The 51,506-nt window shown below is 41.6% G+C and overlaps 1 protein-coding gene across 2 annotated transcripts; it reads right to left on the bottom strand.

Annotated features, from left to right (window-relative positions):
• Nucleotides 1-21,333: 21,333 nt before the first annotated feature.
• On the bottom strand, nt 21,334-37,368 carry olfm1b (olfactomedin 1b). Of its 2 annotated transcripts, none has more exons than XM_028418399.1 (6): nt 36,842-37,368; nt 30,814-30,963; nt 29,975-30,130; nt 27,799-28,018; nt 24,741-24,847; nt 21,334-22,968 (listed from the first exon to the last, which is right to left on the bottom strand). In XM_028418399.1, exons 1-6 carry the CDS (start codon nt 36,905-36,907, stop codon nt 22,294-22,296), a joined length of 1,374 nt encoding a protein of 457 aa, XP_028274200.1. In that variant the 5' UTR covers nt 36,908-37,368; the 3' UTR covers nt 21,334-22,293. The 2 variants fall into 2 exon arrangements, with proteins under 2 accessions (XP_028274200.1, XP_028274198.1); XM_028418397.1 differs by lacking the exon at nt 36,842-37,368 and adding an exon at nt 32,237-32,774.
• Between the last annotated feature and the right edge of the window lie 14,138 nt (nt 37,369-51,506).

Here is a 51,506-nt window from a genome sequence, read left to right as displayed (position 1 = left end):
TAATTAGAAGTGAGATCACTGTACTGCATGTGCTGTCGATAACATGGAGCCGTGCCTGAATCAACATGTCTGCATTGTGCATGAATCAGTGATTTAAATAAAGACTTGTTGTGTACGTGGGAATGACTCAGTTTCTGCTTGAAATGTATGTTTTCTCAGTTTCAATTAAATCACTTTTAAAATAGCAAGCTCATGCCGTCTACAGATGACTGACGGGTAGTTAATAGACCAGTGTTTTGACACTTATCAGTGAGAATGCAGCCAACTCAACAGCCTTCCTTCACTTGTAGAGATCACATAGTAATCCATCTTGCTGTGCATCTGTAGCAGTTTTTGACCAGCAGCTGGGCAGGTGTTAAGAAAAAAGTGGATTTGTTAATGATCACTGCTTGTTTTGATGTGCAGTTGCCTTTAAATGTGAAGTTCCAGCCAGCTATTGCAGAAAATGGCATACTTAGCTTAGCATAGAGATTGGAAATACAGTTAAATAGAGACAAACTCCAAAGGCTGCAGGGTTGTGTGAAGTATACAAGGTTATTTACGCAATGACATCATATAGACCATATATGTATTTGATTATATACGCTTACACTCAGAGAAAAACACATCTATAACTCTTACAGAGAGTTAGGGAGGATGTTTATGGATTACTGGAGCCCTTTTTGTGGTGAAGGTGGACGTAAGATAAATCATCCAACATAGGAGGGAAACAGTCATAAATAACATTATTATAATTAGTAGGTGTGGATAAAAGGGCAACATGTCCCAATATGGGAATACCAACGAGGGTCTTGAAGAACTGTTTATCTATTATGCAAATGTACCTCAACTTTCAATAAAACATGCCTGTGTCCAGGGAGGGGCAGAACACGTATGGACGGGAGTGAAGCAGACTGAAAGGCCTGTGTTCACTGTGTTCTCCCTTTTGCAAAAGGCGAAACTACAAAACCCAGGGTATTTTCTTTCACTCAATGTTCTGAATATAGGAGACGGAAACTGACAATCCGGGGTGACCAGGGAAGGTCACGACAGTTGCAATGACTTCCTGTTGTCTTTTTATTACTGCAACGTTGACTTATGACTGCCAAACTATAATTAATGAATGCTAACCTAATGTCAATTGTATACTGGCAACATGAATTATTTAAAACAAAATAATAAAATAAAAATAAAGTGAGCCAGTGGTTTGAGTTTTTATCGACTTTTTTAAACGTACCAGTTCTTGATCTTATTGAGGCACTTTGCCAAGGGCTAAGAGAGCAAGGGGCACCACTCTGCTGCTGAAGTTAGCTTTGCTACAGATCAGAGGTGTCTGAAGTACTCAGGATTGATGGGGGGTTAAGGGTCAAGCATTAAATGTAAATTCACTCTAATAGTTTGGTACTGACAAAAATGTACTTCGTAATATATTAGAGCGGAGCAGAGCAGTGAGTAGTTCAGTAGTTGTCAGAAGCCACATGTGTTAGAGTAGTGTTGTATAATACAAAGACAAACGTCTATCTATCTACTTCTTCATTTATCCCTTCATTGTTATTTATCATCGTCTGCAGTTTATTCAGTGTTGACATTGAAACCCACAACCTTGAGTCAACAGTGCAGCAAATCACTATGCACCCCCATGCAAGTTTGTTTATTTCTCTCTCTTAAAATGTGCAAAGGTGAATACAAAGGAATATGCTCTTAGACGTTGCTTGCGCCATCTATTGCCAGATAAAGAAAATGAATGTATTTGATTCACTGTGACAGAATGAAATGCACACCAGGAGGAGGGATTAAGCTGATCCCTACCAACAAGAAAATGTAATGATCACAGGCATGAAAATCAAATACAGAGCAGAAATCCCTTTTCTCCCCGCGGCAAATCACACACATTCATATACACCAACAAACTTCCCAGCTTATTGGTTACAACTGTTACAGAACACAATGCTGGAGAATCTACATGTTCTGTACGGTGAGAGCAGTAGCATTGTGTTAAAAGAGGCCATTTTGCTGCTGCCTGCTGGTAGTCTTTGCACTTTCAGCTCATCCTCCCCCAGACGCAGTACCCTTAATAACCTCTTAGATGCAATGTAACAGCTCCTCCCATGAGAAATGGCAGGCAGTTTGAGTCGAGTGTGTGTGTGTGTGTGGGGGGGGGGGGGGGGGGGGGGGGCAAGAGAATGTGTTTAGAGTGGAGATACACAACAGAGGTTAAGCATTGAGTTATAATCTATTTGTTCATCTGTCAGTCAGTTTTAACTCATGGCTCCCACATTCAGTGTAAAAAAAAAATGCAATTGGAAAAATTCTGATCATTGTAAGCTGTTTGAGATAAACAATGATACAAAGATGCCACACTCCAGCTGATGCTCATACTTCAGCAGCAGTCCTGTCTTCAAACAGTGCGGCTTCACACCCCCCTGCAACCTCTCAATAATGGACCAGGGCCCCTTAAGTGATCTCTAATGGAAGCTCTTAGGGGAGGAGGCATTCATTCACATTCCATATTTCATCCTGCAATACCCGCCTCTGCTGCAAATGGGTCAAATAAAATGCCATTGCACACACAGGCTTTTCACTCTCCAGGGAATGGCCTTGGCCAGAGGGGATGAGGTTGCTGGTAATCCAGATTATATTGGGTGGGACCCCCCCCCCCCCCCCATCCCCACCCCTCCCTCTTTCACTCTCACCCCAATCTGTATTAATCCGAAACAAGCAGTATGTGGCTTAAGAACATGCCGGGCCATATGTGATAGTGTTGACAAATATAGCTTTACACATCAGGCTGAGGCAGGCTGAGAGAAGAGTTTGACATTTGGAAATATGTTTCAATCACACCTCATGTTCATTCATAGCCAGTTGCTCTGCCAGCTCCAATCCATTCATCTGAGTGACTCAAAAAGCAGTTTGTGAATTATGCAAATGCTTTCCTTGTAACCTCCACTGTAATTTCTGATGAAATTAATCAACACTGTTAGGGTGTAGTTAAAAGGGACTCATTGAGAATTATGACACGGTGGCATGGTGGATCCAGGAGAGGTAAAAAAAAAAAGAGCAAGTCTTGCTAATTAACCACCTGCAAACAGGCACACTGATCATCCCGCTATTGTTTGCACAATGTTGTGACTTGTTTTCTCCATTAACCAGCAAGCACAACACGACTCAAACCTAATGCTTCACAATAGACAAAACCACAGTGGCTGTTAGGCCAACACGAGTGCTGTTGCCTATGTAACAGGAATACAAAATATCAGAAGGGGAGACAGTAAGCTGCATCAATATTTGATGCGCTTTAGAACAACATCTGCTGCGTGCCGTTTATGAAATATTCAGGGATACACACAGAGAAAGGGAGATACATGGTGGTTTGTCATGGTCTGGGTATTCCATATTTTACAGTATATATGCTGAGCTGTGGAACAGGAGAAGATAAAATGGGGGGGCAGAGCATTGAAAATCCTCAGAACACATGCCATGTGTAGGTGTACAGCATCAACACTAAGCCCTCTGTGGTAACGGTGTCTAATAGTGTTGGCATTTCATTTGCACTTTAATGTGGACTCTATCTGACTCCACCCTTCTGTTTCCTTTCACTCCTGCGTGCTTCCATTCCCTCCGTTCTGGCTCCTCTCTTCTTCCTTCCCCTCTGAGTGGGTTTTGGGACCAGCTAATTCAAAGACCGAGCGGCACCTCATATCTGCGATCAGTTGGGTTTAACCAAACTCCCTTAGCCTGTCGACACATCCCAAGTTCAAAGAAGACAAAAGGAAGAGTGGCTGTGGGAAGAGTCAGCCCCCCTCCCTTTCAACTCCCATAAATCTTTTAATCATGACACTGACAGAAACTATTTTTTTCCCTTCTGTCTCCCTTGATGTGCCAGTATTTTCTGTTCTCCTTCTCTTTCTTCTTGTATTTAACACCCCCCCCCCTGCTCGCTCGTGGCTCCCTCTCCTATACCAGGGCCGTTGTTCCCTCTCCATTTGACAGCACTCTTCCTTCCTCCCCCTCCCCCACCTTTCGTTGTCTGCCTACTGTAGAGCCTTAATGAGTACACTGGCAAGGTCTGTAAATTATTCAATAACTGGGAGAAGAATCTCTGATCCCCCCCCCACCACCACCACCACCACCACCCTTGGTATTCCAAAAATAGATTTTCTTATGTTCGTAGTGAATCACTAACAGAAATTCAGACGTGCATTGTTGTGTGCAGATGCCACAGTTGACACCATAATGTGAACAATTATGATGCTATTAGTTGGCACAAAATAGGACCAGAGGTATGGTTTCACTCATATTAAAATTTGTTCACAAATGCCACATGTTAGATTTCACAGTGTTCCGTCACTAGTCAGCAGATTAAGCCATTAAAGCAAAAAAAGCTGCAACTCCTTAAGATACCACTTGAGGCAGGGAAAGGGAGTCTATCCATCCTGCATTCGAACCCGCCTTATCCTGCAGTGCAGGGTCATGGGGGGCTGGAGTCTATCCTAGCTAACTACGGGTGACAGGTGGGGTACACCCTGAACAGGTCACCAGTCCATCACAGGGCAACATACAGACAAACAACCATTCACACTCACAACAGAAAGGGAGTGTTAAAATGCACAAGTTTACACCTGAAACAAACTATTTTATCTAAATAATTATGGTCTCTATAGATAATTTAATCTGTCATCATCTTGCATAGCCTAAATTGTACATGTTATGAAATATTTAGGAATATAAAATATATCTGTTAAAAACATCAGCTTCATATTTGAGGTTTTTCTCAGGAACAAGAGGTTGATTGACTTGTACTGGATTTGTTAAAGGCCAACAGTGAAAGTCTTTGGCTGTGGCATTTTTTTGCGGACACTTTATGCAGACACTATATATATATATATATATAGACACTATATATATATATATATATATATATATATATATATATATATATATATATATATATATAGACACTATATATATATATATATATATATAGTGTCTGCATAAAGTGTCCGCAAAAAAATGCCACAGCCAAAGACTTTCACTGTTGGCCTTTAACAAATCCAGTACAAGTCAATCAACCTCTTGTTCCTGAGAAAAACCTCAAATATGAAGCTGATGTTTTTAACAGGCAGCACACCACAATTCCACTGCAAGATATATATATATATATATATATATATATATATATATATAGTGTCTATATATATATAGTGTCTATATATATATAGTGTCTATATATATATATATATATATATACATATCTTGCAGTGGAATTGTGGTGAACTGGTCCAGTTATATGAAACAAATCCTCACCCTGCCACGAAACACAAAATGACTCCCAGACCCCAGGGTATTAAAGATCACCAGGGGAATTGACATTTGTAAGGGATCAGCATTATCATCTCGACCATCTACCAGTTATTGTACCTACACACACAGACACACTTACACACAGACACACCTCCCCCAGAAGCCTACACTCCATCATATGAGGTGTCAGAGGAGGATCAAGAGATGATGAAACAGCTTCATGCGCAGTATAAGATGCTGTGCTTTTGATCAGATCCCCACCACTGCCCACCTCCTTTCTCTTCTGCTGCTTCTCTCCTATTTCTCAGCTGATGTAGGGAGGAAATGCACCTCCCTGGAAATGAAACAGAACAAACAAATGAGATTGGGTGTGTTGACCTCACTTTGTAATCCCACATGAAATGCGACTTCTGATGCAGGCGTAGCGTTAAAGCAGATACTCCCCATGTTGCACAGAATGCTCTGTCCTCTAGTTCATTTGCCATGTGAAAGAGTTTCGTTGTAATCAGGAAAGACGGGAAAGAAAGAAATTCATAATTCATGATGCTGGGATAAAATGTGCGACCTGATTAATTAGTGGAGATGGTGAAAACTCAGAGGGGAGGAGATAGAAATGGAAAAGTGGTAGGAGGGAGACAGTATGTGATAACAAAGAAGATGGATCATGCTTAGAAGTATAAAAATGTGAAAGAATATTCATTTTTTTTCTGCATTTTCTTCCCCATTGTTAATGCATGAGTGCACATTTTGAGGTAAATAATGTATGTACAGCATATCCTGTGTTAAGGAGCTTTCAGACATAATTTTACAACGGCACCATTACACTTTTAAACCCACATTTTTTTGTGGCTTGAGTAGCACACAACAATTTGTGCTGCATTCAAACATTATGCACACCCAATTAGCAGAGGTAACAAAGAAAAAAACACAACCTTCCCTGCATGAGCTTATTTAAACTACACTCAGCCTGTCCTAACATAACATGAGGTTGAATTTAGTCCTCATCACAACAGTAGCTTCCTAGTAAAATGTGTAAAATTATGTATTCAGGTGTTTAATTCTTTCCAGTTTGTTATTAGAAAAAACATGACCTTTATCTTGTTCTTTACCCTGTTTCCAACGCCTAACCTTAAAGGTAGGGTAGGAGATTTTGAAAACTCAGTGAGCGTCAGCCAGATTTCAAAAGTAAACACACGCCCCTTTCTCTCGGAGCTCACCCCGACGCCACGCCTCCCAATCACATGGACGTGCATTACCTGAAGACGAGCTGCCTGTGACTTCGGCCATCATGCACGTACCTCTCTGGTGCACGCAGTGACAACCAGCCAATACTCCGCGCAGGGTCCACCCGGAGGATTGGCTGATGTTTTTAGCATTTTATAGCTTCCACAGATGATTAATATTCTTCGTTTTAATGCAAAACTGCCGAACTAATCAGTTGCTATCGGATTGTAAAGAGAAGTTACACAAATTTAACAAAAAGTGCATCAGAATGATGCACTTACCTTTAAGCAGCAGTTTTTAATGCAGGCCTAACTGCAACTGCAGACAAAAATGAAAGTTAACCTCAATTGAAAACAAAACAGTTCACAGTGTTAGGGGATTTGAACCTCGGACTCTTGGGAGAAGGTCCACTGCGCTGCCTGTATTGCCAATGTCACCAACCAACCTGCTAACACAGTGTGTTGGTCCCATGTGTGGATGATGTTGGGCATATAAATAACACTGTCTCATATCTGGGGGATGTTTTATCAACCAAATGTGGTGTTTTTTTTGCAAGGACGTGTTGTTCTTATGCATTATATTAGTTGTCCTACCCAATATGTGCCTGGTTAAACATGGCGCTAGCAGAAAAGACACATCTGTCTTCCTGAAACAGACATGTGCAGCATTAACAATTAGCCTTTGTTTTCTGAAACCAAAGCAGACTATTTAAACTAGTCTTTTAAAATCAAGGATATATAAACATGGAGAAATCAGTATGGGAGCTTTAAGGCCACCGTCAATCAGACCTGATCAAACACATGAAGCAGACCCAAACTTTGCTGCAAATTTAGTCATGAATATTTTATGTTATTGAGAAAGTCATTAATAAATTATGCATGAAGACAAAAATTTTATGGAGGCTTATTTGGATATAAATATGCATATATATTAAAATTTCAGGCCATAATTCCAGGGGCTTTGAGGTCAGACCACAGGGACTGAATATAATCTGCAAAGATAAAGGGTTGTTTCTTCAGTTATATGGACTCATAGACCATTTTGTGGCATTTTTGCTTTGCTGTGACTACCCGCCTTAATCAGATCCACTCTCCCTACTGCAACAAATCTGACATTTATGACTTTGCCGCATTTGATTAATATCTCAGTAAAATAAAACACATCCACGGCGGTGCTGCGCTTCAAGCCACAGTGCTGTTTCCCAGATGGCACAGACAAATCAGTGTAACCAGCCATGTCCAGGACTCTTTTACACTGTGTAAAGAGACAGAAACGTTTCATTTCCAAACAGAAAACATGACCTTGTCTCGCCATCACTCTTTGTTTGTTAGCTGCTTTTGTGTATATATCATTATGCTGCTCCAGGTGCCTGACTCAGAAATCCATGCAGCTGACAGGGATGTATGGCCACAGCGTAAATGAATAGCAAGGCTTGATTTCTGCAACACCCATGATTTGTCATCACTTATTGTAGAATTGGCACAGATAGTGAGTCATTCTTTCAGAATTTGAACAACTCCCTTCCTACTATCATGTGAGAAATCTCATAATAAATGGGCAATTAAGATGATCCACAGCTCTTTGTTATAAATTTGCATATTAGAGCAGTGCTGGTGTCTATTAATGGGAAAGAATTAGACACAGGGTGTCTGTGTTGCTGATAAAAGAGGGCAAAATGAAAGAAAGAAATTTAGAAAACTATGATTGTTCTACTTTAAACGAGCCTGTTGGTGGCACACAAAAAAAGAATTCCCACTGTGTCCATTCTTTATTTAGCCATTGAATGGAAGAAGAAACAGATCCTACAAGAATAATGTTCTTATATTTGTGGAGTTAACAAAGTTGTATAAGATTGCACCTGAAAGCCCACATCTTTACTGCACTGTTTCCCTGATATGCTGAATGTAATGTAGACCATCTTGACTTAAGGGTGAGACTTCTCCAATTAAATCCACAAGCTACAATATAACACTTTTCTGAGCATCATCTTGGTGAGGCCATAAAAAGGTGCTGTCAGTTTCCTGTTGATTTTTCTTTCAGTGGCTTCAAGCTATATTGAAACCTGAAAACCCTTCTCTATTTGAGATAGGGCCTGTTTCTGAGCCCTCATAGAGCACACAGGGAAGGCAAATGGTGATCGTTTCATAGAAGTGCTTGGGTGGAAATAAGGAAATCCATTGTCTGGTGCACATGAAAACCTAAACCCATGCCTCCTTTACAATTAAATTTGTGCACTATACCATTCATGGAAAGTGGGAATTAAAAGCTGCCAAACCTTATACTCGTGCATCCCGTCAGCTCATTTGGAGGTTGTCTCAGTTTTCACACATCAGTCGGAGCATATTGGGATCAGGCCTGCCAGGCATATAGCGAATGTTTGCAGAGATTCCAATCTTTGTAACCTTTTATACTGGCACAGCTGAATAGTTAAAACATGTCTTTATTTAAAGGATAAATGTTTAAAGTCTCTACTAACTAATTCTGTAGATACAAAATACAAAAGGAACTGCACACGCAGAGGATGCAAATGCAGCATGACATGCCCTTTTACACCACATTGATGTGAGTCGACTGTTTAATTAATGGATAAAAGGTGTTGGTTGGATTTTCACATCAGCCTTAAAACTGCAGTGTGTAGCACCCAGTTTTCGTCTTTTTTTGTAACCTTTTATTATATTTTTGGTACCTGTTCAGAAATAACACCCATTGTGTAATAAACATATTCCATTCCCTTTAGCCAATGGAGATTTGTATGTAGTATTTTTTTTTTTTTAAATCTTTGTTGTCTCAATGTGAGCCAGCCTGAGGGCAAACATCAGTGGAGAGTCACCGAGTGAGGAAGGTGAGTGGCATGCTGCATGCTTTTTGTGACTGTCAGACCTGAAGTATTGATCCGTTTTTAGTTCTGTATCTGTTTGCTCACATGGCATTAACATGGAAATCTTTCTCTCCTCCACCATCCATCAGAAATGATGAAGCTATTTGTTTTATGGCTTATGCTGTATGCTGGAACAAGATATCACTGGACATATTGTTCATTTGTAATTAGCCAATAATGCAATACACCCGGAAAGACAGCCCAGTCTCAACCCATACTGTGAAATTTTGAATAAATTGTTTTGTGCACAACCACATAGTTTAATTGATTGTTTTATGCAGACGGACATGAATGGTGACCTGACAGCCAGCCTAACATGCTGCAACCTAACATAGCTTTAATGCCTTACCTCAACCACCAGTGGAAAATGAAGAAGTCATTGCCTTGATTGCTTGACTTGAGTTCATTTCGTTTTACAAGAGGAGTCTGGATATGACATGTCAGAGGAGTCGCAACCTTGAGTTTAAAAGTGAGATATTTTAAGAAAGAAAAAAAAGAGAAATTGATTCCTCGTACTACCTAGCTAATTAAAAGCAACCTACCACCACTGCTGCCATCTTTTTTCTCCTTATACAGAGAGGTCAGCAGCAGGGAACAGTGGGGGTGTCCCTTACTTGCCTTAATTAAACCAAAATTAAAGTCCACGGACCGAAAAGGAATCTGGAATGTGAAGTTAAAAGCATTATGTGTACATATCGATTTCATGGTGACTGGAGTGTAAAGGCTAAAATCGGTGTTTTAAGTAACAATGACATTGTTAACGTGTTATGTGGATTTAACTGAAAGCCCATTGTGATGTAGTGTTTGTATAGCTGGTGGCATCTGCATCGCCTTGTTCCATGGAGGACATAAGCAATCAGATGGCGAGGGAGCTGGAAATCCTCTCTCTCATAATCTCAAGCCAAGAACCAGAGCTGAAATCATTTCAGACCAATGGGACATTTGGGATTAACTAAACACAAAGGACTGTTTTTCTTCTCCTGTCTTCCAGCCATATTTGCTTTGTGTGTGCCAGCCATTGAGGGGCTGTATGCCAGATCAGTATGCACAGGCCAAAGGAGGCACATCTCAGCAGTTCGTCCCAGTGAATTTTTTGGGGCTAGACAAGTCCCCCCCTGGTGTTTTCTGGGAGTTCTGCCTTACTAAAGAGAATTCCCAGCGGTTCACAGGGGGTGATGTTTGTAGTTTCTCTGCAGCTACAAAGACATGCTCTGCCTTTTACTGTTGACCGCATTGTAGTAAAAACACTTAACCTTAACATTTTACCATCTGATCAGTCTGTGTTTACAAAGAAAGTCACAGATTCTTTAGTGTCAAGGTTAATTTATAATACCAGTTTTATAGAAATAGCCTTTGCCTTTATTTGGCTGCTTTCATTGTTATCACCTCTGGACGGCTAGGAAACAACTATTAAACTGTGCTCAATCATTCAGGAAATTAATTAAAGGCAAATCCTTGTCTCTCTGGAATACTCGCTGGCACTCAATGGAAGAATAACACAGAGACTCTGCTGTCCAAAAAAACAAAAGGGACACATCACTCAAAGACGGCTGGGAATCCTCCCACTTGTTGTAATACAAACATACAGTGAAATATTCAACCTGTTGATCAAAATGAATGCTAAGTATATACGTATAAGACCAAGAAAGCAGATAATATTTCATGCTTTCAAGCCTTAATAATGCTGTCAAGCACTTGAAACAAATGATCCCAAAGAGTGTTGAGACAATGAGATGAGATTTAGGCCAAACCACGCAGCAAAAGCTCTTATCTGCTTTAATCTAAGCTGTTATAATAAGGTGACTTTGTCATCACAAAATTTGTGATCATTGGATTTTCTGGGTTGTCAAGCCAATAAATCTTTTCCACTCCCACTTCACAAGCTGGGAAAAGACGAGAAATGTTGTTTCCTTCCATCAGTATCATGTGGCTCAGTGCTTCAATTACAGCCGAACTTTTTATTTTTTATTGAAATATTATGTTCAAAAATGTCTCTGCAGCTGGGCTACTGATAGATTTGTGTTTTTTCTCATGTTTTTCTCAGATGTAGGCATCAAACGTATTTGGTTTGGTTTTGAAATCATTTCCAATGTCAAAGAATAAGGCAGTTATTACCATTTTACCATCTGATCGGTCCATGTGAGGTGAACACTTTAACACAGGAGGGCACATAGTTAAGTTAACCCTATGTAAACATTGTTTTGTGTTTCCTTGTGAGTTGGCTGAAGCTTTTCCTGGATTAATGGACTCACATAAAAACAGACATTCACTTCATGTATTTTCTGCTAAATGGATTGATTTTAGTGGAAATGAATAGACAGAAGGATGATGTTTAAATTATAGGATTTTTATTTTTTAATTTAAAGGATTAAAAACAAGGTTTTGCCAGGAGCAAATGGAATTGGACTTTGCTTTTGTTAAGTGCTGCATTGTTGAATGGATTGTACATATTTGTTGTGTTACTCTGTCTGCAGGAAATGTCATCATTCCTTTCACCTGGGTATATCTGCAGCTTGCAGATGTTTTACACGCCTTTCCCGCCTAAACTTATGCAAGTCCATCTATCTTCCTGTCAGTCCAAACACGCTTTGTTGTTGCATCCATGGCTCATCCAAAAGGTTCAAAGAAGGAGCTGCATCTGAATTGCGTTTTATTTCAGCAGCAAAATAAAAGGGCTGCAATTTACATGGATTTACATCAAGCAGCCTGTGTGACAGATCTCAGCTGTGCTGCAGTTCTCTGTCCCATGTCTCTCTCCCTCTCTCTCTCTTCATTTGCAAGCCGAAAACATAGATTCTTCATAATATAAATCAAATGTACACCTGTCTTGTTGCAGGATAAATGGAAAGCTCTTTCTATGCAGGCTGACTTGATGAGCTTTCATAGAATTCTCTGCGCTCTTCCCTGTAGTTGGCAGAGTGCTCCCTTTAGCCCCTGGGCTAATGAAACCTTTGCTTGCCTTCCCACATTTTGCACATCTTTCAATTTGGGAGGCTGATCATTCCAACTGGTGTAAAATCTCTGGGCAACCCTAATTCTCTTCCCTTTTTTTTTTGCAAGTTCACATTCATACGTGGGTTTTCTGCAGCAGTTCTTAAGAAAAACACTTTGCCCTTTGCCATTGTTATGTTTTGCCTTTTCTTCTTTTCAGCTTACTTTTGATTTTAGATATATATATTTATAACACTGACACCATGGACCCGCATTGCCAGATCACAGCATGCAGTTTTGTTGAGAGACATTGGGTTGAGAGACTTACTCACTGAGAAAATGAAAGCGATGGTGACAGGGGAGTTAGACAGCAGTTCTGGATGAAACACATAAGGTGCTAAGACAAACAGAAGTTATAGACATACAAACAGAGACTCTGCAGTAGCTGCACATAACTTTGCAGTCAGCCAGGGTCTGATGCACATGTAAAAGACATAATTGCTTAATTTGTGAAAATTTGTGAAAAAAATGGAAATGGGGGATAATGAGAAGTGTTGTTGTAGGACCTTTAAGTTGTTGTTTAAGCTGTGTAAAAATGTGTTTTCTTAAACCAAGTGTCCTTTAGATTATATAAGTGGAGTGCTTACAGTACTTTTAGACCAGTCTAATAAGTTATAATTCATAAAGGTGAATGTCCTTTAAAGGGCAACAGGTCATCGTATTAGCTGCCTGGGAATTGTACCACTGAATTGGAATGAGTATCCAGTCACAGAGCAAGACAGCTGTGGGAAAAGAAAATGAGAAAAGGAGGCCATGAGAACAGGTGAAAGAGAAGGTAAAAAAGTGTGTGGGATGAGCAGAAAGGGAGAGCCATCCTGGGGTAAACGATTGGAGCTGTTCTCCCCTGTTGTATGCACCAGATGGTGTTCATTGATTATTCATTGCATGCGATGGATGTCACTGTCACCGCACACAGCTCTGCTCCATTCTGCTCTCTGCCTCAGTGCACCTGGGGGCATTGACGGGGATGGGGAGGGCTGCAGTGTGTAGATGTTGCAGGATTGAGTTGTGCTTCATACGAACATGTGTGCCCGAATTTACGCATTTACACAAATGTGTGCATATGGGTCAGAGGGATTTAGACTTGGATGCGATATTGGTTTAGTGTTTAATGCTGATTGGTGTGCAGGCATCAGAACATATAGGTATCAATTGATCTGTACATTAAACTTCATTCATTTCCTGTGCATCATGGATCATAATGTTAGAGTGATGACTGATGTTCGTCATGATTTGGGGGCTAGTTCTTAAAGATTTGTAGATGACAGCCATCAACACAAAATGACACACAATCACAGATACCCAGGAGCTCAATCACTGAATTGATGGACTCACAGGACGAGCTGCTTCGCTGTATCTCTCTGTGATGGAATTCACGATTTCTCTGTCATTCCCACTTTGCATTCCTGATGACTGAGGCAGAGATAAAATGTGACGGGAAGTCAGCGATGGAGACAAGTAACGCAATTACAATTTTCATAGAGAGATGAGAAGGAGCAGTGCTAGGTGTTTATGTGTCTGAAGTAACCTTTAGAGAGCAGGTCAGAGACTGTACATGCAATTGAGGTGGATGGGTTGAGCACATAATTATGCATTGATAGTGCAGAGGGGCAAATTGCCTGGAGGTATTGATCTGGTTACATCTAATGCTGTTTTCACCACTTTCGTGGAGACTTAAAGGCATCAGGTGAAAGAGAGTAATCAGGCTGCACTGACAGGACCCCTACAGAACAGCTACTGAGCAAAACAGACAGACACAGTGCTGAATTAGTTTCCAAATTGGAGATATTTGACAGTAGCTAAAGCATGCTGTGTGAGCAGGCTCCATACGGTATTAAAGTAATTGTGATATTGACATCTTATGGAGGTGTTGCCAGACAGTCACAAAGCAGTGAAGACACACACACGCACAAAAAACTGCACTGCAGTAATGAGTCTTTTTGTAGGTGAGGAATCTGTTTGAAGTCCCTTTATCAGAGGCAGGTGGTGATTTAAAAAAATATGTGAGTCTGTGATAGGCTGTGAAACAAGTGAGGAAAGGAGCTTGTTCTTTGTCGCTGGCGCTCTTAAATTTCAATCACCCACATCATTTTTTGATTTTGTCTCTTGGTTTCATTCCAGGTGAACAGCCGATATTGAATAATTCATTGTTCTAAAACAGGCTGTCCTCAAATCATCTGGAAGCAGAGATTAGAAAGGCCTTCACTGAATCAGAAACCACCCCTGGCAACTCATACCTCGCCAAACACTGGTTTACAGATTTATTTTTTTAAATCCTACTACAAAAGACACATTTTCACACACTTCTAATGCACATATCTTGGCTTACAAGCCCAAACCATAATTTAATAGAGCAAATCAATATTTCCAATATACTTTCTGAAGTCTAACACAAACTACTTGGGACCATATATTATTGAAAATAAGTGTGGTGAGCATGTGACTGGCTAACAGGCTCGAGCTTGTTGCTCTTTGCTTCCCTGTGATGATTGGCCAGTGTCCCCGATGAGAATACTGGCACAACTCAAACACGAACAAGAGTGTGAAATCTCCTGTGTGCACAGATGGCACACATTTTGTCACCACGGCTTGTTAGTAATACATACCCACACACAAATACACATGCATGTGCTGCAAGTACACACGTGAGCATGCAGGCACAAACACACACACATAAGGCTTGACCCTTGGCAAGAGACCACCCATATTGTCTGGGCAAAATGCTGCATGCGGCACAACTGTCATCACGACATGTGGCCACTTAAGTGTGAACGAAACTGTCCTGTACGCTTGGTGGAGCACAGTTATGGTTATGGCACACTAGAGTGGATGAGCATAAGAAAACATTTGCACATGTACAAATGTCAAATTATGCACCCCATAAATACACAAACACGCACATGCACATTGCCCAAAGCCTTTAACTGAGGTGTGGAAATGGTGGGAAATAAGAACAGGGCTTTGCTCATTAGTCCTCAGTAAGCCCACAGGCAGTGAGGGTTTAGAGGTTCAAAATGGATTTGTATCTTTTTCTGGACGGAAAATAAAACATAAGAAACATGTGATGTGTAGATTTTATGTCTATACGCTTTAAAATGCTCATTAATGCGCAGTTGTGGCATATTACTGTTTTTAACCCTGCACACTTCTTTGCATTGGCAAATATTTGATAACTTTATAACTGTTGCTGTATAAAGGAGAATGAAAAAATCATGCTCTTTCAGCTATGCTGTGATTTTTATAGCTTTAAAGGTATGGTAGGAGATTTTGAAAGACATGCCCCTTTCTCTCAGAGCTCACCCTGAAGCCACACCTCCCAATCACATGGACATGCATTACCTGAAGACAAAGCTGTCTGTGACTTTGGCCATCATGCAGGAGGATTGGCTGATGTTTTTAGCATTTTATAGCTTCCACAGATGATTAATATTCTTCGTTTTAATGCGAAACTGCTGAACTAATTGGTTGCTATTGGATTGTAAAGAGAAGTTACACTAATTTAACAAAAACAGCATCAGAATGAAATCTCCTACCCTACCTTTAAGTCTAATTAAAGCTGATGTGCATTTGCATATAAAATTCTGATTGGAACAAACAGTCCTGGTGTTACATCAGAGGTGACTGCACAGTGTATGTGTAATAACTCTCACTGCACCGTGGCTTTAACTGCATGCTTGCACATAAGTCCTGGTTAAAGCTGCAATAATCAATAACTGCTCCTGTGTATGATGTGAAGAGTTATCACTTGCCTTTGGCAAATATTGGCTTAACTGGCTTTACTAGCATTTCTGTATCTAATAGCCGCTCTCCTCAATGTGACTCTTCTTAAAAAAGCGAATATAATCGATTTGTAGGTCCTGTAAAATGCTTATTTTACTGTATATATTTAACAGGAAACAGGTTCATGATCTTGTATGTTACACTGTGAAACTAAGGTTTGACTTTGGTGGTGCAGTGTCTACATCTGACACACATCATAATGCAAAACGGTACTTTTAAGAAAATGCTAATGAAGGAAAGATTTTGTTACAGAGCAGGTGTTTAATTTGCTGACAAGGACACAATTGTAAACAAAACTAGTTCACCAAGAATCACACAGGGGACATCTGAGGTTTTTTACTTTGCCTTTTTATTGCACCATAATTAAAATGAATTGTCTTTATCGCCGTTCTCTCACTCTCTCAGTCCTATTCTTTATAGTTGTATTGATTTATTATTGGCTGTTATTCTAACCCACACTGGGCTTGTAATAGGTTTATCTCTGAGATTGCTCCAAGCTACAATGAAAACGTGAGACTGAGGCTTTATTTCTGTTTTGCTCCTCTGCCACAGTGTGACGAATCTGAGTGGAAAATTTTCTAATGGACCAGTTTAAAAAAGAAAGGAGTGTCTGAGAAGACTGTCGGTATGTGTCATCTTGCTTTTTAATTTGAAAGGCCTTGCAGTAATTGCTTGAGTGTAGGGCAGGTCTTAGGCCGTGGAAATGTTATTAATGCTTTGGTTCTCTTGACAGTTAAGAATTAATCAGGTGGTTATATCTTAAATGGAAGTTTAATAACTGTTTGGTGTATTGTTGAGAGTTTTGGGCATTAGTCCAGTCTGAGAGAAATGTAGTCTTTAAGGGTGCAGCAGTAAGGACCGGACCATGAGAGAAGTAAGTCATCTTAAAGGTAGGGTAGGAGATTTCATTCTGATGCACTTCTTGTTAAATTAGTGTAACTTCTCTTTACAATCCGATAGCAACCAATTAGTTTGGCAGTTTTGCATTAAAACGAAGAATATGAATCATCTGTGGAAGCTATAAAACACTAAAAACATCAGCCAATCCTCCGGGACGACCCTGCGTGGAGTATTGGCTGGTTGTCACTCTCTTCCTTGCCCGAAGTCACAGACCGCAGCTCGTCTTCAGGTAATGCACGTCCATGTGATTGGGAGGGGTGGCGTCGGGGTGAGCTCCGAGAGAAAGGGGCGTGTGTTTACTTTCGAAATCTGGCTGACGCTCACTGAGTTTTCAAAATCTCCTACCCTACCTTTAAGGTTAGGCGTTGGAAACAGGGTAAAGAACAAGATAAAGGTCGTGTTTTTTCTAATAACAAACTGGAAAGAATTAAACACCTGAATACATAATTTTACACATTTTACTAGGAAGCTACTGTTGTGATGAGGACTAAGCTTCGGGGGTGAGCTCCGAGAGAAAGGGGCGTGTGTTTACTTTCGAAATCTGGCTGACTCTCACTGAGTTTTCAAAATCTCCTACCTTTAAGAAGACATACAGAATAGAGAGTATAAAAACACACAAGCCTTCTGTGGGCTCACTCAGAAGTTTTCTGACAAGCAGCTCTTATTCTCAGTGTGTGCAACGCCTGGCTCTGTCTACCTTCTAGGTAATCTGCAGTCAAAGTAGAAGAGCATGAGTTGATCTGGGGAACCTGGAAAATGTAACATGAGGTAACAGAAGCCTGGACTCATTGTGATGCCAACAAAAAGTGGTGACCAGGGAGAGGACTGGGTTTACTTAAGTAACCAATATGTGTGACTTTGGACAAACCATGATCTTTACCTGATCCCTTAACCATCTTCATTAATGCCTAGCCTCAATCAATAATTTTTCATACCTGACCCGACCTGTCAATAAAAACAAAACCTCCTAACACTTTTGTGGCTGTGTTAGTCTTGTCATTGGATGACTTGGGGCCGATAAAATTAGATGTCCCGTGGGGACTAGACCTGATGGAGAAGACTGGAGAGAGGGAGAGACGAGGGTTTGAGCTGGAGTGGAGAAGGGTAGCCAGAGTGGATTTGAAAGACAGCTTTCATATTTTTAGGTTTTGATTTTGTCGCTAAGCCATGATTGGCTAAGTGAGCAACGGGGCAACAGCTGATTGGTGAGGGAAGTGCACCCTATTAATCTCCTGACCAGAGTAGGAGGATAGAGAGAGGAAGAACGAGAGAGAAAGTGAAGGAGAGTGGGAGAAGGGCAGAGAAGGGGAGACAGAGAGGCAGTTAGAGAAAAGACCGGTGAATGGAGTCTTCCTGATTGCTTCATTTGTAACATGTTTATGTTTTGAAAAGTTCCATTTTAATCAAAGCCACAATCTTGGTAGTTGCCTGACTTTGATGGTGGTGTTATATAGTACTTTTATGACATAATGTGTATCATTGCAAAGAGAGATTACCAAATATTGAAGAAAGACAGTGTGATGTCTGTTGTGACTCACAGTCTATGTCAATATTAGAAACATTTCAGGGACTTTTAAATATATGCATTTTATGGAGTGAAATAAATCCACATTGATACTGAGGCATGAATGAAGGAGCTGAAGCCAGCAAGCTTAATAAAGCCTCTCGTCCATATCACATTGCCAAGCATCTTCTTAATGCCACATGTCATCATGCTTTGTTTCCTCCTTCCCACATGACATAATTTGACATGAATTTGTGGTAATTCTTTGCACTTCTTAACTGCAAAGGCAGCTGCACAAATGAGCCACAAGTCAATTAACAGTATTTGTCAGCTTGCTGGCAGTCTGACAGCCAGAGTGTTCAAGGATGCACAACTTTATGTTTAAATGCACAAAGGAGCCCATAGAAAAAAACACACATCTATTTTCAAGGATAAGATATGTAAAGTGAAGATGAGAAAATTCCACAGTCGTGACAACCTGTCATAGAAATTTGGCTGAAAATAAAGTTAGTGCAAAGCTATGCAACATTTTTTTTTGCAAGCCTGTTGTTGGCACGTACACACTAGCTTTCTATCACTGATAAGTGGTTTTGTCCTTGGGGGGATGATGCACCTTACAGCTGGCCCAAGCAAGGTCAAAACTCTCGCTGTGTCCGTCCTTTACTCCCAGAAGTGCTGCTGCAGTGGTCGTGCCATTTAGAGGGCAAGGTATGCATAACATAATTAGTGTACAGCACCTTCTTCTTCTTCTTCTTTATAGAAGTCTGGGATAAACAAGACATTGGTGCAGAAATGAAATGAGAGAGAGAGCAAAATGATGAAATGAAATGCAACTGTCAGGTTCACAGGCATGCGTGCTGATGTTGGGGGTGGGGAAGCGGGACTAGACGGAGTGCTGCTACGTCTCTTGATGCGCCAATCAGTGCTTAGAGATGCAAATATATTCATCTCTTGAGTGACAGCTCATCCTGTCAAATGCTGTGAGACCTTCCGCTGAACATGTTTCTCTCTCTGTCTTACTCTCTGTTTTTCTGTCTATTTCTCAAAAACCTCTAACTCTCTAACTCTTTCTGGGGGGAACAAAGCAGCTTGTGTTGGCCAAGCACTCAGAGTGAAAATAGAAGCAATCATTTATTCATTGATTGAAACATCAGAAGACTTAAGAGGCAGTGGGGTGGGGGTGGGGGGAAGCAACAAAGAGTGGGAAAAAGATAGACCAGCTGAAAGATGGTAGTTGGCGAAGTGAAGTGAAATGGAGTTTAAAGGAGCAGAGAACACTGTGGGTGAACGAAAAGTGGACAGTTCTTCATGCATTAACAACAGACAGGCACTTCCAAACAATGAGTATGATTGCACATGACGTGACTGTTCTGCTGTTTGTGCTCACTTGAAGTCACTGTTTCCTTAGGTTTAAGCGCCACTATTTACTGTAGTTATAAATGCATCTTACAGGCTATCTGCAATAAGCGTTTCTGCCACAGAATTTCCATTTGACAAAAACAGTTTTGTTTGTTCATGAACAAATTGTAAACCTGAAATATGTAACATCATCCATCTCCTCACTTACGTTCGTCATGGCATCATTTGGATGTGACATTTGCTAGATGTGTGACACCAAACGTTATTCTAAGCCTCTTGCATCCCCTCCCTCATTCCCATCTGCATGACCCATTCCTGCCTTTCTGCAAACCATGTCCTCATATTATCTCTGCTCATGGTCACAGACAGCTTTCATTAAAAGTCCATGTCAGCTAAAAGCCTCTGCATGTCTGCTGATGCCTGGCCTGCTTTCTTGGCTGTTTTCAGGGTTGTAATCTTGTGTGCTTGCATATGTGTTAATTCAACTGCTGTTCGGACTTGTGCTGATTTGGAAGTGAGGCATAAAGGTCTGACTGTCACCAGACTAAAACATTTAAATGCTAAATTTCGTGCATGTCTGGAAGTTTTGCGTTAAAACTGTAGGACTGGTCAGTGCACTCATTACAGCAACAGCTTTTATCTGTAAGAGGAAGAGCACGTCCTTGTTTAACACTTTAAGGCGTGCTTTTTTCCCCCACAATGCAACAAAACAACAGAATGATTGTTCCCTGTAAGCTTAATAATGGATAACCAAAAAGTCAGAGAATAAGAGCATTAGTTTTGATGTAAAAGTGATGCACTAAATGTGCCGTCACATGGCAGCTTTGCAGCTTTTTAAGGCAACAATCCGCGCATCATATTTCTCTGTTTTATTGACACGAATCATTAACTATCTCATCTCAGATACAACACATGTCCAGCAAAGCGCAAAAAGAGTGAAAAGCTTTTGTCCTCAGCAAGGGTTATACATTTAAACAGCATTATCCTTCACTAGCAGAGGGGGGGGGATAAATGACATGAGACAGAATTATCCTCTAAAAAAAACTCTCCTTACTACAGGCGCATGATGTGAATTGAAGATAGGAGGACTGGGCTCCCAGGATACAATACATGATACATTCTGTTATTTTTTTTTCTTCTTCAGAAAGACGTGAGCTGGATAGATTCCTCCCACGCAGTCCAAATAAACAAACACAGAGTAGGCAGAACTGGTGCCAACAGTTACAGTGATACAAGAACATTTGAAAAATAAAATGCAACACAAAGAAATAGAAATAAATATAACAAAAACTAAACAGAAAGAGGCAGGAAAAGAAAGTAAATATCGTTGCAAATCCTCAAATCCCAAAGGTAATAACCGCCAAACACCCCCCCCCCCCCCCCCCCCCCCCCCCGCCCAACCCAACCTCTTTTTTTCTTTTCTTTTCTTTTTTTTGTATCATACAGCAAAAGACATTCAGGAAAGCAGACCGGAGTGATAGAAAACACTCATGCAAAGAAGGCCTTTTTCACACATAGTCACCAACACGGAAAAAAAACAAATCATCTCAAACAACAGCGCTGTCAACAGTCAGTGCCTTCAGGTCTTTTTGTGGATGTTGTTATTGTTTCTACAGACTTTTGATTTGCTACTGTTATTGATAAAAACATTATGACACACTGCATCCGTTTGGCTATCTTCAGTCTCCTCACTAGACTGACCTCCCATTTTTACTTTTTTTTTTTTATGTCCATGTGACACCGGGGATCCAACAACAGTTTATTAACAACAGTCTTTGTTTCCTGGACCCCCACTGACCCAAAGAAAAGTCCAGCTGGGAGGATTCCTGCAGAAGAACTGGAGCCGTTGGAATGAGCTTAGGTTGATTTTTTTCCATCATATAAAAAAGGCGTGATGTTTTTTTTTCTTTTTTGGCATCTGTTGTTATTCTTTTACAGCTGATATATGATCTACTTTTACAATCATTTTTCTATACGGCAAACAATTAAAGAGTTTCATTCCAGAATAAAATACCTCTAACAAAAACAATGGCGGCTATTAAAATAAAGTCTACTAAGAAGAAAAAAGTCATATTGCAACCTTTATTTACAAAACTGTTTTGTTTTATTTTGTAACAATCATCTTTGATATTTCATAGCATTTTTTGCGTAATCAATATGTAACATTTTGGAATGAAACCCTTCAATTTGATATATTTTTTTTTCATATGCACATTCAGTCCACTTTGCATTCACTGTTGATGCAGTCTCTCTGTAGTTATTTAATATTATAAATAGAATGGTCTCCCCATAAAGTCTTTTCTTTGAGATATATTTTTGGATATAGTGAAATTTCTACACAGACGAGATCTATTTATGCAGTTATCCATCTCCACGGTTACAGTTCCTCTGAGCGGATGACGTGGAATAGCGTGACGTTGTAGAGGACCTGGTGGCCATTGTTCCAAGCATAGAGTGCACGGTCACGCGGGTTGTAGTCCAGCATGGAGATATGTGAGTACTTATTCTGGAAGGCAATGTCGATGTACTCATAAGTTGAGGAGTTGGTGGAGTAAGCGTAGTAGACTTTGGTGCCTCCTGAGTAGCCATTGGTAACGTACAACGTGCCGCAGATCATAAAAGACTCACCGGCACTCCTTTTTGGGTGGTTGGTGGTCCAGCTCTTGATGATCTGCAAAGTATTGGGGTTCAGCTTGCTGATGACAATATTTCCAGCATTCTGGTTGGTGGCGTAGATGGCCCACAGGCCTCCCTCGTCCACCATCAGGTCAATATCTGAATGGCCTCCCCAGGCATAATGGTAGGCGTTATTGAAACCAGCGTAGTCAAGCTGCCGGGACTTGCTGATGGAGGAAGTGCGGAAGTCGAACTTGATGATGACATGGCTTTGGAACTTGTTGAAGTAAATAGAGCCGTTGTAGACCACCTGACCGGTTCCTGACCACGGGTGGGGCAACCGGTGGGACGTGAAGTTGTCTGAGTTCATGAAGTCGTGCATAGACTTGTACTCGCGCACGAAGCGGTTGTTATGGTAACCATCCATATACCAGACCTGCACATTACGACAAGAAAGAGGGAGAAGAATCATGAGAAAACACAGTGCTCATAATCTGCCTTATCAGAATCTTGCATGCAGATCACACACAGAATAAATCAAATCACACTGTCAACAAGCATCCCAATTAAGTTAACGCTGAGACTTCCTCAAGGAGCAGACGAAGCTGAGATCCTGCAGCTTCTGAATACAAACAACCAGGATGACAGCCACAGGGTGGCAGGCGCCAGGCCCCGCAGGGATAATGCCCATCATTCCACATAAAAGGCCCGGCTCAGCTGCTTCGTCCCAGCTTCCCGCTGGCCCCTGTAGTGGTGGGCAGAAAAGCTCTCGTTCCGGAGCCACTGGGAGGCTCCAATCCTTCCTCAGTCTCAGTAGGGACTGATGCACCTGAAGCCCTTCACCTACCTGGGCTCCATGTGCTGCTGTGATTGACTTAAAAAATGATTCACATCAAGGAAGCAGGTCTCCGTGGGACCAAGAGAAAGAAAACCAAGAGATAAAAAGAAGTGGAGCAGGCCTGTCTGCTCTCGTCAGTTACACTCAGTCTTCCTCTTCTGCCCTTTGACAATGCAGCACATCTTTCATGTGTTCTCTTCAAAATGTATTAGTTTCAACAAAAAAAGTTGCCTTACAGTATGCTAAATATAATCTTAGTCAGCAGTAAGTCTCACCCCTGCTTACAAGAAGTTTTTAATATATGAATATTATGCAGCCTGTGTTGTCAAAACAGTTCAGCAGGAAACTGTAAATTTACAAAGCTGCCGCCCTGCGTGCTTTTATCCCTTCTCCTCCCATGTGACATTGAGAGCTTTGTTTCACATAAAGTTCAACGCTTAGCAGACAAATAAATAAATAAACTTTAATTCTATCCCCTTCTCTTCTAGTTAAAACCATATTTACATATACCCCGGACAGTTTAATGTCTAATGTCTAACAATGAGGGACGACCACTTCCCTGAGCTAACAGAAGCAAAGGGGCTAATCAGGTGCAATCAAACAATCAATTCAGAGTGACCACTTTAGTACAGACTGTCATTACTTATAACTGGTTTCTACTATAACGTTCAGGATAGTCAGGCACTCATTCCCCAATGGAGATTAAAGGTAGGTGTTCATTTTCCTCTCAAGTGTGTGCTTGTAAACTAATGTATGGCTGCAGCTCATTTTAATTCCATAAACACGCTGACATATTCAAATAACTACTTTATTTTGTTAACAGTTTAAAGCTCAGATGACTATCGCAAAAGACTGAGAAAATAGGCAATTATGTTTCATGTATTCTCTGTTCACCACAGCTTAGGACATACAGTGCACCTTCTTCTGTCTAGCCTGGTGTCATACCCTGATATGTGTGTAACAGTTCAAAGCATGTGTGTCATCACAAACAACGGCATGATGCTAGACAGATTTGTAGGGGGATTATCTGGCTCTTCACTGGGTGGTAGCTTCACTGTTTTCACCATCTATATCTGATAAATAGCTGAGAAAAAGAGCTGCCCTTGGTAATCAAAGATGTATGAGTGTCCATAAATAAAAATACTATATAGCAGCTTTAAACTAGCAATCTTGAAGATGTGATAAGTGGTAATACATCAGTCATACCAGGTTTGTCAGATGAGATGATCAGTGAGGAGCAACAGCAAACTGACATTTGATACTTGGTCCTATGAACACAGCTTGATCTGAGATTTGATACCCAGCCCTGCTCAATAATTAATACAGTATCATATCAGGAGGAGATGCATAATCTTTGCAGTCATACATACCCGAGTATCTCCTTCTGGAGCCAGAGGGTCAGTCATCCAGGAGCCAAACCTGGATCCAGACGTCTTGATGGTGATGGGGTCACTGATGCCCGTCAGTTTGCCGCACGCTGCGGGGAAAGAATTGAGATGGGAACATCTAAACTGGTTTGGGTGTTTGGACTAATTCAAAATCTGCTGCAAGGGCTACATTTTCATTTACTTTAAATCCAAATAAAATTGCCTAAAGGATGGAGGGAGTTGATGTCCGGCTCTGGCTGTCTCTGTGCTTATTATTCATTTCACACATGCTAATGCCTGTTTTACTCTGTGTGTGTGTGGATGTGTGAGAGAGTGGGAGAATAGCAAAAGGAAGAGCCGCTGTGTATTCTCCTCCTGCGTGCTACTTGTAAGCTGCTGTAGTGTTAATTAGTGTTGATTGAGGTGTTAATGTGAATTTGACAAATCTAACACTGGGCTCCGTGTCCCTCCTGACAGAGACGGTCAGGCTAATGTACCCTTTCTAATCAGCACAGACATGACTCTAACAATTGATGCTCGGCCTGCATCCATTCGTTTAGGCTGTTTTTCTAGACAACACTTCAGAGAGACAAAGGTCGATTAGATGATCTTGATTGGTTAATTTTATGGCATGAATGTAATGAGTCGTTGTGATAAGCTAATTTAATGGGTGCGACTGTGACGACGGCTCGTTTTAGGTTTTCATTAGCATCTCTCTCTGTGAGCGTAACCCCTGTGTTGCATCTCTCTCTTCATTGTTGTGAAATGTCACGTCACCTTGTAGTCATAAAAACCTGATGTATAACACGTCTCACTCTTTCACTCTCATGATTGCACTTTTACGTACGTGTCGGAGCGTTCATGTGCAGCATATGTCGTGGCCATGGTCACATGAGCAGTGACTACTCTTCCTAGTGGGGGTTGAGTCCCTTATATAACCCTCAGTGGGATTAGAGACCACATTAATACATTGGCCATTGATTTATTTATTTCTTTTCTCTAATCATGCCTCTATCTTTAGATGGCACTTGCTTTTTGCAGGAGGCTGCGGGAGCCCTTGATGGTTAGGCTGCAGTCTGGAGATGCACAAGGGGTCTAATCCCCTTTTGGCCTGAATTTGCCTAGACTGAAGCACATGGCAAAGCAAATAAAAAAAAAACCTAATGGGCGCTGGAGCTAGAAAAAAATCCCCACCACCAGCCCTTAGCCTTGAATAAAACGGATTTAGATATAGAATCAACACTCATCTCCTGAGACAAGCAGGCCTATATGAACACAACTTTAACTGTTCAGATTTGGCCAGTGTTTTCTGTTCTTTGAAGTGAGTGGGAGGAGTTTAAATGTAATCTCCATCTGATTAAAGCTTCTGAACATCAGATTAAATTAGGATAATACTTAATAGGTCAATCATTTTTGATACCTAAACTGTCCACTGTGTTTTATACCTTGTTTTGGGGAATTATAGCCAGAATCACACACAAGCACACACACAAGAAATACAGTGACCTCCCTGCTCCATTCATCATTATTTGGGAATGCAGTGGCTGAATTTGCCTGCAGCTCTCTGTGGCTCCACATTGCTGGGGTACAGCACAGGGTGATTTATTTTTTTGATTATTGCCCAGCAAGCTGGCATGTCCTCTTGATCGATGGCCATTGTGTCCTAGCAGGCGTCAGGCTGTTTGTCTCTCAGGCACAAAACAGCTTGAAGGACAGCTCTGTGGGGACCCTGGTTACTCTCTTTCACTTTTCCTGCTCGTCTTCACTTTATCACTCTCTTCCTCCTTCCCCAATTTCACCTTCTATCAGTTTCTCCTCTCGCTCTATCTATTTATTCAGTACTTGAATTTCCCCTGCCCTCTCCATTTTTTTTCCCCAGAGTTGTTGTTCTCCTGATGCAAATTTGGCAAGTGACCTTCGTGAGTTTAATCTCAGTAACAGGAGTGCAGTGGAGTGTATTTGTGTGCACTATGCATGAGTGCCTCTGCAATCGTGTGAAGATGAAAGAAAAAAAGCCACCCCTCTGTTCTGCCTGTGCCAGTCTCTCGCTGAGTGGCCTTGCCTTTATCTCATCTGATCTTGCTCACACACTCTAAGTAACTCCCGCAGATCTCCCTCTCTCCTATCTTTGGCAGCCTGACCACAGATGTGAAGAGTGACATGTGCACTGAACTGGGAGTGAAAACAAGGAGCAAACTCCTACTCCACGCTGGTGGAGGTTGCCAGTGAGAGAACTGTGTGTTTGCATAAATCACACCAAAAGCAACTGGTGGAAAGAGATTAGAAATATCTGTTTCCTGCTCTCTACTTATTCAATGTAACTCATATCACAGTTGGCTTTACAAAAAAGAACATTGTAACTGAAAGCTTTTTCCAATTTCTTCTGTCATCTTGCACAGTGAATAATTTGAAACTGGGACACAATATACCCGTGATGTGCTGCATGTAAGTGTCTCTGCTCTTGTAATATATCTTAGTCACTGTAGTGTGGGTGTGCATCTATTAGCACCATGGGCTGTGACAGAGGTGTGAATAGACTGAGACAGGGGCTAAGAGCAAAGATAAGATTGGGACTTGCAAGCTGAAAGCACATCAGCTCTTATTCATCTGAATGCTGTCCATCCGTGCATGTCGTCTAATTATGTGTTTCAGAAATCTATCTCTTCAATCAGGTATGGTTAGTTTGTGTGACACTACGCTAGATTTATTCAGGTTTCTTGCTTTATATTTCCACAAATTTAAAGCAGAGCGTTGCAAAAATTGAGGATTTTAAGTCATTACTTTGTGTATTTGTGCTCAGATGGACTTCATTGTTGGCTTATTCTGACATGGAAACAATAAACCAACAATGAAGTGCATTTGAAGGCTAATACATGCAAACTAAGACCATAAAATGTGACTTGTGAGTGTGTATATTGCAAAGTATGAGTGCTATGATCCTGTCACATCATGTGCCTTAGGATCTCTTTCTGGCCAGTCACAACATACTGCATATGAGTAGGAGTGTTTGTGCATGCACATGTTTGAAGCAAAGTGTGTGCCAACAACTTTCTGTGCCTACCTAATTTTTGCATGCATGCTCGGAGTCTCTCCTCAAGATTTGACACTCTGTTGTGGAGCTCCTCGTAGTCATAGGCCCCCATCTCCTCCTGAAGTTCGCTTAGAACTGACGTCAGATTCTGGACCTCCTCCTTAAACTGCAATACCAATTTGGCATCGGCTTTGTACTCCTCCAACACTGGTATCAACGGTCTAAGCTCCTCCATTTTCGCTTTTATGGCCTGAAAGGATTAGAATAAGCTCGGTTGAGTGTCATGCTCGACAAAAAGGAAGACCCGCTGTCCAGAAAAGAAAAGAAAAGAAAAGAAAAAAAACACCTATCTGGTCCTGACTACTCTAACTCTAACCTGCCTCTTCACTGATATGACGACCCCCTGTTTGTGTCCATTGTGCAGTGTTAGTGTGTGAACAGCTGTGCTTTTGTCTGTGCAGGTGTGTGTCTGAGCAAACAAACCAGAAATATATTCTCCACCCACTGGACAAGCAGAGCAGGTGGCTCCGTCCCGACAGTGACCAGCCGTTTAAAAAGCAAGCCCTCGATACACCGACAACAATTGGGAAAGCTCTTTATTGGTCATCATCGTTTAAAATGCAACATCGTATTAAGGGTTACATGCTTTTACATGTCACACACAACAAAGTGTCTCGAATTTTACGTCTATAGTTTTACGTATAGATTTGTTGAGTAACCAAATATGCATAGACAAAAGCCAAAATAAAATAAAATGAATAACAGCAATTAATAATAATAATAATAATAATAATAATAATAATAATAATAATAATAATAATAATAATGTATTTACGTTTGAAAAAAGCTTTTAAATGGAAAACTTTGACAGCAGTAACATGCAGGAAGAGATCAGTGGTGGGTTGGTTTGGGAGAGGGGTGGGGGGGTTTCTTAGTCTTAATGGTGCTAAAGGTAAATTAACTGTTTGACGCCCAAAATGCTCTCAGTACTGTGGCCCAGTTCAGGATATCTGGAATTGACCTGCCTCTTCTTCCCTGTGGCTCTCTTTACATGTCTTAAAGTTAGCCCTGCAAGCAAGAAAATGACAAACTGTTGACAGGGGCTACGGCTTGCTAACCTATCTAACAGACACACAAACAAACAAACAAACGCACACACACTTAGTATATGCACTTAAAACATGTTACAGAGGATTGCACGCATGCACTGAATAAGGTTTATGAGCATGCAGATATGATAGGGTCGCACAAATGTATCACTGTGGTTTGGATGAACACACAAAGCTGCTAATGGTGACAATGAAGGTACACTTCAGAGAGAGACTGCAAACAGGGCTGGGTAGTAAACTGCTTTGGGTCAAGCTTCTTAATTATGGAGATTTCTTAAATATAACATGACAGATTAAACAAAAAAGATTGAGTTAGTATATGACACTTTTTTAAAGGAAATAAGGCAGAAAAAAAGATATTTAGGGTAATTTAGAAACAGTGTCATCTCATAGTTTGGCAACTAAAGTGATCTCCAACTCCTGTGTTTATGATATTCTCAGCACTGGCTACAGTACATGCTGCCATGTATACGTCACAGCAGGTGTGATGGTAATATGGACTAAAGTTGTGTTTAGTTGTGAACTAGTTTATTGAATAAATTTAATAAATAAGGGCAAGATTCTTTGCTGAACTCAACCTGGACCTGACCATGTCATGTCTGTTTAGTATGTTAACAAGGTAACTAGCTATATTTTGTCTATATAATATAAATAGAATATCTCACAATGTATAGGGATTTTTCTTTGGTTCTGTTGTACAGTGTTAAAGAGTGTAATCTGATGACATCATCTTGATAAGTTTCAATACTTCCTGACATGTTATACACAAGTAATTCACTGTGAAAATAATTAGCACTTTGTTAGCATGTTAGCAATTTTGAAAGGACCTTTGGTGATTAGGTTTCAGAAATACCCAGCCCCATATGCAAAACAAGCTTCTTCTATTGACTTGGGATGATGACATGAATTCTAGCAGCTGGGTTTATGAAGCCATTTCCTTCTTATTTATGCATGCATTATAGAATTTATAGGTGTGCAATATGGTGGTTTAGGTAACTCTGAATCATCACCTCAATGGAAAATGGGCAAGTCTATACATAATGAGCTACTCTGAAGGAATGGCGGTCGGGTCAATGGCTCACGAAGCGGCTCCGTACCTTGTATTGCTTGGCGATGTTCTGCTTGTGGTTCTCCTCCACCTGCCTGAACTTGGTCTCCAGACCACGGAGCTGAACCTCCATCTTCTCAACGTACTGCAGGTCCCTCTGGGTGCGCTGGTCCAGCACCTGGATGGACTGGGTCATGTTCTGGACCTGGGACACCATAAAGAACACATCATCCCGGGTAATTAAATACATCTCTCATCTCTTGTGGCGTAATTGGAGCGTGAGGTGCAGAGAGAAATGCAACAGGCTTTCAATATGTTGTTGTTGGCTTGGCATTCATCTTGCAGTGATTCACAAACTATGACATCAGGCCAACTAGTCAGGGGCCTCAGACACATGGTGCAAGTGTAGAATGCATACTGTTAAGACATTTGTTTTCTCCAAAACTGTTTTGGTCCAGAAACTCCATAATCTTGGCTCATCTTATGTTTATTTGAGAGAGATCTGTGCGAGGATGGCTGCTTATGTGAATCAGCTCATTTGCATTATTTTGGATTATCTCCATCTTTCATAAATATGCTTAAAGGTTGTCTAAGCTTGCCGTCTATGGGTGTTGAGCCGGGTTGTATCACTAGACATGTTGCTTTGGATGTATGCCGTACAATAGAAACTCACAGAGAGTCAGTGTATAGCTGCCTCCCATGATGCCTTGAGTTTCCAGGGAGCTCATTAGAGCATGATTTCTATTCTTGTCCAACGGGCAGAGGAGTGATTGGAAGACCACAAACACTGGTATGCCTGTGTGTGCGCGTTAGGACACGTCTTTGTGTTTGTGTGTAAAGGTGGTTATGGACATAGTGTTGCTGCTGAGGAGTTAACCTGATAATTACCTTCTCCAGCAGCTGCCTCAGTTGTTTGGTGCGGGCATCCCGTGAGCACATGGACTGCTGGGGCGCCACCACAGTGCAGACACACCTTCCCTCACTATCCTGGGCTGAACTGTACACCTGCCACGATTCCTCTGGGTTTGCTGGCAAAACCTGCATACAAAGAGAGTGCATAAATAGAGGGGGGGGGGGGGAAGAGGTGAACGGTGAAGCTGGCAGAAAAATATGAGAGCTTAAAGAAAAATAGCTAAAACTAAAGGAGAAAAGGTTGACACTTTACCAGACAAAAACACACCTCTGGCCACTTTGTTGCTATTTGCCCTTTTTGTACGTGCTTTGTGCTGAAGCTGTAGCCTATTTATCATCATCTGGACACCACAAACCATCAGGCTCCACCCATTTTGCACTATCATACTGTATATTTTAAAGCCACACAAAGGGAAAATGCAGCCAATGGGAACAACTGATGCTCCTCACATTAGTCAATGGGGTTGGGTGTGTGTGTGAAGGTTTTGAGTATTTATATCTTTACATATGTGAGTGTGAGGATCATTACATCAGGACGGTGTTCTGCTGCAGATCAGATGATAAGGATGATGGGGTGACTTTGAGAAAAATGTTCATCACATTTTTAAGCCAGAGGAGAATCACTGGATAGAAGTGCTGCTGCTGGGTGTTTCAATTAGTAAGGAGGAGGGACTTCAAAAGATCCAAAAGGAGCAATCACAGTGACAGTCAGCTGCATTTTTCTAGCCAAGGATGTGCTGACAAGACAAAGAGACTATCGAGCACCCGTCAGTAAAACCACACACATCAAGACATGAAGAACTGAAGGTGTTGCAAATATTATCCTCTAAAATTTGAAGTGACCATGAATTCACTGCACACCTTGGCATTATTAATTATGTAGAATTTCCTTTCAACATCTACACTTCAGATTTTATTGCTTCCTAATCCCATTCTGGCACAGAATCAGCTCCAGCCGGAGAAAGGCTGCATTTTGACTCTATTGCGCGCCCCTCTCATTCACACACGCACCGCAAAAAGAAGAATGAGGACTCCCGCTGTGTCAGGGGAAAATAGACTATAAGGCTGCTTTGCCATTCATCGCGTCAATTCCCTAATTTTCCGACTTCGGATCTCTTATTTGCATCAACATCAGAAAGAATAACTTTGCAGGATACTTATATCAGCAGAGGCAGCAGCCGTGTGGCGGCTGGAGCGACATCAAACACCAGAACCTGTGATGCCTCTCCAAGTCTTCTCCTTCTGCGGGCGCACGGCGTTTAAAGAAATTCTACTCTAAATTATGAACCACTCAGTCGTGCGCGCTCACATGTTGCCCGCCTTTAGATTGAATTTTATCTTTCAACATTCATTCAGGAAAAAAAAAGTCAATCAGCCGCAGGACATAAGTGAAACTTACTCCCGTGCTCCGGTCTGGATACCCTCCCTGTGCCGCCGTGAGCTTGGTGGTATTGAGCCCCACCAGAGAGGGGAGGGTCTGCGACATCCAGTTGGTAATCATCGCCATGGTGCTCAGCACGACACCGATCTTCAGCAAAGGTACAGACATCTTTGCGCTCTGCTTGGACTTTATTTAAGCCGTCTTCATTCTACGGACTCCGGAGAGAAACAGGGAAGGCGAGTTATGGTGCCCAGAGAAGCTTGAGGTTTCACCCGGGACTCCGGCTCGGTTGGTCTTTTTCTGGACATCTCCAAGGAAGCACTGGCGACGACGCGACAGAGATAAGACCGAAACGGGGAAAGGTCGGGACAGAGATAAAACTGCTACACTGCTGTGATCCAGTGGAAAAGATGGAAAATGGTTAGAAAACGAGAGCAGCGGCTGGACGCGTCCTCTGGATAGCTCCTCTTTCCGCGTTGTCCCGTAGAACTGCTGCCTCTCCGGTTCACCGTTACTATTTCGTTCACGCCCGTCGATCCGCCTCCTGCCTTGGTGCGCTCTGTGATTAAGTGCCACTGACTACACACACAGGCGGCTCCAAATGGATGTGAGGAGAAAGGAGGAGGTACTACGGATCTGTCTATATAGCCAGACGCAATGATGTCAGCCAGGTTGGTGTCCGTTCACGGTAATATCTGGGAGTGTGCCCATAGCCGCCCGACGCCAACTGTCCCCCGGGGGGGGGGGGGGGGGGGGGGGGGGTGATGACAATGAGCAGTGCGACTGAGGTCGGCCGACAATGATGCTGTGGGAGTATTTATAGTAGACAATGACATTTCTTTCTCCACTTGCCCCAAAAGCAAAGAAAGGCTCTTTGGCGTGTATGAACGTACCTCCTTCATTCAATCATGCATGGCAAAGCATGCCATTTAACAATCACTGCAGTGCGTGACTGCACAGCCCACATGTCAGAAGAATCACGCAGGATGTCGCATTGCAATGGCAAAGAGCTTGTAGGGCTCAGAGTATGTTTTATTGATGGGATACTGGCTGCCTCCATCACGAACAAAGGAGCAGCTTTTTAATTTGTGTGGCTCTGGCGCCATCGTGTAGCTGATTTTGGTGTTGCTGAAATCAACAGAGGATGGATTTTATAATGCAAACAAAGCGGCAAAATATGAAACAAATACTCACTGTAAAAGTATCATAAATGGAAAAAAAAGTTTCTTTTTGTAAGTATTTTTAATTTCAGACACTAGTTTTTAGCCATGGGAACATTTTAGCTGCACTTTCCACATTCTGTTATTGGTGCCTATTTTTGGCATTGATTATTTATTTTAACTTTAGGTGATTTTTAGAAGTAGCCTCACACGTTTTTATAGAGCCGAGGTCAACATCAAAAGCCCCATTCAATGCTTTAGCCCATGGGTTAAACACTGCATGATGCATGAGGACCCCAGAATAGCAAGAGTGGCTGCGACCCCACAGCTATTTCTGTCAGCCCCATAATGCATTTTTCTGGTAAACTGAAAGATGGAAGTTTGAGCTGCACTTGTCCTCCATATTCCCTCTAACTCATCTCTCGCTCTCTCTCTCTCTCTCTCTCTCTCTCTCTCTCCCTTTCTCCCACTTTGCTTATGACCTTTGATGTGAAAGCTCACAGTGATGATGGCTGCACATGTTAAAGCGAAGTATTGGCAGAGGTCAGCTCACCACCATACTGACCACTCCTGTCTAGCCTTGTTTAATAGGGTGCAGTTCAGTAGAGCACAGCAGGGGTCTCTAACGACACAGGTTTCAAATGTCCAAAGACCCCAAACAAAAGTCAAGGACCTTCTAATGAAACATTCAGACTTTTTATTACGAGTAAAGACATTTGTGAATTGAACATGTTTTTATAAGGTCTCAAATGTGCAGACACAATAGAGGAATTTGCACAATGATCAGGTGTACAGTGTAATAAAAAGCCTGTGTCACAAAAAGGTGTTGCTCAAATTAGTTTCTATTGTGCCATGTTTCATGTAAGATACCAATTGACATCTGAGGTGTAGACATACCTCAATAATCACATTTTATACATTGATAAAAAAACAGCATGTTTACAGGGATATGGCTCATAGTGAGCAGCTGTTTATATTGTATGTGTACAGTTGGCTAACCACGCTGTCACATCCCATATCTAGTGTTGTAAGTGTTCATAAAGCAGTGAAAAATCACATTTCCAGGCTGCAAGTGCTCTACAAAACGCACCGTATACCTCCACCTACTCTTCTTCTGCTCTCTCTCTCTCTCCCTCTCTTTTCTCCCTCGCTTCCACCATTCTGAATAATAAATAGCTTCAACCCTGACTGCCAATCACACCACGCATATTCCTATTCAGCTCAGTTTCTCACATAAAACCAGATTTTTTAAAACATTTGTTTTTTGTTGTTTCATACATAAAAAAAATCCAGTTTCAAAGTGTTCTCATTGCTTTACACCCGAGCAGCATGGAGGTAGTAGATTTTTATGTAAAAGATGCTATAAGATTGCTGCAATCCACACATTCATGAGCAGGAAATACATTTGTAACCGCACGCACATGTTTTTCCAGGATTAGCTATGGTATATAGTGGTGTCAGAGGGGTGGCTCTATAGCAGTACCATCTGTTATGTCAGGTGTGATGCTTTAGGATGTGGGCCTGCAGCCATGGGGGGAGCCACTAGGTGAGAAACAGATGCCGCTCTGGCTGCTTACTATTCTTCTCCGTGTGAATGCCTGGGCAGAAGCCTTCAGCGGAGGGGATAGAGGTGAATGAATGTGGGTAGAATTAAAGAGGAGAGGGCGCCACTAATCAGCCACCTCCCGGCTTCCTTGGCCAGATGCTAAGAAAAGAATCCCACACTGTTCAGAGCAGTTTAAATCAAGGTGGTTAATGTGGTCATTAAGAAGGCGTTATTGTTGAGAACCAGAGGTCGATATTGCTTGGGTGGCTTTTTTTCTGATGAGTAATCTGGCAATAAAAGACTTTTTTTGCGTCTAGATACACCTCTCACTTTTTGTTTCAAGCATGCACCGATAAGATGCGGAGAGGCCTGGTGTTCCCACTGGTGCAGGGCACGTATAAATAGAGCCTGTCGGTGTATCTTGTCTTTCTTGTTCTCCTGGAAGTGAGCGAACACATAAGACTGGACTAATATCGACTTACCTTCAACCAGATGACACACACCCTCAGGCCATCACACAGAGAGAGAGACTGTCACTGGGCCCTGACCTGCAGCGCACACAGGACTCCAACACTGACTGTCATGAAAAGCCACTAAGAGAAACCAGCAGCTCGCTTTTCCACTCTCCCCCTCTCTGACTGATGGCTTCCATCAATCTGTGCAAATAGCCTCATTGTTCAATTGTGTCAGCATTTTTGTGCACTCTCTGCAGCTGTACTATAGCATGTGTCCGGTTCAGATTGCTGCCTCATATATATTTATATATAAAAAATGGAGATAAATTCCCTCCAGTGCCTGTAAGGTTATAGCTTTGATCAAATTACAAATCAAAATTTCACATGAATGTCAAAAGCAAGCTGTTGCTCCCTGAATAAAAAAAATCAGCACACTGACATTTCTCATAAATTTGACCAAATCAATTGCTGGCATATTTCTGTCAGAGCAGTATTACACCCAATATTGTTCTAACACATTGCATATCAGGGCCGACAGCAACCTACTTCCAACACATTTTATTGAGTTTGTCACTTGGAGTATATCACGGACATAGTGGAAGGCATGTATTAATTTATTGATAGTACCTCTGTGCCACATTTGATTTTTTTTGTCTCTCCAATTACCAGCCACAATTGGATTCACATAAGCTCATAAAATATGACTTTGTTCTCAAGCAAGGGCAATTAAATCATCAAATCCTTAAGTCCAGTGGTGGCAGGCAGGGCCTGGCAGTAAATAAACTCACTCCCTCAGTCTGTTCTCAGGGCTACAGCATAGTGTTTGTGATCATTTATAAAGGCAACAAATGAATGCAACGATAACTACTGTATGTGTTGATGCAAATGGGCTTTTAACACCACAGTAGAAGAATCGCACATATGCATTTTATTGGCACTGAGTGGCTTCACATTGTTGGACCAAAATCTTCTTTTTTTCCTTCACACACTCTCAGCACATCGTGGTCATTGAGCATGCTCAAAACACCTTCAGCGAGACACTGCATTTGCTTGTGGAGCCCTGATTTACACCAGTAAAGAGCAGCAGCAGCAGCAGCAGCAGCAATAGTGGCCTTATTTTGAAAGAAAGCAACATATTGTACCAGTGAAGCGCTGCAGCTGATTAATGGGACCATTTGCTGATGAGGAAACTGACCGATCATGCAATCGTTTTTACCCTCCCCATTCATAGGCTATACACTGAACGGGGCTCTGCTGGATGTATCCGCGCCCGTCAAGCACAATGTATTCACATCATGTAATCCCACCCGTTAATCTGTTTAGACGGGCTAGAGGGCTAATTCAACGGGGTTTTTTACACGAGGTAACCGGGTAATCTCTCCACGGATCTGGAGCCAATTAACTGATGGTTCTAGCTTTTAATACAAGAGCTGGAAAAAATGGCGTTGAAAAAAAAACCTACTTGGGTGAGTTCTGTGCCCATGAAGATGAGGAGAGTCAGAGTCAGGAGCTTGCTCGCAGGCTGCATCGCTTGCCTCCGGTGTGCGTGGACCAGCGGTCTCACATGCAGATCGAGTCCCTTTGCGTCCCCCCGCACAGCAGTCCTCTCCTCTCGGCTCCTCTCTTGTTTGGTGCGCTGCAAGTCGCTCGGTTCTTTTGTTGTTGTTGTTGTTGTTGTTATTATTATGGTGGTTGGTATTTTATTCCTCAGCAGTCGAGTAGCAGAAAGCGACAGATCTGCTTGACGGAATCGTCTCTGTGCATATTCATTTCATATCGGGAGCCTATCTTCGGTGCCTCTCCCCCTCCGTGCTGGCCGCACTTATTTCTCGCTGCGCCGGACTGTGATGAACATTGACGAACAAGACGTGCCGATACTTTGGCATTCACGACTATAAACCTTCACTCCGATATTGCCAAAAGTTTACCTCCCCGCCTCAAGCTGCCGTATAAGCTCTCGATGAAAAAATGAGAGTGACGGCGCTGTGAATGGTGCCAAAAGCGGAAGTTGCATCGGAGAGAGAGGGAGATTTAAACCGACAAGAATACAGACGGGAAACAGGCGATCAAAGATGATCAGCTGTTTGATAGTCTATTCCTTTAGCGAAAAAAAACATTTTAGCAAATACCATTTTAACACAACAAATTTGGTAAATTAAAATTGTTATTAAAATGTAGGCTAAAAAGAAAACATGTCGTTATATTTTTTAACAACCAGTAGCCTATATATTACATTTTGATGCTTAAACCAATTTGTACGTTCTTATATCTTTGTTTTCAGTTTTTTTTAAAGTATTGATTAGTTTGTAGACCTATCTTTTTAAAAAAAATTGAGCTGATTCATGTTAACTATGTAAACTAAAATGTATTAAATCAATAGCACTAGATACATTTTATATATTGTATCTGCACACGTCAGTTTAAGCAGGTTCACTTGAAGCTAATTATTACATTTTATTCATACTTTTAAAGAATCCATGTGTACGCTTTAGTGACATCTACTGTTAAGGTTTTAGACTGCAACTATACTGATCTGACCTGATATGGTATAATCACATTCCTACTTCTGCATAATAGTGACATGGTCACATGCATAATGGACATTTTAAGATGGAGATTTTTAAGATTCACTTTCTTTCAGTGCTACCATCAAGTGGCCATTTGAGGAACTGCAGTATTTTTTTTACCTAAAGGTAGGGTAGGAGATTTCATTCTGATGCACTTTTTGTTAAATTAGTGTAACTTCTCTTTACAATCCAATAGCAACCAATTAGTTCGGCAGTTTCTCATTAAAACGAAGAATAATCATCATCATCAATCCCTGCGCGGAGTATGGTTGTCACTCTCTTCCTGCTCTGCACGCACCAGAGAGGTACGTGCATAATGGTCGACGACCGCAGCTCATCTTCAGGTAATGCTTCCATGTGATTGGAGGCGTGGCTTCGGGGTGAGAGAAAGGGGCGTGTGTTTACTTTTGAAATCTGGCTGACTCTCACTGAGTTTTCCTGCTACCCTACCTTTAATCCAACTTAATTTTTGAAGCTCGGGTGCTTTGTGATCATGAATTCACAAAAACATTATTATGGATAGTCTACTTGTGTTGTACATGTTGTATTCTACCCTCCCACACACACACACACACCTGCGTTTTAAAATATTAAAGTATTACCATCAAAATGTTGTGCTGTTCAAGTATGAAGATGTACATATCTACTGAACTAATATCCACATCCACTTTTTAGGATAAAAGACTTGTGCACTACATCCACACAGGTAATTTTTTTACCTGATTACATCTCACCTCACACAGACTGGGCTTGATTGACATCTCCCTGGTCTTCCTGTTAGACCTGATGGGACAAATTACATCTTTATTAACTTGAATGGAGTCCCATTCCACTTCTCCTCGCTCGGTCTTACTGATTCATCAGTGAGAAAAAGCAGTTGAAAGTTGTGGTTCTTTCAGTGCTAGAAATTATGTATTCACTTACCTTTGTCTGCCAGGTTTTAATGCTTTGATGAATAAAAGGCCCCACATTTCTGTGTGGGCAGCACTGTAGGCCATTTAAACATAGTGAATGTCAAAAATAGGCTCTTAATTGGGCGATCATGTGGTTCTGGAGTTGTTATGTTTGTGCCTGCATGTTAATAATTACACACTCTTTTAGCACGATAATCACTGCAGCAGTGACATCATGCCAAGTTCATAATGGTCTTCTCCACTGTAGATTTTGACTGGTCTGAGAGAAATAACACAAGGCTGGCCTGAGAAGAGATTTAATTAGGAAGCCTCATCAGATTCATATAATCTCAACAGCAAGATATCGATTTTCATGATAATGAGTTAAAGTGCATGGCACCTGGTTCCTGTGCTGCTTCCTAGTGAGTGTGTGCATACAAATCTGTGTTTTTACATGCTTCTGATCTGCTCATTCAGAAGAGATTTTGTTATGGAGCATGGGGAAACGCAGTCTGTGAGTAATGAAAGTGGAATACTCCTGACATAAAGAAGAACATTTGTTTGTTGGCAGGAGTTCTTCCCTGCGTGGTGGTACACAGCCCACACACTGGACAGCAGGAGACACATCTCGCTGGCACGTTGTATTTAAGTTTGTCTTGAAAAGCAGGAAGCTGCACCGGATACCACACTAAACTCAGCAGAACCTGATGAAATCTTCTGTTCAACAACAGCCGTGTTTAGTTGCCTTTCATTGTTTTTGTGCAGTTAAATTATTACATCAAGTTTGATTATTCTGCTTGTCTGAGATCAAAATGTGCCCACTCACTTCTTATATGCTGATAGAAAGGATCATGTTGAGGGTTTGGCGAGCAAGTGATATATGGAAGAACAAAGATAGTCAATGTCGACACAGGGAACAGGAGATGATGGAGCACCCCACTTACTCAGAAAGAACTCAATGAAAGACAGGATGTTGATTTAATGTGGCTGCTTGTATGGATATTTTTCTTGGAGATTTATTTCTCGCCCATTGAGCTGAAAATGCAAATTGTTGAATTGTCTTGTTTGTATGCAGATATATGTAAAATGTCTTCATTGAAGAAGGTATTTTGGCAGGGAAGTCACTCCATTTCTCTCACTTTCCTTTCCTTGCAGAATGATGTGAAAGGCTAAGATCTGGCATTGTTACCCAAGTTTCATAGCAAAAAAAAAAATTGATTAACCTTCCGAAATGTGTCCTCATTTGAGAAAGTCCCGGTTGTTTCATCACTTGAGTTCTTTTCTTCTTCACAATTTTCTGCGAGTGGAGTGTGCATGTGTGAAAAAAGAAAGGGATCGAGAGACAGAGAGAAACCGAGTAAAAGAGCTCCGGTTTAAATTTAGGTCCTAATAGAATTTGTGTCTTTCCTCTTAGGCAAGCTGCCATTACTTCCCCCTTTCATCACTTTCCCTCCCTTTGCTCTCTGCAGGGTTGATGCCATAGATAACTATTAGAGATATATTCCATGCTTCTATTATGCATCAGTAAGGCTCCATTCATTTAGTGAGCTGGAGACCCAGTCAGGAGAGGACCATGACCTTGATCGGTTTGCTGCTAACATGGAGAGACCTCCGTAAAAGTATGATTTATAAGACCCCCATGTGTTGATCTTGAGTTAGTGCTAATGTGTAGTATAATCACTCTATCAGCATTCAGCCTTCAGAGCATGGAGAATAAAGGCAGAGGTGCTGAGTCCTGTACAGACAAAGAGGATGAAAGGAAGAAAGGGTGGGAGGGTAACAACACTAAGCCCAAGATACAATAACAATAACAGTTTTAGAACATGTTTATTTTTCCTACATTGACACACTTAGTCCAGTGGAGCACCAGGAAGTGGTCCAGAGGAATGACAACACTGTCAAAATATCAGCCACTGAGCTGTACCTTGATCTTGAATATAGTAGTCTGGGGGTGGGAGAAATGAGAAGAAACAGGAAGACATCTCTTGGGATCCACCTCAGAAATGTCCCCTGAGATGTTGCACCACATTCACTTCTCATCAGGCTCAAGGACTTCTCAGGGCCCAGTGAGCGGACACCTGGGTCATTGGGAGAGTAGAGAGTGCATAGGCATGTCCTGGGAGATATTCATCCATCTATTAAGATCACATCATGGATCTTGTCAGTGGTCTCCTGTGTGTTGACATTGATGCAGGTCATCCTCCAGGCTCCCTCTGTACCACATCTGAATCCAGCCTCCTCTAGTGTTGTCTTAGTTTTATCAGATATCTGACCTTTATCATTTCACTTTATCAAAGTAAAGGTTACATTTGAATAGAAACAACACCTCTGTGAAATGATAAATTGCATATTCAGGGTTTGGTACCCAGGTATCTACGGCATAACTTCCATTAAGAAAGTGCAGATATCCAAGTTCTTAAATCAGGTATAAATCCTGGGATGGAAACAAAGTGTAGTGTGATGAATCACTTATCTAAATACTTATAGACTGATCTTTGGATGCTCAGTGTTGGCAGATGTTAAATGTGATTTTAGATCTGGCATGATACAGTCAGCCATCTAGTGCAAAACATTAGATGTGATGATTGCTCTACATGATTGTACAGCAGCTGAGGTACATTAGAGTGTGTTTACAGCATTAGCTGCACACAGTGATGTGAGTGCCTTCCCCTCACAGTGCTCCCATATACTGCAGGATGATAATGTCACCAGACAGGCTGCAAGAGCCATTCAAGAGCGGCTTCATCCAGTCTAACACATTATGGGGCTCCTCCAATCACCACATCCAAAAATCATTAAGGCTTTATGGGACATTTGGAATCGCAGAAGATGAATTAGATTGTTAACACCCAACCTCCTTGACCTTATCTCATTCATCAAAAAGCTGGAGGTACTCCGTCCCCCTCCCTATACACACAAGTGAATATATATATCAGACGTGCAGTGGGTCACTTGAGGCTGGCTCCACAAGCAGGTTCATCACCTAGACCTCCATGTTAAAAGGTCCAATCTTACAGCAGATATAATCTTATACACGGTAACTCAGCTCATGTTCCATCTCTTTGTTCAATTTTGAATAGAATCTAACCAACAGGTGATGTCATGGAGTACATCGTATATAAAACAGCTAATGAAGACAGAAAATGGAAACATTTAATGTGAGCATGATTGTATCTGTAGGCGCTGTGTAGGCTGATCATGAGCATTGCTGAAGCTACACAGTTTCCTACACCAGTACAAGCAGCCAGCTGCGCCCCGTGGGTGGGGGGTGGAGAGGCCTACAGGCCACCCCTCAGGCCCTACCTTTGACTCACTGACTCACAACTGTGATGTGACTAATGCCCTCAATTACAGCAACAACACAAAATCATGAATTGACAAATACCATGCGTCTTGCGTGCACCCTCTGCCATAAACACACCCATTCATCATGTTTACTGTAGATGCTCTTTTCCTTAGTACTTCCAGTCTGATAAACTGATGGTGTCTGCTGCTCATAACCACACTGTCAAACATCTTTACAGCTGACTGACGGTATCGGTTCAGAAGGTTTCAATGTGTCTGTATCAGGCAATTTATTTTCCATTCGGAATCAAACCGGTATTCCATACAAGGTCTGTGTATTTCTCCCTTCTTCTTTTAATTATCCGTTCCATTTATTTCTTTATTCACCCCATCCAGTGTCTGTGCTGAAATGTTAACATCCCCACTCAGCCTGTGCAGCCTTTCCCCATGTTTCTCTGCCTCTGAATAGGCTGCATTGCTGTTTGTGTGTGTTTTTGCTGGGGGGCTTATGTCAGCGAACGCCTGCTACAGCTCTGATTTATACTGTGTGTGTGTGTGTGCGCACATGTGTGTGTGTCTGACACGGCACCGCTCACATCCCTAGTGGGGAAGACCACGCCATCCATAGAGATCCATGCATCATAATGCATCAACTATATACAAAATTGATGACTAGGGGTTATGTAGGTTAACATCCCCACTCAGCCTGTGTGATGCAGAATGATGCAGCAGACATGCACAGAGGGGCATTGACAGACAACGGAAGATGGCTGAGCAGGCTGGAAGCCGTCACAAATAAACAGAAAATATCAAAATAGTCATAGAAATGCAGCAGGAGCCAGACTGATGGATGAGTAAAACCAGACTGGATAGAACACCGCAGAGGGAGAGGATTGGGAGAGCTCACAGTCGTTCTTGATGTTAGTATTTTTGTCATACGGTACCATCCTTTGTTTGCTCATCACACACGCCATCTCTGTGTGGTTCTTATATGCATGTCACAGCTAATTACAGGACGATGCTGCCAGTTGCCAGATCAGTAGTTAGAGGACGGAGCTGTGTCTCAGCAATGTGCTTTCCACCCTGCTGGGTTGCCAGATTTGTGAATGTCTTAATTACGTCGTATCAGCTTGCAGCGATGCCTCACCTTGTGCATGTCCTCAAAATAATAGTGTCACTAGGCTCCGCAGTTCTTCATTATAGTTGCCTTGAAGGTCAACCCGGTTTTTTCTGTGCTTTATCTGAACGCTTGGTACAGTGGTTGTATTAGATCCAGCTGTTAAGAGTGTGCACAGCTTTGTTGAACCATTTGGGGTGTGCTAATTCATTTTTTATTTTGCTGTGCAAAGAGCTGTTTTTGTGGATTTTTCTCTGTCAGCTCCACTAAGTTTTAGTTTGTAGGAACAAAAACAATTAAAGCTGCAAGCAGCATTGCGGGCCCTCGCGCACCTTGCGATCCGCGGGGTCATCGCAGTCTTCTCTCCTATGCTCTCGTCTCCTATACTCTCCTGTGCTATGCTCTCCTCCTCTCATTTCCACAGATATACAACAAACACATGTTTACAACCAAACTTTCCTGCTACCAGTAGGTGGCGCTATGACCGTATCATCCTATTAGCATATATATCTGTTTAGACTCGGCTCCATGGCAGTACTGTAAGATTTTGTCCACATTGCATAAAGTATATGGGTAGTACTGCATAAAACACAGCGAGTTCCTTTGTAATGGCGAATGGTCAACTTTGAGGCCACGCCCCCGCCACACCGTCAGACTTTTGTAAGAGTTTTGGAATGCGTCTATTCCCTATGGTGTCCTGAGTGGACACAGTGAGTTTTAGCTCATTTGGATGAAGTATGCGAGGCGTGAAAAGTTTTGTAGGAGGGTCACAAATCGCCAAAAATTAACAGAAATTTCAAAATTGCGGACTTCCTGTTGGGTTTGGAGGGGGGGTCCAAGAGACTTTTTTGTGCATCTTGGGGTGATACACATGTGTACCAATTTTCATGACCCTACTCAAAACAGGCCAGGGGGGCAGGCAGAAAAACCTATGAAAACACAACATTTTGTGTAGCCAGTAGGTGGCGCTCTGTCAAAGCCTCAATATTGTTGTATAGATGTGCTTAGGGTCAGACTCTGATCATACATGTGACATTTCGTACAGATCGGACAGAAAACGAAGAAGTTATAGAGACTTTCTGTGTCCTCAGAAATGGTAAAACTTTGAGGCCACGCCCCGGCCACACCGTCAGACTTTTGTAAGAGTTTTGGAATGCGTCTATTCCCTATGGTGTCCTGAGTGGACACGGCGAATTTCAGCTCAATCCGTTGAAGTATGCGAGGCGTGAAAAGTTTGGCAGCAGGGTCACACATCGCCAAAAATGGCCACAAACCTTCAAATGGCGGACTTCCTGTTGGGTTTGGAGGGGGGGTCCAAGAGACTTTTTTGTGCGTCTTGAGGTGATACATATGTGTGCCAATTTTCATAATCCTGTGTCAAACCGGCCAGAGGGGCTACGCGTTGGGGGCGCTATAGAGCCATTTTTATATGTGCATTTCAAAAGTCAGCAAATTTCAAAATTTTTCGGGCGAATGAATTTTTCTACCAAGTTTGGTGAGTTTTTGGGCATGTTAAGGCCTCCAAAAATGCGATCTCGGAGGGGGAAAAAAAAAAAAAATTAAAGCTGCAAGCAGCATTGCGGGCCCTCGCGCACCTTGCGATCCGCGGGGTCATCGCAGTCTTCTCTCCTATGCTCTCGTCTCCTATGCTCTCCTGTGCTATGCTCTCCTCCTCTCATTTCCACAGATATACAACAAACACATGTTTACAACCAAACTTTCCTGCTACCAGTAGGTGGCGCTATGACCGTATCATCCTATTAGCATATATATCTGTTTAGACTCGGCTCCATGGCAGTACTGTAAGATTTTGTCCACATTGCATAAAGTATATGGGTAGTACTGCATAAAACACAGCGAGTTCCTTTGTAATGGCGAATGGTCAACTTTGAGGCCACTCCCCCGCCACACGGTAATACTTTTGAAAGAGTTTTGGAATGCGTCTATTCCCTATGGTGTCCTGAGTGGACACAGTGAATTTCAGCTGAATTGCATGAAGTATGCGAGGCACGAAAAGTTTTATAGCAGGGTCAGAAAACGGTAAAAATTACAAAAAAATGTCAAAATGGTGGACTTCCTGTTGGGTTTGGAGAGGGGGTCCAAGAGACTTTTTTGTGCAACTTGGGGTGATACACATATGTGCTAATTCTTGTGATCCTGTGTCAAACTGGCCAGCGGGGCTACGCATTAGGGCAATAAATACAGTGACTTCCTTTGTAATGGCGAATGGTCAACTTTGAGGCCACGCCCCCGCCACACCGTCAGACTTTTGTAAGAGTTTTGGAATGCGTCTATTCCCTATGGTGTCCTGAGTGGACACAGTGAGTTTTAGCTCATTTGGATGAAGTATGCGAGGCGTGAAAAGTTTTGCAGCAGGGTCACAAATCGCCAAAAATTAACAGAAATTTCAAAATTGCGGACTTCCTGTTGGGTTTGGAGGGGGGGTCCAAGAGACTTTTTTGTGCATCTTGGGGTGATACACATGTGTACCAATTTTCATGACCCTACTCAAAACAGGCCAGGGGGGCAGGCAGAAAAACCTATGAAAACACAACATTTTGTGTAGCCAGTAGGTGGCGCTCTATCAAAGCCTCAATATTGTTGTATAGATGTGTTTAGGGTCAGACTCTGATCATACATGTGACATTTCGTACAGATCGGACAGAAAACGAAGAAGTTATAGAGACTTTCTGTGTCCTCAGAAATGGTCAAACTTTGAGGCCACGCCCCGGCCACACCGTCAGACTTTTGTAAGAGTTTTGGAATGCGTCTATTCCCTATGGTGTCCTGAGTGGACACGGCGAATTTCAGCTCAATCCGTTGAAGTATGCGAGGCGTGAAAAGTTTGGCAGCAGGGTCACACATCGCCAAAAATGGCCACAAACCTTCAAATGGCGGACTTCCTGTTGGGTTTGGAGGGGGGGTCCAAGAGACTTTTTTGTGCGTCTTGAGGTGATACATATGTGTGCCAATTTTCATAATCCTGTGTCAAACCGGCCAGAGGGGCTACACGTTGGGGGCGCTATAGAGCCATTTTTATATGTGCATTTCAAAAGTCAGCAAATTTCAAAATTTTTCGGGCGAATGAATTTTTCTACCAAGTTTGGTGAGTTTTTGGGCATGTTAAGGCCTCCAAAATGCGATCTCGGAGGGGGAAAAAAAAAAAAAAAAAAAAAAAAAAAAAAAAAAAAAAAAAAAAAATAATAATCCTAAGGGTTTCAATAGGGCTCTTGCACCATTCGGTGCTCGGGCCCTAATAATAATCCTAAGGGTTTCAATAGGGCTCTTGCACCATTCGGTGCTCGGGCCCTAAAAAGATACATCAAAGGAAAAGGAAAAGGTGCAGATCATAGGAGTCAGAACATAGTGCAAAGGTTCCACTCCATGTACCTTTCAACCCCATCTTTCCCCCACTTACACACCGGTCAGTGGTCATACAAAGGGCTACCTGATCATTAAGGTTAAGAGTTTAATGCATCATTATTCCCATAACCTCATACCCGAAACCTAACAGCAGGTGAAAACAAACGTTTGCAGAAACTTAACCATGTGGTGTTTTTTGTGTTTTTTTGTAGGCCTCCATTATGACAGTCTGGAACAATATACACCCTTTCAGCCCCTGTAGTAGATTGTTTTCCAAACAATTGACCAGTTTTCGCTTCCTTTTCAAAAAGCGTTTGGTAGTCTGTATGTTGTCCTTTTTGCAACACATAACACATACATAATATGAGATGTGTATGAGACAGGAACCTCAATCAGTATACACATACACAGATTTTTTTTCCTCAGCAAATGATATCTCACTAATTATTGTCTGGAAATTGGATTTGCAAGTCTGACACTGTGTAACTGTTTCATACATAATTTCTTCAATTATACATCACCAGTGAAATTGGTTGAACACACACATGAGAAAATGAATGGCACGATGAGTAGACAAGAAAAGCGGCTTAGTATTCAAAGGTGGTTCTGGGAAACCTTGCCAAATGGCTTGCAGTGATTTATGAGTTTGAATATGTGTGATTTGTTCTGGAGAGCAAAAACTGCCCTCTAAGTTTAATAGTGATTTGAATGCAACTCACTAGCATTCACACTCTGTGGAGTTCAGTTAAATACTATTTCAAAGCCCATCAAAGGGAGCGTTTGGATTATAGTGATGTATTTGCTACTCTGAGACATTGCACTGTGAGTGTTACAACTTCAAAGTGGCGACTGCGAGTTCCATTGGCTTGAGCGCTGGGGTGCCATAGAAACCAAAGGAAAAAAAAAATCCCTCTGTGTAGAAATAGACTGCTCATAAATCAGACGGCATTGAACACCCTCAGTTTGTTGTATAAGGATAATCTTTCTGACATCCAGAAGAGCTTTTGGTTTTTATCTGCATGCCCTTGTTTCTCTATGTTGCCATTTTTTTTGACAAATGCCAGTTGTACCTGCCAGCGGGGGTGACTACAAGCTCACAAACACCTGTGCAATCTTAATGCGCTCTGTGCCTGAGATTGGTTAGCAAGCCTGACATAATATTCTAAGGGATTTATAATGAAGCAGAGCATAAAAAAGGTGCAATATCTAGTGCACCTACTTAGCATCTTTAATCAGCTTCAGACACTGTGCAGAAACCCAGGTATTTCCCTCCTTCATGCACACCTCTCTCACTCTCTGTCTGTGTATGTGTGTGTGACATCGTTTTGTGTGCTGTATCTGGAGGCTGCCCAGGCAGTGGGAATTCATCATCTTAATTCACCGTGTATAAGCACTTGTTAAAAACCTCACACTGCATTTTTTCAATATTCATCATGCTTGTAATATTTCTGCTTCAGACGCCTAAGGCAACTGCTGCAGCCGGTCAAAGAGCATTATTGAAAAGCATGAAATCAAGAAGTATCTGGTGGAATTCTATGATATGAAAAAGATGACTGCCCAGAAATACAGTAATGGCTTCTGGATAAGACCAATACACACACACACACAGCACAGGGGAACTAACTGTATGGTAAGTTCTTTCTTAACCTGCTGCAAAATACATTAAAAAATTATTATTGTACTTAGCAGAAAGCACTATAGGCATTACCTTCATCACAAATTCCTAAGCACCATATACAACTAGACAATGGCCACACACAAGGTTACACAGCCAGCAGTGTGACTTCTTCATTGCTTTTGTGCTGACATGCATTACACTAAACACATACATTAAAAATGAAATGGCTTTATAGATGATAATAATGCTCTTTAACTGTTTGCTTTGCTGATGCCTTCCCTCCATGTGCTGCAGTCCTCTGGGTTTATATGTGAGAGCCATTAAAGCCCAGTAAATGTCATCCAGAGAGGACAAAACATCCTCAGCAACAAATAGCTTGCTGACTGCGTACTCCTGTTTAATAAATGTTTGCCAATATAATAATGAAACAGATGTCAGGATGTGCAAAGTTCTATAGAATATCAATCCTCAGGAGTGACTGTACTGCCTATAGCATAGTTTATAACAACAAACATTATGTTACATGTGTGTTGTGTGAGTGCCAACTTTATAGTCTTAAAAATAGGATTTTTGATTCTAAGCTTACCGAGATCTAAAGCCTACATTCTGTCTTCTAATGTGAATGAAGTGCTACACACATCAAGCAAATGTCAACATTTAATTTTATCGATTTCAAATGAACGGTGGTGCAGCTTAACTACGCTCCCAACACTTTCATTTAGGTTTGTTTCTGCACTGAGTAAAGACCCTTTTGAAAACATTGGCTGAGGCCCTGCTGGCTGCTGCATCTTTCAGCCCCACATATTAATGTTAACTGCATGTGTCCAAAGATTTATGATCAGTTTGAGGGTAAAATCAATAGGAGCTCAGTCTCTCTGCTCTTCCTTCTTAAATATTGGACCCAGCGGGGGAGTGGATCAATGACCCCCCCGAGGGGAAGGTGAAAGATCCACTTTATACCTGCGTGCAACAGCACACATCCAACTTTCTAGTTAACATAAAGGTGTCCTAATCCCTAAATAAAAACCTCACACATGGAGTGTGATGCAGGTCTATGTTTCTCCTCTCACACAAACAGCAGCCTACATTTTGGTGTTCAACATGAAAGCACGAAACAATTTTTTCTATTTTTAGTTTTTTTTTTCACATAATATCCTTTTGTGGTGCTACTTCATGTCATTACATCTAACGACTGACATTGAAGACATAAATTCCATCTCTTTTCAAGCAGCGCTCAAGCATCAGTCAGTCAATCAATGGTGAAGTAAATTCTATAGAAAGCATCTATTAATCAATGGGCACACTGGAGATCAGTTACAGTAATTTCTCATAAGGACAAACCAGTGTTTGAAATTTAAACCTCTGACTTTAATTCCATTTTTATGCTTCTCTCCACAGTTATCTGACAGCTTTAGTCACATTGCCAATTAAAATCAATGATACAAAAAACAGGAGTCAGCATTAGCTGAATTTACTAATTATAAATGGACCATAGACTAATATTGATTAAAACTTGAATCCCATCCTATTCAGCATTACTACAGCATGCCAACAGATATACTCTCATCTGGCTTGAGGCATCAAATTGTTACGATTGCTCCATAAAGTCACCGCCTCTTTATTATTTCAGGAGGCTGCACAGTGGGCAGAGTAAATCAGCATAACCCTGCAGAGCTGCTGTCTGACAAGACATATTTTTTACCAGTTTACAGGAGGAAGTGGTGGGTCTCTTCATGACATCTCCATATATCAACCCTGTCTGTGCTGCTAGGGTTAGATTTGTGTTGACAGATCAACATCATGTAATTGTGTGCTGATGTGTGGCTGGCAGGGGGCAGAAAGATTAGTGAGTAGTCCTCCAACTGGACACCAAGTAAACGTTTCCTGCAGTTCTTGCCAGAAATACTTGCTATTTTCCTTTGCATGCAGTTGTAAAGCTGATGTATATAAGAACAAGGCCGTGCAGAATAGATTTTGATCGCAGAGTTTTGATGTGTGCATACAACCCAACCCTTTCTCGATGCCCAAAGGCATGTAATATTAAACTGCAGCAATATTTCACTGAATGAATCTGACACCATACGCTCAGCGTCCTCAGCTTCTTCCAACTGGCAGGGGAGGTAAATTGTCAGTGTGATGATGAGCAGGCTGGGCACTGCTCATTTTGAAATAGAATTTCTAATGTAATTTGAACAAACATCCACAGGCTTCGATTGGATCCCGTTCTGTGTTTAAATTCGTTGCACTACTGTAAGAAAATATATTATGTTTGCAAATGAATTTGATCTCTATTGCAGAACAGAGGATCTATCCAAACATCATTAGGTTTAAGTTCCCCCCCAATCTATTCCAGGCGAAGTCAGGCAGCGGCTCTGAATGAGTAATTTGCATCATACTGGCCATCATTAGAAGCATTCGCGAATCTTTAGATGGTGAGAGTGTTGATCCCTCTTGTGCAGATGACAACAAAATGTCTTTTCTGACAAATTCTGCAGGCAAAAAAAGAGATGCAACAACTTACACACATGATTCTCTAAAATCCAGTCTGTGTATAATTCATTAGTAAATGCTAATGTTAAGATGATATTCATTGCATGTAATTGCTCTGCTGTTTCTGTTTGTCAGTGTTGCTACTAGTGTTCCATTCCAGCATGGCATGTATACCGTTTACAGCTGATTTACCACTTGGAGGGCAAAACAAATGTAGACTTTTCATTACTAGCCGGTGATTGGCTATTTTTCTGTCTTAGACCGCAAAAAGTATGAGCAAATTAGCTAGGTAGCTAATTAACTTTTTGTACTTAACACATGGAGAGTTGACTCAAAATTGTGTCAACAGTGTCTTGTCTGACTCATTTTTAACACAACTACGCTCCAGGGTTTTTGCTACATATTGTGTTACGTGTCTGACATTTTGACAGTGCCTGACCCTGACTTCTGTACAGTTGTCATGAACAGGGGATTTTATAGTTGTACTAGGATGTAAACATGCTAATTTCAACCCTGAAAATAGAGATGTTAACATGGAAATCTAAGGCGTTTGAGTTATTTTTTTCAAGCAGTGACCGATTGAGGAACTGCAGTTTGGGCAGTGACACATTTTTTTTATTTGTGGGTTGAAAACTGAAATCTATTCTACTACTTGCTAACGCAGGTTCATTGCATTTTTTATTAATACAAATCAATATTCAGTGCTATAAAAACACACATATATAACAGTATAGTTGTAGCTGATAACGGTATAAAAATTGCAATATTTAACTGTGTTTTGCCAAATATTCAAC

Source organism: Parambassis ranga, chromosome 12 (assembly GCF_900634625.1).
Source record: "Parambassis ranga chromosome 12, fParRan2.1, whole genome shotgun sequence".
NCBI lineage: Eukaryota > Metazoa > Chordata > Actinopteri > Ambassidae > Parambassis > Parambassis ranga.
The sequence above is the reverse complement of the archived record's forward strand: the minus strand, read 5'-3'. Positions and strand labels throughout refer to the sequence as shown.

Coding starts and splice junctions, on each gene's coding strand:
- olfm1b (XM_028418397.1), bottom strand. CDS start 32,386: ATGTCTGTACCTTTGCTGAAGATCGGTGTCGTGCTGAGCACCATGGCG. Junction 30,131..30,813: donor TGAGGCAGCTGCTGGAGAAG/GTAATTATCAGG, acceptor ATGGTGTCCCAG/GTCCAGAACATGACCCAGTC. Junction 28,019..29,974: donor ACATCGCCAAGCAATACAAG/GTACGGAGCCGC, acceptor TAATCCTTTCAG/GCCATAAAAGCGAAAATGGA.